The sequence below is a fragment of the Garra rufa genome, chromosome 5 (assembly GCF_049309525.1).
Source record: "Garra rufa chromosome 5, GarRuf1.0, whole genome shotgun sequence".
Classification (NCBI taxonomy): domain Eukaryota; kingdom Metazoa; phylum Chordata; class Actinopteri; order Cypriniformes; family Cyprinidae; genus Garra; species Garra rufa.
In genome coordinates this window covers 4,900,549-4,972,637 of record NC_133365.1, presented here as the reverse complement: position 1 = coordinate 4,972,637, position 72,089 = coordinate 4,900,549, and the positions used below count along the sequence as shown (strand labels likewise).

The window sequence follows — 72,089 nt, the reverse complement described above, 5'->3', positions numbered from 1 at the left end:
CCACGGGCAGCTCTACGTCGGCTGCGAGCCTGGTTTTTTCTCTATCGTGTGGCTCAGCAGGGGACGGAGCTGCGGGGGGACGCCCTCGGCGACGGGCAGGAAGGGAGACGCGGAGGGCCCCACCAGGCGGCCGCGCCCCGCGGGGAAAGGTGTACCGCGACGGCGCGCCCAACCCGGGGGACCGCCACGTACCCCTTGGCTGCCCCACCATCGAGAGTGGCGAGGGGAGAGGAGCTGGAGTGCGCTTCAAATGAATAGGGAGCGCGCCATCGATTTTATCAGCTCCTCATGCATGTCCGGTCAGAACGGGACCGGGGGGGAGCGCGGCGCTACCGCCGGTGCCCCCCCCCCAGGAACCAGTCGTCCAGCCTAGAAGGATTGGCCGGAGGCCCCTGGGGGAACCCCCAAACCGGTCCCTCCCGGCTGCCCGGAGAAGCATAGCCGACAGTTAGACACCAACATCCGGAGGGGCAGCGACCACGGGTGGGCGCCACGCCACGGGAAGAGATGTGACACCGTCTGACTCTCCCTCTGATGTTGTGATATTTTAAATATTTTTATAATAGTTTTTACTCCACATTTGTGCAGTTATCAGTGGGTTAATATACCAAAACTGTTTTTTTTATTTATTTTTTTTTATGTAAAATTCACTTTATAAAAGATCCACATTTCTGACTTTAATTCATGGGGATAACATGGGAAATTCACATGATAATTTCACATGGTTTGGTGGAAGATTTTTGCCCATCTTTTGGAAAATCCAGTTTTAAAAGTAAAAAAAAAAATCACTTTTACCGGTAGATGGCTGCAGAGCTCCACTATGTGCTATTTGCCCACCGGAAAGATATCTTTTCTCAAGTTTTTTCAGTTGAGTTCATAGCTACATATTATGAAATCACAATTCTAACAGCAAAAATTACTTTGTCAAAGTTCAGCATTTTTAGTACGTAAACAAATCAGTTCTATTACATATTGAGTAGCAGTACACAACATGAACATAAGAATGCAGCAACAGCAAATGTTTTTTTTTTTTTTGACAAATTATAATAGAGCAGTTTTTAATGGTCTCACAAATGTATTTATGTGTGTCCTGTGTATTTCATATGTAGATAAGATCTCAACTGAAAAAAAAAACAAAAAAAAAACCTTACAGTTGGTCAAATAGCAAATAACAATAGTGGAGCTCTGCAGCCATCTAGTGGTAAAATTAAAAAGATTTTCCAAAAGATGTGCAAAAATCTTACTCTAAACCATGTGAAATTATCCATGTTATCCCAATGAATGAAAGCTAGACAAGTGGGTCTTGTGAATTTAACATAAGTTAAAAAAAAATGTGTATAAAAAAAAAATTATATAAATTTAAAAAAAATATCATTGTCACACTCAGAAGGAGGCAGAGACATGGATAAAAGTAACACAATCGTGGTGAGTTTATTGAACAATATATGGTAGAATGACGACATATAGCGGAGATGAATTCTTAACTGAACAGTCCTTGTAATCAACAGGTGGAATCTAGGGAAGCAGACAGATAAGCAGTCCATAGAATACATTTAGCAGTCCATTAGAATACATTACACAGATGGTTGATCCAGGATTTCAGGAGGAGGAGGTTCAGCTTCAGCTCCGGCAGTGTCTGTGTCAGAGGGAAAATAGGGTTTTAGGAGGGAAACGTGGAAAGTGGGATGAATTCTGTACCTGGGTGGGAGCTGAAGCTGGTATGTCACATCGTTGATCTGCCACAGGATCTTAAACGGACCGATGTAGCGGGGAACCTCATCCGAATATCCTTGATGGAGAGCCATACCTTGTCTCCGGGTTGGTACAGTGGAGCAGCTCTCCTACAGGCATCGGCGAAGTCCTTGTGTCTCCGGATGGCTCTTTGAAGATGACGATGAGCTGAGTCCCACACTCTCTCGAAACCAGTAGTCAACAGCTGGAACATTTGTGGTTTCCTCTGTCCAGGGGAACAGCGGAGGCTGAAAACCGAATACGCACTGGAAAGGTGTTAATCCTGTAGTATTCTGGCAGAGAGAGTTCTGTGCATACTCGGCCCAGGGGAGGAACCTGCTCCAGCTGTGTTGGTCCTCGGAACAGTATGACCTAAGGTAGCGTCCAAGCTCCTGGATCTTCCTCTCAGTCTGGCCATTGGTCTGCGGATGATATCCTGAGGAGAGACTGACAGAGATACCAAGTGATTTAAAGAAAGCCTTCCAAACATGAGATACAAACTGTGGACCCCGGTCCGAGACGATCTCCTCGTGGAGACCAAAGTGGCGGAAGACGTGCTGGAATAGGATTTCGGCGGTGTCTATAGCCGTAGGTAGTCCTCGCAGCGGTATTAATTTGCAGGACTTGGAGAACCTTTCAACTATTACCAGCACGCAGGTGTTACCTTCCGAGTTGGGGAGATCGGTCACAAAATCTACCCCCAGGTGGGACCAGGGTCTCTGCGGGATGAGGAGTGGAATGAGCTTTCGTGTGTGTAAATGACGGGGAGTGTTAGATGTGGCACAGACTGAGCAGCTTTGGATGTACCTGATGACATCTTGGGTCATACTGGACCACCAGTAACGAGATTGAAGGAGTGAGAGGGTCCTTCTGCTACCTGGATGTCCAGAGCCCGGAGACTGATGAACTGTGTCCAGAAGGTGTTGACGTTGGGAGCTGTGTACGTAGATTTTACCCTCTGGACAGTCCGGCGGAGCTGGCTCCTGGAGAGTGGCTTGTTGGATCCAGGTGTCAATGTCCCACTGGATGGGGCTAATGAACAGGTGAGATGGAATGATGGGTTCTGGATCGGAGGATTCGATGGAGAATTGCCTTGAAAGAGCGTCAGCTGGTATGTTCTTGGAGCCGGGACGGTATAGCATGTATATGTTAACCGTATAACATGCCGTCCGTACATATGAGCGCATATGATCTGCTGTGTAGGGGGCGGGACATTACGGACTCTAGAGAGCATTTGATTGGACAGAACGTTTGATGAGAAACTGAAATGCACGGTGATATCATCCAAATCCTTGATTCATATTGGCGGAAGTGACGAGACTGTAAGTTTTGAATGCTCATATCTTGTAAACGGGAATTTTGTCTTTGTTTTGCAGCACACTAGCTTATAGATAACCTTAAGGCTAATATATTCATACTAAAAGCCAAAAAACTTTAATTTTGATTTCAGGAGGACTTTAAAATGTCTATCCATGCATTATTTAGCAGCTCAAGGTATTGGTTGGCATTAAAATCAGAAAGTGTTAAGTCCAAAGACAACTGTGAGCTCAGTTCATTAAAAAGCGTGAAACTGAGCGGAATAAGATAGAGGTAGATTTGGCAGTGACAATTAGAAAAAAACTTGCTTGGGTTCAGACAAAGCTCATAAGTGAGCATTAGGTCCAAAGTATGCCCTTGTAGGGTGGGTTAATTTATTAGGGCATTAGGTTAGAGGATTCTGCAAAAACTTAAAAACTCCTTTGAGAGGGAGTTTGATGGGCAACAAACATGAACAATAAAATCACCAACAAATGGTCATAATTTGTAGTGATATACCCCATTAAATCTTTAATTTATTTTGAAGCACTATTCTCATCTGTGATGTTTTAATAGAAATAATGGATGTATTGTCATGTTATCATTTGTTTTCTGTGTTAACAGGCTATCTCTGGTTAATTATGAGTAATACAGGAAGCAGCGAGAGAACAGCATCTCAAAGACACAACAGAGTGTCTCTGAAAAGTGAAAGATTAACACCTCGTCATCCTAAATTCAGTGATGAAACAGTGACCCCTACCCCCAGGTGAGACAAACTCACAAAAGTTGTTTTAGTGCAGCTTAGTTTATAGTTAGAGTTTGTTGAGAGAGTTGTTCATCTCAAATGTGCATATAGATGTGAAAAGAAATAGGCATTTTTAGGCTGTTAAATGGTGTCGAAAATGCAGGGGAGACCAAAAATGTGAGGGGGGCGAGTGGAAGACTGCATTTGTGACCCCTACAGACCATTATGAATATTTGGTCATGAGCTACGGTTTAGTAAACCCCCCCTCCGTATTCCAAATTTTCATGCATGAAGTGCTCCGGGAATTCCTCCATCGGTCAGTCATAGTGTACATAGACGACATCTTGATCTATTACCGGAGCGAGGCCGAACATCGCCACCACGTTGCGGAGGTCCTTCAACGACTGAGAGAACATCTTTACTTGAAGGCCGAGAAATGTTCGTTCCGGACCCCGACCTCCCTTTCGTCGTTGAAGTAGATGCCTCTACCACGGGAGTTGGAGCAGTATTATCCCAACATCACGGTACCCCTGCACGCCTCCTTCCATGTGCTTACTTCTCGAGGAAGCTCAGCCCGGCTGAGAAAAATTATGACATCGGAAACCGAGAACTGTTGGCTATAAAAACTTGCAATACCTCAGTGATGCCAAGAGACTATGTCCTCGTCAGGCCAGGTGGGCTTTCTTTTTCACCAGATTTCAATTTACCATTTCATATCGCCCCGGATCTAAGAATGCACGTGCTGATGCCCTATCTCGTCTCTTCGAACCTGAGGAAACCACGGACACTCCTACGAACATCATTCCCTCCAAGATCATTGTCAGTCCCATCGAATGGACATCCCCCTCCAGCAGTCGCCACTCCTGAACCCAGGACTCAGCCCCCAGAGATCTGCTTTTGTAGGGGGGGCCCAACCTCATATTTTGTCATAGGGTCCAAAATAGCGAGCGGCGCCTCTGCGCCGACTAAGAGGCGCTTTTGGTGGGCACGCTTTGGGTCTGTGCATATGCAAAGAAACCAACAGGCTTTGAAGTACTGGCAAGACTTTTAAACACATGCAAATACTGAATGTCACTTTCGTAATAATGCATCGAGTCAGTAAAATTTCCGTCAATAGATGTGAAAAGAAATAGGCATTTTTAGGCTGTTAAATTGTGTCAAAAATGCAGGAGAGACCAAAAATGTCTCTTAAATAACCTGAATTATTTCTGTGTTCTCTCAGTATCTCTTGGAGGTCTTCATCATCAGAACCCAGCTGTGTGTCTCTGAAGAGTGACAGATCATTGCCTCATCCTCCTAAATTCAGCGATACACCAGTGACCCATGATCTCAGGCGAGGCACAATATAGTATTAGACTAGAAACTAGAGACTGACCGTATTGATTTTTTAAAACCGATTTTGCATGTTTATGTGACCAATAACCGATATAAAGATCCCATTTTTATTTATTGTTTCACTTCTGATTTTGACCCATTGTTACCAACAGTATTGAACTAAAGAAGCATTTTTTGTAACACTGTCAGTACTGTAATTTCACTCTCTTCGAATGCTATGAATGAACTCATGAATAAAAAGGGTCCATCAATACTTATAATAGGCAGAACTGAAGGAGGAAAGCCTGAATTATATCTGTGTTTTTTTTTTCAGTATCTACAGCAGATGGAGTCAGAGATCCTTATCTTCAGAACCCAGCTGTGTGTCTCTGAAGAGTGACAGATCATTGCCTCATCCTCCTAAATTCAGCGATACACCAGTGACCCATGATCTCAGGTGAGGCACAATACAGTATTAGACAAGAGACTAGAGACTGACCATGTTGATTTTTTAAAACCGATTTTGCATTTTTATGTGACCAATAACCGATATAAAGATCCAATTTTTATTTATTGTTTCACTTCTGATTTTGACCCATTGTTACCAACAGTATTGAACTAAAGAAGCATTTTTTGTAACACTGTCAGTACTGTAATTTCACTCTCTTCGAATGCTATGAATGAACTCATGAATAAAAAGGGTCCATCAATACTTATAATAGGCAGAACTTGAGGGGGAAAGCCTGAATTATATCTGTGTTTTTTTTTTCAGTATCTACAGCAGATGGAGTCAGAGATCCTTATCTTCAGAACCCAGCTGTGTGTCTCTGAAGAGTGACAGATCATTGCCTCATCCTCCTAAATTCAGTGATACACCAGTGAACTCTGACCCCAGGTGAGTGTAAACATTTGGGTGATTTTACTGATATAGTGAAACCAGCAGATTAGAGTCAAAAATATGAGTGAAAAACACAGAATAAATTTTGGACTTCACATTAAAGATGTAATGTATGTGCATTATAGATTAAATGTAATGTAAAATTAACTCAGCCACATCTGTAACATGGCGTCCAGCCCCAGCGGAGCTGGAGGCGCTAGAGAGTACCAGAGGGGACATTGCGATGACTCCTGAGTCGCAAAGAGGTCTACTTGAGCCTGGCCAAACACTCTCCATATCTGCTTCACCACCTCGGGGTGAAGCATCCACTCCCCGGGCCTCGGCCCCTGCCTCGACAGGATGTCAGCCCCCACGTTCAGATGCCCAGGGATATGAACTGCGCTCAGTGAGAGGAGTTTCCCTTGGGACCACAGGAGGATATGGTACGCCAGCTTGAACAAGGGGTTTGAACGCACACCCCCCTGGTGGTTGATGTAATACACCACCGCTGTGTTGACGGTGCGGACTAGCACGTGGCGGTTCCTCAGGTCTGGGAGGAAATGCCTCAAAGCCTTGAAAACTGCTAACATCTCTAGGCGATTGATGTGCCACGAGAGATGATGACCGGTCCACAGGCCGGAGGCCGAGCGGCCACTCATGACTGCTCCCCACCCGGTGAGGGATGCATCTGTCGCTAGCGTGACGCGGCGACACAGAGCTCCCAACACCGGGCCCTGAGATAGAAACCAAGGTTTCTTCCACATGCTCAAGGCACGAAGGCATTGCTGAGTGACCTTGATCTTGCGGAGCGGATCTCCACTCGGTGAAAAACCCTTGGTCTTGAGCCACCACTGTAGCGGCCTCATATGTAATAGGCCAAAAGGTATTACGTTGGCTGCTGCTGCCATGAGACCTAACAGTACTTGGAGTGACAGGCCTAGCCTGACCGCATTGACTGCAGTGAGGATCGACTCGATCCCAGCAGGAGACATTCGTGCCTGCATTGTGGTCGAATCCCATGCGACGCCTAGATAAGTTGTTCTCTGTAATGGAGACAGCACACTTTTCTTGGCGTTGAGTCTCAATCCCAACTTTTCCATGTGAGCGAGAACAACATCTCGATGCTGAGCCGCTAACTGTTCTGAGCTGGCTAAAATCAGCCAGTCGTCTATATAGTTGAGTATACGGATGCCCTGGAGTCGCAGAGGAGCCACTTTTTCCTTTCCACTTTTTACTGTATCATATCATGTAATGTAGTCATATCGCAATTTCATCTTATGTCAAAATTTTATTTTAGGTCAGTCGATGGATGTTTTGGCAAAACAATGTCACAATAAACACAACAAGATATGTTATGTTATTATGTGAAGTGTAAAAATATTTTCAGTTCATTATGAAACTGGTGGGACAGATTAGTCAAGATAATGAATGCCTTTTTTGCAAGTTTTACCTTGCTGCTCAATGGACTATTGTAAGGTGCTACTTTCCTTTCCTTTGTATTTTCTTATCTGTGAAGCTGCTTTGAAACAATGTTCATTACAAAAATTGTAATATAAATAAACTAAAACTAAAGTTGATCAACAGAAAATCTAAGATTTGATATCTGTGTCTGTTTACTATATCATTTATATTTTAATTTATTTCTACATAAATTTTTTTATATCATTTTGTAATGACTTTTTAAAAAATTGTCGTTTCAGCAGAGTGCATAGAGTCTCCAGCTTACAGTATAGACCCTTGGCCCCTTGTCTGACCAGCACCTTCACTCCCACTACCGCGTCCCTGAATAGACACACTCGACAAGTAGATGATAAACTACAGAGAGTCAAAGACCAGCACAAAATGAGCATGAAGAACAAGTATGAGAAATTGTTTGAGGGAATGAAATTCCAAGAGAATGAAACCCTCCTGAACAGGATTTACACACAGCTTTACATCATAGAGGGAGAAAGTGAAGGAGTAAATGAAGAACATGAGGTTTTACAGATGGAGAAAACAGCCAGAACAAAACACTCACAAGACACTCCGATCTACTGCAATGACATCTTTAATGCCTCACCTGAACCAGAATGTAAGGAGAAAGACCAAATCAAGACTGTTCTTACTAAAGGCATCGCTGGGATTGGAAAAACTGTCTCTGTGCAGAAGTTCATTCTGGACTGGGCTGAGGGAAAAGCCAATCAGAATGTAGATTTCATGTTTGTGCTTCCATTTCGAGAGCTGAACTTGATCCGTGATCATCAGTACAGCCTTTACAGACTTCTGCTGGACTTTCATCCTGAACTTCAAGATCTGGACTCAAAGATTTATGAGGAGTGTAAAGTTTTGTTCATTTTTGATGGTCTGGATGAAAGCAGAATCACACTGATATTTACAGATTTTTTACAGAAAGTTTGTGATGCGACTGAGACTTCATCAGTGGGTGTGTTGATGTCAAACCTCATTAAAGGAGAGCTACTTCCCTCTGCTCTCATCTGGATCACCTCCAGACCAGCAGCAGCTAATCAGATCCCCTCCAAATACATCAACCGTCTGACAGAAATTCAGGGATTCAGTGAGCCTCAGAAAGAGGAATATTTCAGGAAGAAAATCAGTGACCAGCATCAAGCCAGCAGAATCATCTCACACATCAGAAGAGCAAGAAGCCTCCACATCATGTGCCACATCCCCGTCTTCTGCTGGATCTCATCCACTGTGCTTCAGAAGCTCCTGAAAGAAGATCTGAGAGCAGAAATCCCTCAAACTCTGACTGAAATGTACATCCACTTCCTCCTGATTCAGATCAACATGAGGAATCAGAAGTATGAGGAGAGTGATCCAAAGAAACTCCTGCGGTCCAACAGAGAAGTGATTGTGAAACTTGCTGAAGTGGCTTTCAAGCAGCTGATGAAGGGCAATGTGATGTTCTATGAGGAGGACCTGATTGAGAGCGGCATAGATGTCGCTGATGCCTCAGTGTATTCTGGGATTTGCACTGAGATCTTTAAGGAGGAATCTGTAATTCATCAGAGGAAAGTCTACAGCTTCATTCATCTGAGTGTTCAGGAGTTTCTCGCTGCTTTCTATGTGTTTTACTCACATGTGAACAATAACAAGAAACCACTGCATGAATTCAGATTTTACAGATTTGATGTAGTCTCTCTGGATTATCTGATAGCATCGGCAGTAAATAAAACCCTCAAGAGTAAGAATGGACAGCTGGATCTGTTTCTGCGGTTCCTACTGGGCGTCTCACTGGAGTCCAATCAAAGACTCTTACAAGATCTACTGATGCACACACAGAACAGCTCAGAAATCATTAGAGGAATCACAGAGTCCATTAAAAAGAAGATAACAAATCCACTTTATCATCTCTCAGCTGGGCAGTCCATCAATCTGTTCCTATGTCTGCTAGAAGTGAAAGATCAGACTCTGTCCAGTGAGATTCAGGAGTTTGTGAAATCAGACAAACATTTAGAGAAGAAACTCACTGCTTCTCACTGCTCTGCAATTGCCTACATGATTCAGATGTTGGAGGAGCAGCTGGATGAGCTGAACCCCATTAAATACAACACATCAGATGAGGGGAGAGGAAGACTGATGCCAGCTCTGATCAACTGCAGAAAAGCCCTGTGAGTGTTAATTAATAAACAAGTGAAGATTCATGTTTAATTATGAACCTAGCATATTTTTAAATGAGAGATTCTATCGATCTAGAGTCTTAAAGAGGTCATGACATGCCTTTTTAACCCTGTGGGGTCTGAGGGGCTTTTGGGGGGGTCTGATAAGTTTTGACATGACCTGACGTGTGGTTTTTTTTCTGTTGCTTATAAACATATTAATGGCAAAAGTCTCATTACAATGTATTCAGCATGAATTTGGATACCATAATATGTGAGTAACATATTATGTATTTTTGAGAAAGTAATGTTAATTAAAGTCACTAAAATAATGCCACAAATACTAAATAGGGATGCACCGATATGAATCGGCCGATCATGCTTGCGCGTTTTGTCAGTAAAGCCGGTTCTGTAATCAGCGGTAAATGCCATCAGGGGCGTGATTTCACGTTGAGCCGTATATACTACACACAGCCGTTGTTTACCGACGAGCTGCGCAAATCAATGTTCATTATCAGTGTGAATGTGCGCAGCTCCTCAGTGAACAACGGCTGTGTGTAGTATATACGGCTCAACGTGAAATCACGCCCCTGATGGCATTTACCGCTGATTACAGAACCGGCTTTACTGACAAAACGCACAAGTTATCGACCGATACATATCGGTGCATCCCTAATACTAAACATGTTTTCACAAGATGTTTGAGTACGGGATCTTGTAGCCTAGAGTTTAGGCTTGAAAATTTAAACGTATCAAAACGAATCAGACAATTTAAGGGTTCAGTCAGAACATTGTTGAAACCAGAGGAGCTGAATTTCACAAAGAGGCCCAAGACAACAAGGAGGATCATATATCCGATCCTAGCACCACAAGTCTGAAGCAAGTCTAACTAACTAGCAGCTTTGAACAACTTGCAATATTACAACAAAATAATATTATTGATAATCCCAACTCAGGATGAAGACCAAGCTCCTTCTAGAATGTTAAACCTTTTGCTTCTCACAGAACACATTCACAAAATAAAAGAGATTGTCTTTTACATATATATGCAGCACAATTATGCGTAAAAGAACTTATAATTGAATATCAGTCCATTGCAATACTCCCTATCATATATGTAACCCACACATTTGTCTATTATATTCTAATTACTTATTGTGAATGTCCTTTTAAAAACATTTGAATAGCTTAAAGGTTTATATTCGTGTTTTGTATGTCTGAGCTTGAAATTGCTTTCGTAAAACATTTCTATCATTCAATTCTTTGTAAAATGTATTATATTCTTCTTATAGAAATTATGTCTAAAGTATACTCTGCAAGAGCGGGAAAATTTTGAGTTTAAAAACTAAGGACACTATAAAATTCAGCTTTTTAGCCACGCAAAGCCGCTTTAGCTGCCGCTTTTTGTATATATTTTTTTTGGCTTCTAGACATGCTTTTTGACATCACATTTTGCCACTGCATTTTACGTTTTTCAAGCGCTGTTTCAGCGTGCTTTGGCCTGCCATAAGAAGAATAAAATATATATATATATATTTTACTGTTACGGTGTGTGGCTGTAGAGAAGTGCACAATGCAGAAGTAATTCAGTAAACAAGCCTTTAATTCAAACCTAAAATTTAGGAGAATAACTAGGAGAAAGGACAACCACAAACGCATAAACTCAAACTAATACAGGACAAAGGAACACAGGTGGACACAGGGCTTAAATGATAAGAGACAAACAAGATAATTAACCAGACACAGGTGAACAGAAAAACACAAAAAGGCAACACAGGAAAACTAGGTCAAAGAAAACAATGAAGACACAACTCAAAATACAATGACAAGGAAGTCATGGATGTGCTGCCAGCAGAGGCTCCTGGTTGAGCTCTATGACGTGAAAGGGCTCACTGTTGAGCTCTGTGATGGAATCTGTGTTGAACTCAGTTTTTGTAAGGGAAGAACCTCCCAGCCACAACACATAGTCTATGTACTGAAGGAGGGTACAAATTTTGTAGCGGCTGCGGGTGCCTGGCTGAAAAGACTGTCCTCGAGTCCAATCCAGAAGAGTCTTTAATATGCGATCACTCCAGGGCACAAAATGAACAAGTTCAATAAATGCATCAACATACTGCTCCAGAGTGCGACCGTCGTAGCTGGTGGGAAGAAAAGAGTTGATCCTCTGCCCCTATTTGTTTGAAGTCCATAACATTAATGAAGTCCAGAAAATAATAAAGACAAAACTCAAAATACAATGAACATGTGACATTTACAGTTTTTAGTTTCTTTTTTTCTACTGAGAGTTCAGTGTTCTGAGTTAAGTTTTGCCGCAAGCCATGTCCCAGACATCTGTGCCCGCCGAAAACTGGCTGGAATGTTAAATATAGGTTACTGGTGTCTGTTCTATATTGTGCATGCCTTTATTGTTATTTATTTATTTTATTTTTTTTATTTTTTACATATAAAAAAAAATATATATATGTATATATTAGGGCCGGGACTCAATTAAAAAAATTAATTTAATTAATTAGAGGCTTTGTAATTAATTAATCAAAATTAATCGCATTTTAATCGCATATTAATATTTGACCTGAGAGCAGTGAGAAGTAAGTTTTTTTTTCATATGGATTTTTAGTATACCATTGAATTTTTTTCATTTTTTTATTATAGTTATTTTTTATTTTATGTTTCTTATTTCATATCTTCTAGTCTTTCTTGCTGTAAGCTCACTGCTCAGAATTGTGAGAGTTTGTCATCCATTTTTCAATCCTCAAACTCTGTCCTGAGAGAGGTGGACCTGAGTATCAATGACCTGGGGGACTCAGGAGTGAAGATGTTATCTACTGGACTGAAGAGTCTAAACTGTCAGGTGCAGATCCTGAGGTATTTGAGAATATATTTAAGAGATAATGTACAGTTAGCCAGTCACAATGTTGATGTATTTTGGTAGATGATCTGACTGTTGATGTGTGTTCTGCTCCCTTTCAGGCTTTGTAGTTGTAATTTCACTTATCAATGTTGTGAGAGTTTGTCATCAGCCCTTCAAGCCTCAAACACTGTCCTGAGAGAGCTGGATCTGAGTAACAATGACATACAGGATTCAGGAGTGAAGCTGCTCTCTGGTGGACTGAAGAGTCCAAACTGTCAGCTGCAGATACTGAGGTTTGACTTTTACATTCAGCTTCAGTGATTTTAAGCAAATGACTGAAATGAAGAAATTAAATTTAAAGCAAATGTTCATTTAATTACAACTGATTACAACAATCAGGGCTCTGAACTGGTTCAAGTAACGAAAAAAAAATAACAGGAACATAAACAAAATGGAAACAAAATCAAGTTGAATCATTATGTAATTGTCATTAAAGGTGCACTAAGCACCTTTAATGACAATTTCGTCCCTATTTTGATATCTCCGTCCCACACGTACATACATGACCCTGACAACGACGATTGCAGAAACAAACAAAGATAACACATAAGCATGTTTAAAGCGGTGATGACATGAGAAATCAAATTTGCCCTTATCTTTTGCCATATATAAGAGGTCTTTGTACCAGCCATCCTGCAAGTTTCATAGTATAAGACGTCCTCCTCATTATAAACAAAGCATTTATTGACTGAGTTTGGTGTCAATTGGATTAAAATCCTCGAGGGAAACTGAAAACTCCACAGCATGCGCTTCTCACAAAACCTTAAATAGCCGACTTTCTGTGGGGTAGAGCACTGACTGTCAGCACTAAAGTTTTTCACCCTGATGAGATCTGTAAATGTATGAACTTTAGTGACTGTAGGTCAAACGGTGTGTGCTACAGAGCCCCTCAAAAATGGCCTTATTAAAGGCTATGACAAACTGCCCAGCCCTAATGGCCGCAGGTCTCAACTTGTGTGCAAAGTTTCAAAGAGTTTTTAAGCATGTTAAGGGCCCCAAGAGACCCACAAACCTTGGAATTAATTATAATAATCCTTAGAAGAACAATAGGGCCCTGCACCTGAATCCTAAGGAAAACAATCAGAATTCAATACCACACTTGACTTCACTGAACCTAATGAATTACTCTGAGCAAACAGGGCTTTGAACTTCCCCTTCTGAAACAGCACTTCATTCTGAACTAAATTCTCACATTGTCTTTCTGTTACTCACTGTTAGCAAAACATTCTAAGATAACTTTTTTTTTTAGCTGGGGTGTTGATGTGTGTCTGTAGATCATCTGACTGTGTGTGTCTGTAGGTTGTCTGGCTGTATGGTGACAGAGGAAGGATGTGGTTATTTGTCTTCAGCTCTGAGTTTAAATCCCTCACACCTGAGAGAGCTGGATCTGAGCTACAATCACCCAGGAGAATCAGGAGTCCAGCTGCTCAACCACAAACTGGAGAATCCAAACTATAAACTGCAGATTCTCAAGTATGTCAAACACTAATACTGCTAACTGTACATGTGTGTGAATGATGCAGATCTACATTAATGTGTGTTCATAGTGTGGATCATGGAGGAGAGATCATGACGACAGCAGGATTACTAAAGTGTAGGTGCACAAACACACACACACACACACACACACACACACACACACACACACACTTGTCTAGTTACTGTTGTTTTGTTGTTATTAATGTTTCTCTCTTGCATTCAGATGCTTGTGATCTCACACTGGATCCAAACACAGCAAACACCAGTCTTGTCTTGTCTCAGAGTAACAGGAAAGTGACGTATGTGGAAAAGAAAAAGTCGTATTCTGATCATCCAGAGAGATTTGAAAAGTATCCTCAGGTTCTGTCTGTTGAAAGTCTGACTGGACGCTGTTTTTGGGAGGCTGAATGGGGTGGATGTAAGATTGAAATATCAGTGTCATATAAAGGTATCAACAGGAAAGGAGAGGAAGACTGTGCGTTTGGATCCAATGACAAATCCTGGAGTCTGTTTTGTGGTGATGATAGATGCACTGTCCGTCACAATAATAACAGCACTGATATACTTGACATCCAGTCATTCAGTCGTAGAGTAGGAGTGTATGTGGACGTGTCAGCCGGCACTCTGTCCTTCTACAGTGTCTCTGACACACACACATTTACATGGTTATACACATTTAACACCACATTCACTGAACCCCTCTATGCTGGATTTAGGGTTTTTGAATGTGAACTCTTTCTGTGTGAGATTACACAACAGACACCCCCACCTACACACACACACTTGTAAATCTTCTTATGAATGTCCACATGTACACACAGTCATCAAATCTCAAATTATTACATTTATATTAATTCATTCCCAATTTGTTTTTCATTGTCATCTAGAATCAAGATCAGGGCCCATATTCACAAAGCATCTTAAGGCTAAAAGGAGCTCATAACTTGCCGATTTAGGAGAAAATCTTAAAATAGTGGGCGTGTCAGTCCTAAATTTAGGACTTAAATTTTAGGCTCTATTTCACAAAACACTAAACTAAAAGTACTAGCTAAAACTAAAACTTTAGCACTAAAACTAGAAACTAAATCTGTGAAATGTTAAGAGAAGTGAAGAGGACTACTATAGTCACTAAGACCAAATCCCAACTATCCTAAAATAGCTGTTGCTGGCAATCTGCCTCGGAACTTAAACTTTTCAGAAACACTCTGTATTTAATTGCACACATACCAATTTTATTGGTTTTCGAGGTTGTTCCAACTCCAAATTTTACATTGATTATATCCTTGTTGGGCAAGAAGTAACCCTTCCCCTATCAGCCAATCCCTGTGTGCATAATTAATTAGCATGCTGACATCATTCATAGCAACGAGGTCAACCCCGCCCTTACTCTTAGCTTAAGATTCCTCTCTATTTCTTAGTAAAAGTTGGTCTCAGCAGCTTTGGGAATAGGTTTTAAGAGAAAACTCTTAGCTAAAAACTTTTACTGCTATTTAGGAGAACTTTTTGTTGTAAGATAAAATGTTTTGTGAATATGGGCCCAGACATATAATTTTTCATAAATCTTTTGAAGATGTTGCTGAATATTCATTTCACTATAATAAAAGTAGATTTTTGGCTGAAGTAAAAAAAATTTTGGCCTCAGTTTTTATTATTCATTTAAAATGAGACAAATCCTGCTATTTTTTCATCTCCAATCTATTATTTATCTGTTTCAATAGTTTGGTAATGCTTCGCTAACCAGCAGAAGACACTAACCGGTTTTAAAGTCCAGTTGCGCAGATGGGGAAAGTTGTAACCTGCTATTACTAAACTATGCTATTCTATGACATTAGCGGTGTCATTCACACCATTTACCTTAATGGATTTTAATCTATTTGCGCACGTTGTTTTGAACTATACTGTAGGCTATAGCTGTGAGTTGCGATCAGGGCCGTCCCAAGCATAGTTGTCAAACTCCAAAAAATAGATTATTTTTTAATTATTAAGAAAACGCTACTATTTTATTTGAAAGTGTTAATGGTTGTATTTTATTGGCGAAATAGTTTAGTTTGTCTAATAGTTAAGCTGTCATATGGTGATTTTACAACGTGCCCCTCAGATGTTACAGTGTATCCCACCTAGGGGGCATGTTGTCACATTTCACTTCCAGGCTTTTGAGGTAAATACGAAAAAAAAGTATACACTGTAATTATGAAACTAAGCGACACATTTGTACTAGACAAGTGTAAATTAATGTGGATATAAGAATATGACTGGCCCACGTTAAAAAAAAAAATGGCCAGGCCCCAGAATTGCCAGAATCCCCCCATGTTACTGCTACTTGGTGTTATAGCTGGGAAGGATTTGCATGTAGGAATAGAAATTATTATATTCAGGAGCAGTTTCCATATTTCATTAACAGGCCATGTTATTGTATATTCACCATGGAAACTGTTACCCAAAAATATGTTACAATGTACCTCACCAACGGGGCATGTTGTTACGTTTCACTTCCTTTCTTTTTGATGTTAATAACGAAAAACGTACTGTAAATATGAAACAAAGCGATATATTTGTACTAGACAAGTGTGAAAACAACGTGGATAAAAATTGTACTCTGAACCCCATGTGGATTTATATAAACCGCGAAATTCAAAAAGTGTCAGGTTGTGCCCCGCTCTCCCCTACGTTTTCAGCAGTTTCTTCAATAGTGTCAGAGAAATTCGGCGGAGATTTTATGCCTCTCCGCGATGGTACCACGAGGCGCCGCTCAATCACCGATCGCAGGCTTCTGGAGGAGATGTAGACTAGTAAGAATGAGTGAGTGGAGGCACTAGGGTGCAGAGCATGTGCTGTTTAACAAGGTCAGATATGCAGCAGGGGTGTAATTTTTGAAGGGGCACCAGAGACAGTTCTGGCAATGTGAGTCATAGTGATGTAATGTATCTGCCAATTTCAATACTTGAGTTTAAGTACACATTGTGGACATAAGGACTTTATACTAGATACTTCTCTAACTGAATACAATTAGTGAACAATAAACAATAATACGCCTGCTTTACCCTTTATGGCGACCGAGAAACGAGGCATCGAAAAAGGCTCGGTTGCCGACGTGCCTACCAAAAAAAAAAAAAAAAAAAAAATAACAAAAATGAAATATTGTTTATTTGTTTTACTTAATTACTTACTTTTGCCTATTTGAACTCGGTTTTCCACAATATTAAATAGTCTTTTCATTAGTCTTTCACTATAGATATTATTATAACTAATTAAGCTGCTATTTATATAAGTATAAGCAGGCTATTTTGTGACTTTCAAATTTACTCTCGATTAAACTTTTTAGGGCCAGTCAATATGCGTCATTTTAATCATGGCAGCAATACACATCATCTAATAGAACTTATTAGGCTTGTCACTACATCTGGATGTTACAGCACAACAATCTCACAGATATCCTCAGTATGATCCCAAGATGAATTACTAACTTAAATGTAAAAACTGTTTTACACGTAGCCTATACTCACAAAAAGCGATATATATTATAGATATCAACAAAACATTAACATTGTGAATTTCTGTAGAGCTGTTTTGAAACAATGTGGGCTATTGTAAAAAGTATTACAGTATATGAAAAATCCATAAGAGCTGGTGAACTTACACAGCTTGTCTAATTGAGGGCATGGTGTCGATGTGTTCAGAGCTTTGGAGAGGTTTAGTCTATGAAAATGTGTGTCTAAATGAGCATTCCGCTTTTGAAAGATAAAAAACAATGTCTAAATTTCTTTACATAACCTAAAATGTAACATTACAGAGCTGTACCTGTTTTGAAACATGAGATATTTTGTTAAATATTAAGACTGTTAGGTTGTTGAAATATAAATTAGTTAAACCAAAATAATCACTTTTGCATGCACCAATGCATCAAGTAAACTTTTTTAAATGAGCGCATAATATAGGCCTAACTAAAGATAACTTTGCTGCCTGTTTCCTTTTTTTTTTTTTGGCATTAAATAGCCTAGCTCACTGCAGCTTAGAGTCAGCGTGTTGTTGCTCCCCTCAAGACATTATATTTGCTAACAAATAGCACCTCCTTAGCCTAACTCCAAAAATACTCTCTTAGGAATTAGACAGGAATTTGACAGCCTCATTAGATATTTACGTGCATGGGAAAACATAACCATACAAAACATTAATATAATTCTTTATTGCCACGTTATTAATCCACAACCATAGAGACACGTTGAAATGTTATTTATTCTAGTTAATCTGCAAGTCACTAAGATTTAATTGTGCTCCATTCTCCGAACAGGGGCACGTTTCTTTATTATTCCTCTCAGACGCCAGATTAAGAAGACCAATAAATCATCAAAGTATTTAAAACAAGTTTCAATAAAATAATACATTTAATAGACCAAGCTACAGAGAGCTCTACCAAGTATGCAGTTCTTGCACGTTTAACGCTCAGCTAATAAACACCTGCTGGCAAAAACATTATCTCTGGAAATTTGAATATAGAGATTTGCCACATTTAAATTGACATACATTATGATAAAGTAATAAGCAATCATAAAATAGGCTACTACAATGTGGGGAAATTAGAATGTTTGTATCCTAAATCACGCCCTTCCAATCTTAGAAGGAAATATATCGGCCAAAAATGCTCTGTTTGTAGGCTAGTATATGTGTTTAATTTACGCCAAGTTAATGAATGGAGTTTAAGACACTGACAATTGGTGAATATGCGCGTATTCACGCAAAATCTTTATCAAGTTTGTTTTCCTTCGATGGGGTTTGGGCTTTTTTTTTTAATAAATCAATTTAATTCTAAAAATGAAAATCAGTTTATTTATAGCAATTATTATTATTTATCATTATAAAAAGCTATACGGAAAATATGTGCCAAAATTGAAAATGAAATTTTTTTTTTTTTTTTTTTACTGTGACAATGCATTTTCCCTGACAAATTGAAAAATATAATGCAGTTTTCATTTTCACTGCAATCTCGAGTGAATTAAAGTCTTAAAATGAAAAGGTAAACGTGGAAAATTAAATGCAAATCGTTTTTACAAAGCTTTTTATTAATGCTCACGCAATAATAGTGACACAAGTTTATTTTTCGTTTTATTGCTTTTTTTCCCCACAGTTTTCATTTTGAAAGTCAACTTCACATTCACGGGTGCGGCAGCTTTCCCAAGAAATATTTATGTCGATTACAATTTTTTTTTTTCATATGAAATACAATTTTGCGGTAATAGAGTGGCTGGTGATTTATAAAGCAGGAGTGTGCATGGATTCCGCAACAGGTCACATAATAGGGGGAACAGCTGACTCCGAGGCGTGCTGGCAGATGGTTGGTATAAGCCGGGTGGTGGTGGTGGTGGTGTGTGTGTGTTTGGTGGGGGGGCTCACATTCATTGTTTAGTTATTTGAGCCCCACGCACAGACAATAACCCCATCCAGTAGCAAGAAAGGATGGAAAAGCTTCTTCTTACAGAGAGGAAATGCTCTAAAAAAAGTTGAGAAAAATCTCATTGTTTCGGCCGTCTGCCGCTTTCTACCCGCAGATGTCAGTCGTTCAAACTCATTTACTATTCGTTTTTCTTTGTAATAGATGCGTTTACTTACATTTTTTTATTTAGATGACTATTCTAAATATTTTAGGCTATATATAACAAATAAAACAAATAATAAATCCTATATAAGCACTCTTAAAAATAAAGGTGCTTCACGATGCCATAGAAGAACCATTTTGGTGTAAATGGTTCCATAAAGAGCCTTCACAAAAGGTTCAGATTATAAAAAGGTATGGAGATGTTTCTTTAAAGAACCTTTGACTGAATGGCATTTTGTGAAACCAAAAATGGTTCCTCTATGGCATCGCTTTATTTTTAAGAGTGTAGTTATTTATTAAAGTAGGCCAAGTCTAACTTTGTTGCCAATTATTGTAAATCCACTCCAACAATTGGGCTAGATTTCTTTCAGTTTTCATTTAATTTCCAATGATGATGTTTGTAGTAGCCTAATTTGGCAACTGATGTGCTTTACCTAGCATAGTCCAACTAACAGACATCAACTGAAAATTAAAAAACTTTCTAAGTGCTGTTCTTTGAATATAGGCTCTTCCAACAAACAGAATTCAAAAAAAGGACTTTCAATATTCCAAATACGGATTCGCCCCTCCTCTTTTTCGATCCGGCGGTGCAACCCATTCATGCCGCGGGTCCCAGTAGACTCTCTCAGCATCATCACGTTCTCATGGTTTTAAACGGGTCCGATATCCATCCTCAGCAGTGTACAGGGTAGCAGAGCACACAACCTCTTCAGTGCATCTTAAGGATGTTTTAATTGCCATCTTGAGAGAGACGTTGTTTGGGAAGTGAATATTGCTTCAGTAGAACAGGTGAGCGCCGAGCGGACTGCAGTTTGAATGGGTCTCGAACAAGGACAAATCTACATCAAGACAGCAAGTTTCCAAAAAACTTCTAAAAAAGACAACCACGGAGTACCTCACGGGCTATTTCGGAGAATTTCGGTATTCTAAAAATTGGGATCGTTTCTACGTGCATAATAAGCGGATTTTCCAGAATATTTGGACTTTGTTATAGGCTAGTGCTTTTGCACAAGAGTTGTCTTGTCGTTCCAAATTTGGTGTAAATGTTTGTGAGTCAAGATCACCCAATAAGAAACAGCTCTGGGTTGAAAGTGGGAACTTTTGAAGAAGAAATGGATCCTGTTCGTTCTTGGGTGCGGAATGTCGGCGTTATCGATGCAAACATAGCGGCACAGAGGTAGGATGTTCTACATTGATGCGTACTAAATTATTTTTGGTAACTCTTATTTTAAAGACCAATTAGTTGCTTATTAGCATGCAGTTTAGTATACTGGCTGTTTAGTAGTATTTCAAAGCACATATGACCATAACCATATTTTAGATCATTTAATCCACCCCATATCTAAACTTAACAACTACCTTACTATTAATAAGCAGCTATTTTGGGAGTTTATTGTGGGAAAACTCTTGGTTAATAGTGAATATGTGTTACCTAATCTAAAGTGTTACCTTATTTTTATTTGTTAATGTCTACAAACACAAACTAAATCTGAAAGTTTTTATTTATATACTATCCAGTCTTCTAAATACAGCCGAAACAGCAAAGCGTTTTTCACCATCCAAAAGAGCAATGAATTTAAGATACTGACTTAAACGAATGTATTGTCAAAAATATTTGTCTACTCAATTTATTTATTATTATTTCATATAATTTATATTTTTATTAGAATTAGTATTAAGCTACTTTCTATTAGTAAATTACCTATCGTTTTCTATTCCATTGTAAAAATAGCTAGCAACAGGTCAGGCTCTTCGGTTGCGGTGAGGGTAAAGTGACACCGGTGATTAGTTTCTGAGCTCATCCTTTAGTGCTCTTGTGCTCTTGTGCTCTCAATAGCTTGAGGTGACAGAGTCACGAGCCGAATGAAAGAGGCAAACAGGACAATACAATCAAACCCGTATTGTGTCATCATGATATTACTTTAAACGCTTGAGCACGTCACTTGAACGGCGGTTGTTTGTGGCGTTCTTCTCATTTTCATTTCTTAGTAGCGTAATATTCTTTAAGAAAATGTTTAGTCATCGGATTTTTTATATCCTATGCATAAGTTAATAATCTTAATCTTAGGAATTCACTATCAAAAAATTAAAAGTAGACAATTTTGATGTATTTTAATATCAACGAAAACAAACAAATCTACTGTTTGCCACTAAACGTGTAAGTTTTGATCAATCAGTTTTCTTTTCACTTCATAATTCTATAGCCTAAATTAATCTATATTAACGGCCTAGATCTGCTTTTCCCCAATATAACATAAGTAGAGAGGCCACTGTTGCATTTGTGAAACGTTTCTGAACTCCAGTGTATATAGTTATTATAGTTTTATCACGCTTGTGACGAATTTTATTGTATAATGTCAGTTTTAATTATTTTATCAAATGGAGCATGAACAGCAACATTGAAAACCTGATTTGTTGGCTAAATTTGGGTGGTTCAAAAAGTGCTTTGTACTTTGGAACTTCTCATCTGATATCGGATACACAAACGTTTGACCTAGAGCGCTTTAGCTTTTAAAATGTTAAAAATATAAGAAATTGTAATTGGTGAGAGTAACTAATACAACCTGAAATAGACAACTGCTAATTTACATAGGCTTTTCTCTCTCTTTTTTATTGTAACAATGTGCTCACAAAAACTTTTTAGGCTTAAAATATTGTTTTCAGCTAGACTAAGTTATGATTCAAACACAAGTGTTCTTATTACTGTACTCAGTGGAAAGTAGCTTCAAATGTGGAAGTATTTGTCAGAAGCATGCATTATGAATTATACTGAACTTACACTCTTAAAAAATAAGGTGCTTTATAAAGTTCTTCACTGTGATGCCATAGAGAAACCATTTTTGGTTCCACAAAGAATCATTCAGTCAAAGGTTCTTCAAACAACCATCTATTTTTTACCTTTTTATAATCTGAAGAACCTTTCGCCACAAAGAACCTCTTGTAAAACAGAAAGGTTCTTCAAATGTTAAAGGTTCCCTTCCGGGAACTCGAGCCGCGTCTAGAAACGCTATGGGGAACGCCATTGGCGGGCCGCACTCTGAATCATGTCTTACAACCAATGAAATGACGGGAGTGACGTCACCGGCGCGATGACGTCATCGACCAGGAAGTATAAAGCACGTGCGTTTGACGCCCGCGGCAGCTTTTGTCATTCAGCGAGAGCGCTCTGTGTCTGTCTGTCTGCCATTTCTGCTGTTTTTTGTGCCAGTTTGCACACCTTTTATTTGAGTAGAATGGCTTCAAAACAACCTAAAAAGAGTTTGGTGGCTGTTAAGAGGCATAGAAGGTGTGTTCCTCCCTGCCAACGTTTCATAGTTGGTGGGGATACACACAGTCTATGCGTGGTGTGTTTGGGAGCGGAGCATGCACAGTCAGCCCTCGAAAAGGCTGACTGTCCGCAGTGTGAACGTTTACCGCTGCGGTTGCTTCGTTCCCGGAAAGCCCTCTTCGAGGAGGGGGCTTTCATTAGCGTGCCTCGCGGGTCCGGCCCCGCTTCCGCCGAGGCGGAGCGGCGTCGCCACTCGTGGGGCTCGCAGCTCGACCTGCTGGAGGGTTTGGAGACGGGTGACCCCCTATCTCCTCCCTCACTCAGCGGCGCGAGCGATCTCCTTCTGGATGAGGAAGCCCGCACCGCGGCCTCTTCCCCCCCAGAGGAGATCCCAGAGCTCCACATATCTTCCTCCGAGGAGGTTGATGTGGATATTGAGAGCCTGGAGGAAACACCACAGCCACCCCGTACGCCTCACTACGAGGAGCTCGTGGAGGTGCTGACTAATGCGGTAGCCAAACTAAACATCTCATGGCCCGCTGAACAAACTCATGAGCCGCAGGCAAGCAGACTAGATGATCGCTTCCTGCGGACAAAGTCAGCACCCCCCACACGGAGCCTTCCCTTCTTCCCTGATCTTCATAAAGAAGTTTCTAGATCATGGGGGAAGCCGTACTCTTTCCGTCTCTACCACCCCACTGAGAGCTATGCTAACGTGGGGGGTGCGGGGGAGTACGGTTATAGGGCGATGCCACGGGTCGAACAGACGCTTGCGGGCTATCTGGCACCCGGTTCGGCATCGTCCCTGAAGGCTCCGTCCTTGCCCACCCAGCCACTCAAAAACACCTCTATCATGGTGGGCAAGGCTTATACGGCAGCAGGTCAGGCTGGTTCATGTCTTCACACCATGGCCATCCTTCAGGCCTACCAGGCTGATCTGCTGAAGGAGTTTAACGACGGCGAGGAGGTTAATATATCAGAGATGCGGCGCACAGCAGACCTCGCCCTCCGCGCCACCAAGGAGACCGCCCGTGCTGTGGGCAGGTCTATGGCAGCCCTGGTGGCCGCGGAGAGACATCTCTGGTTGTCCCTGTCCGCACTAAAAGCCAAGGACAGGGCAACGCTCCTGGACGCCCCAATAGAGCCCGGCTCCGGCCTCTTCGGTGCCTCGGTGGACACAGTTGTCGCCAGGCACCAGGAGGCCAGGAAGCAGGCAGCGGCGTTCAGGACATACCTCCCTCGCCGTGTTTACTCCTCTGAGGCTGCTGGACGGGAGCAGCCTCAGCCGTCAACGAGCTCCTCGTACAGAGAGGCACAGAAACAGAGCGTTGCCGCTCGCGCTCCTCCGGTCGGCAGACCTAGAGGACGGGGCCAGCAACGCTCTAAGCCGAGGGCCTCTAACAAAAGGCCTGACCTGAGGGTCGTCCTCCAGTCGAAGAGGTCCTCGGCTAAACGGCCCTGACGGTTATGGCCCAGGGCCAATGAGGGCAGCCCCTCTCGAGGGGGTCTATTCGGCGCCACTCAGTGTGGCCACCGAACCCCCTCGCGGCCCTCAGGAGATCTGTCAGCTAACCCTGCCAGCGTTACAGGGCGCGGCAATCTCCCGCGAACATCATCTAGCTGTTCCGCCCGGAAACGTAGCGGCCCTAGAGAGTACGCAACCCCCACGGGGGTCCTTAGAGAAACTAGTTCAGGAGCTCCCTGCCAGTTCGCTGCTTCAGGTCCCCGAGCTAGTTCCTCAAACAAATCCAGAAGCCAGTCTCGAGAGGCTGGTTCCCTTAGTAGATTTTCTGGCAGCGTGGAAACTACTGCCGAATGTCTCCACATGGGTCCTGCAGACTGTAGAAAAGGGTTACTGCATTCAGTTCGGCGCCAAGCCGCCACCCTTCAGCGGGGTATTTCCAACCGTAGTGAACCCCGAGCAGGGTCTGGTAATGGAACAAGAAGTAGAAACTCTTCTAAGGAAGGAGGCCATCGAGGTGGTCCCTCCTCAAGACAGAGAATCCGGGTTCTACAGCCGGTACTTCATAGTTCCCAAGAAGGATGGAGGGCTCCGGCCCATCTTAGATCTCAGGCAATTGAACCGCTCAGTAAAGAGACTGAAGTTCAAGATGCTCACTATCAAGCAGGTAGTGTCACAAATCAGGTCCGAGGACTGGTTTGTCACGATAGATCTAAAAGACGCGTATTTTCACGTCTCCATCCTTCCTCAACACAGGAAGTTCCTCAGGTTCGCTTTCAGGGGCGAAGCTTACCAATACAGGGTACTTCCTTTCGGCCTAGCTCTCTCTCCCCGTACTTTCACAAAGTGTGTGGATGCTGCTCTGGCTCCTCTGCGACTCCAGGGCATCCGCATACTCAACTACATAGACGACTGGCTCATCCTAGCCAGCTCAGAGCAGTTAGCGGTTCAACATCGAGGTGTTGTTCTCGCTCACATGAAAGAATTAGGGTTGAGACTCAACGCCAAGAAAAGTGTACTTTCTCCATTACAGAGGACCACTTACTTAGGCGTGGTGTGGGATTCGACCACGATGCAGGCACGTATGTCTCCTGCTCGGATCGAGTCGATCCTTACTGCAGCAAATGCGGTCAAGCTAGGCCAGTCACTCACTGTCAAACAGTTCCAAGTACTGTTAGGTCTTATGGCAGCCGCATCCAACGTGATACCTTTTGGACTGCTGCACATGAGGCCACTACAGTGGTGGCTCAAAACCAGGGGGTTCTCCCCGAGGGGAAATCCATTCCGCAAGATCAAGGTCACGCGGCGCTGCCTACGTGCCTTGGCTATGTGGAAGAAACCCTGGTTCCTCTCTCAGGGTCCAGTTCTGGGAACTCCGTGTCGCCGTGTTACACTAGCGACGGACGCATCCCTCACTGGATGGGGAGCGGTCATGAGTGGCCACTCAGCCCAAGGCCTGTGGAGCCCTCATCTTCTCTCATGGCACATAAATCGCCTAGAGATGTTAGCTGTGTTCCAGGCCCTGAAGTGTTTCCTTCCAGACCTAAGAAACCGCCACGTGTTGGTCCGTACAGACAGCACTGCGGTAGTGTACTATATAAACCATCAAGGAGGGACCCGCTCACGCCCCTTGTTCAAGCTGGCGTACCGGATCCTCCTGTGGTCTCAAGGAAAGTTTCTCTCCCTGAGAGCAGTCCACATTCCTGGACATCTGAATGTGGGAGCAGACGTCCTGTCGAGGCAGGGGCCGAGGCCCGGGGAATGGATGCTTCACCCAGCAGTGGTGAAGCAGATCTGGAGAAAATTTGGCCAGGCTCAGGTGGACCTCTTCGCGACTCGAGAGACATCGCAATGTCCCCTCTGGTACTCTCTAGTTCCTCCAGCTCCTCTCGGACTGGACGCTATGGTACAGACGTGGCCGAGGCTTCGTCTGTACGCCTTTCCCCCGATCGCTCTGCTCCCAGGAGTTCTGGAAAGAGTGCGCCGGTTCCAAGTACGGCTGCTGCTAATAGCCCCGTATTGGCCGGCCCAAGTATGGTTTCCGAACCTAGTCTCCCTCCTCGACGGCTCTCCATGGGAGATTCCCGTCAGGAAGGACCTCCTGTCTCAGGCTGGGGGCGCAATTTGCCACCCCCACCCAGAGAGGTGGAAGTTATGGGTGTGGCCCCTGAGGGGGCACAACTCATAGAAGCTGGTCTCTCAACCGAGGTTGTTGAGACCCTTCTCCAATCCAGAGCTCCCTCTACGAGGAAACTTTATGGCCTTAAGTGGAACCTGTTTGTTAAATGGTGTTACGAACACCGCTTCGACCCAGTCAACTGCCCAGTTGGTACAGTTCTGGAGTTCCTACAAACTCGCCTTTCCGCAGGGCTAGCTCACTCCACCCTGAAGGTATACGTGGCGGCTATATCGGCCTTCCACGCCCCTCTCGGTGGCCTCTCAGTGGGCAAAAACCCCCTGGTCATTCGTTTCCTCCGCGCTGCACTCAGGTTGAGGCCTCGAGTGCAGCCAAGGGTTCCCACGTGGGACCTGGCTGTCGTGCTAGAAGCTCTATGCAAGCCTCCTTTCGAGCCCATAGAGGAGATATCAGACCGCGTGCTTACCATTAAGACAGCGCTCCTGATAGCCCTTACCTCTCTGAAGAGAGTAGGGGACCTTCAGGCCCTCTCAGTGGCCCCTTCTCACTTAGACTTTGCCCCTGGTATGGCCAAAGCCTTTCTTTACCCAAGAGTTGGGTACGTACCGAAGGTCCCGTCCCTAGCACCTCAGCCTATAACGCTGCAAGCGTTCTATCCTCCTCCGTTCCTGGAGCCAGATCACAGGAAGTTTAATTGCATGTGCCCAGTCAGAGCATTAGATGCTTACGTCCACAGAGCTGCCCTGTGGCGTAAAACAGAACAGCTGTTTGTCTGTTATGGCCCTCCAAAGAAGGGCCACCCAGCTGCTAAAACCACTATCAGTAGATGGATCATTGATGCCATATCTACTGCCTACGAGTCTTCTGGTCTCCCATCACCGATCGGAGTCAAGGCTCACTCTACTCGAGGCCTCTCTGCCTCGAAAGCTCTGACGGCAGGTGTCCCCATCCAGGACATCTGCAATGCTGCGGGTTGGTCTTCGCCCCTGACATTTGTCAGGTTTTATCAAATCGACCTCAGAGCCACTCCAGGCTCCTCCGTACTGGACTCTAGCCAGTAAGCCATTAATATCAGCCATCTCCCTAGCCAGGAGGAGACTTCTCAAGGCGCATTCTTTTAGTTAAAAGAAGAGAAGTCGTTACTCGCCACACCCTCCTCGTGTGCCTGAGGGCCGAGGAGTGGTTTCAGGATCCTTAGTCCCCCCTGTGCTGGTCATTTCCAGACAAGGGACTACTATTCCCCGAGAGCCTGAGGGCCGGGGACCATGTCACCTTCTGTCAGTAGAATCTAGACAAAGGTTCTTTCTCTCAAGCCCTGGTAGTTCCACCAGGCAGAACTTACTCAGTCCCGCTTGCTCTGGCATATCCCCAGACAAAGGACTAAGACTCCTCGAGTGCCCGAGGGCCGAGGAGTATCTCTCTAGCGCTTACGGTCTTTCAAATTAGGATGTAAGCCGAGTAGAAGGTCTGCTCATATCCTCGTGTGCTCGAGAGCCGAGGATCATACAACCCTCTTGTCCGCGGAATGCTAGACAATGGTCCATTTCCCTCGCGTACTGGCAAATTTCCCAGACCGGGTGTAATTCGGTCCCTCTGGTTTCTGGCTTTCTCCAGACCACGGACTAAGACTCCTCGTCTGCCTTCAAATAAGGCCGAGGAGTGCCTCCTGCACTGGTTGGCTACCAGGCAGAGGCCCATACTGTCCTCCCCGTGAGCCCGAGGGCCGGGGATTGCAGTGTCCTGTTGTCCGCATAAAGCTAGACAAAGGCTTATCTTCTCGCGTCCTGGCGGAGTACCAGGCCGAGCCTTGAGTCCCTCTTGCTCTGGCAGAACCCCAGACAAAGGACTACCCTCTCCTCGTGAGCCCGAGGGCCAAGGAGTACCTCTCGTTCTGGCTGGCGATCAGACAGAGGCGGACCACCTGGCTGAGGTCCACTTCTCCCTTTGCAAGCAAAGGTCGAGAACCCTATCCTCGTGAGCCTGAGGGCCGAGGATCCTTTCACCATCTTGTCCGTAGAATACTAGACAATGGTTTATCTTCCTCGCGTTCTGGCATCTACCAGACCGGGTGTAATTCGGTCCCTCTGGTTTCTGGCATTTTCCCAGACCAAGGACTAAGACTCCTCGTCTGCCTTCAAGCAAGGCCAAGGAGTGCCTCCTGCACTGGCTGGCTACCAGGCAGAGGCCCATACTGTCCTCCCCGTGTGCCCGAGGGCCGGGGACTGCAGTGTCCTGTTGTCCGCATAAGGCTAGACAAAGGCTTATCTTCTCGCGTCCTGGCAGAGCACCAGGCCGAGCCTTGGGTCCCTCTTGTTCTGGCAGAACCCCAGACAAAGGACTACCCTTTCCTCGTGAGCCCGAGGGCCGAGGAATACTCCTGAGGTCGATCTTACTATCCTCGTGGGTCCGAGGACCGAGGATCTCTCCCACTTGTCCGTACAGACAGTGGTCATTTCAGTCCCTCTTGTGCTGGCTGTTCCCAGACAACGGACTAAGACTCTGCGTGTGCCTGAGGGCCGCCGAGTACCTCTCGCTCTGGCTGGCGACCAGACAGAGGAAGACTACCTTTCCTCGTGTGCCCGAGGGCCGAGGACTATAGGGCCTCTTTGTCCGCGGAAGGCTAGACAAGGGCTCTTTTTCTTCCATCCTGCTCAAAGACACAGCGCAGGCTTTGGAAATTATGGGGGCGTTGGTAGTCTCGTTCCCCATAGCGTTTCTAGACGCGGCTCGAGTTCCCGGAAGGGAACGTCTCGGGTTACGTATGTAACCTAGTTCCCTGAGGGAACGAGACGCCGCGTCTCGAACCATAATTCCCGCACCCTGCGGCGCTCGCTTCATTCCTAAAGAGCTGCCGCGGGCGTCAAACGCACGTGCTTTATACTTCCTGGTCGATGACGTCATCGCGCCGGTGACGTCACTCCCGTCATTTCATTGGTTGTAAGACATGATTCAGAGTGCGGCCCGCCAATGGCGTTCCCCATAGCGTTTCTAGACGCGGCGTCTCGTTCCCTCAGGGAACTAGGTTACATACGTAACCCGAGACGTTCTTTATGGAACCATTTAGACAAAAAAAAAAAAAAGGTTCTTCTATGGCATTGTGAAGCACCTTTATTTTTAAGAGTGTATGATGAATTTGATGGTATTATATCATTAAATGGTCAGCTAAATGAATTGTGAAATGAGTTTGGGAAAAAAAACAAACCGTCTGTTTTTGTTCTCCAAAACCCTTCATCCACAGTGGAGTGGCCTTATCCCGTGCTCACTTTGAAAAGCAGCCTCCCTCCAATCTCAGAAAGTCCAACTTCTTCCATTTTGTTCTGGCACTCTATGACCGCAATGGGCAGCCTGTGGAAGTGGAAAGGACAGCGTTTGTTGACTTTGTGGAGCAGGACAAGGTATTATCAATAGCATGTTTCCTTTGATGCGTTATAGCTTGAGCTTGGTGAGAGAAATCAAAACCTTGTAAGAAATATTTGGCATGCAGGGAATTAGAGAGCCATTCTTGTACTCTGACACATCTTTTACAACATCAACTTCCCTCATCTGTGCTGTCCTGGACTAATGCAGGTTTTCAAACTACATAACAGTTACCCTCCTTCTGATGCATCCCTCATCAATCTCATGTTTAAACTGAATTGAAAACATGCAAATTAAATCTTTGACAGTTATACCACTCATTTCTGAATAAAAAACTGCATATTGCAGTAACTTACCTAGAGTACCTTATATAGTTGTGATTTGTATACTCCTGTGTGCTTGCTTAAATGTTAACTTTGCGTAATGAAAATGATTTTTTCCTTCCCATGTCTGTCCTTGCTGTTCTTCTAAGGAGCAGACGGGGGAAAAGACCAATAATGGAACTCACTACAAACTCCAGCTCCTCTATAGTAATGGTACGCTCCTCATTTCTCATCACATATACCTTTATGGCCATGTTGATTGGGACATATAGCATGCAACATTTAGTTTTTGCAAATCAAAAAGCAATAATTATGTAATCCTATTATGCATTAGATGAACTCACTGGCAATATGGTTCCAACTTTAAGTCATTTTTATATCAATAATCTGCTAAGAGTACATCATCAGCAAGGTTTGTTTGTTGTTTTTGTTCACAGGTGTTCGCACAGAACAAGACCTTTATGCACGTCTCATTGATTCTGTCACTAAACAGGTAAATCACCACCACGTTTTCTGAGCTGAAAGCCTTTTAGCCTTTTGCAATGTGTTGATGACCTCTCTTGAATTCTGTTTTGCATGGTTCAGCCCATATCATATGAAGGGCAGAACAAGAATCCAGAAATGTGCCGTGTTCTGCTAACCCATGAGGTCATGTGCAGGTGAGGAAAAAACACAAATCTGAATATCTGCAAGGTGATACATAGCATACAGCAAATTCAGATTGCTCTACAATGAGCCATACTACAGCCACTTTAATATCACAGCTCTACCTACACTCTGGAAAATAGAAAACCATTGGAAAATCCATTGAAGAACCATGAAGAACATCTATGAAACCAATGTGCAGGTTCTTTTTGGAACTGTTCACTGGAAAGTTTTTGTTTAAGTTCTTCTATAGCATAAGTAATGTTAACAATGATTACCTACACTCTTAAAAATAAAGGTGCTTTAAAAGGTTCTTCACAGCGATGCCATAGAAAAAACATTTTTGGTTCCACAAAGAACCATTCAGTCAAAGGTTCTCTAAAGAATCATCTCTTTTTTACCTTTTTATAATCTGAAGAACCTTCTTTTGCCACAAAGAACATGAAACAGAAAGGTTCTTCAGATGTTAAAGGTTTCTATATGGAATGATTTAGACAAAAAAAAAAAAAAAAGTAAGCACCTTTATTTTTAAGAGTGTATCCTAGGACGATGTCACAACCTCTCATAATTAAGAGAAGGTACACATATATTGCAAATGTATAGATGCACATAACTCTACACAATATTGACAGATTTATAACTGATGACACAATTAATGACTGATTTCAGTCTCTGGAGAAGACATTTGTTTATAACATGCCCAAATCTGACCCTGGACCACAAAACCAGTCTTAAGTACCACAGGTATGTTTGTAGCAATAGCATGGGTCAAAATGATCGATTTTTCTTTTATGCCTAAAATCTTTAGAATCTTAAATTAAGATCATGATCCATGAAAATATTTTGTAAATGTCCAGTTATAAATATTTCAAAACATATTTTTTTGATTAGTAATATGCATTGCTAAGACTTTCATTTGGACAACTTTAAAGGCAATTTTCCCAATATTTTGAATTTTTGGCACTTTTAGATTCCAGATTTTCAAATAGTTGTATCTCAGCCAAATATTGTTGTTATCCTAAGATTAGCTTTTTTTATTCAGCTTTCAGATGATGTATAAATCTCAATTTGAAAACAAAAAAATCCCTTATGACAGGTTTTGTGGTCCAGGGTCATAAATTAATTGACTAAAATGTAGTCATAATGCACACTATATGAATCCCTAGAAGTTTACATAAAAGAAATGCATCTTTAGGAAACAAATAAAGTTACACTGCAAAAAATGCTTTTCTTACTTAGATGTTTTTTTTTTTATTTCCAGCCAAAATATCTACAAATCCTTAAATCAAGAATGATTTTCTAGACAAGCAAAATTATTTTCTTGTTTTCAGATTTTTATATTTGAAATAATTTTTTTTTTTTTGCTTACCCTATTGGCAGATTATTTTGCTTGTTCTAGCAAAATAATAAAGATTAATAAAGGATTTACTAGACAAGTAATTGTCTTGTTTTCAGAAAAAAAGAAGTTAAAATGAATTGAGTTTCTGCATAGAACAAGCAAAATAATCTGCCAATGGGGTAAGAAAAAAAAACGTATTTCAAACAGAAAACAAGATTATTTTTTTTACCCCATTGGTAGATTATTTTGCTTGTTTCAAGCAAAAACACAATTATTTTTTCTGAAAACAAGACCATTTTTCCTCCTCTAGAAAATCCTTCTTGATTTAAGAATTTTTAGATATTTTTGGCTGGAAACAAGACAAAAAATCTAAGGTAGAAAAGCATCTTTTGCAGTGTATTTCTAGAGTCTAAAAGTGCAGTCACATTAGAGAAATTTCAATTAGATCCAGTGTCAATTGTCAATAATGTAGACAGCTTTCTGTTCGTCAACACTGCACAAGTTTGCACGACCAACTTTAACACGAGCGAAATCTGTGTGAGGAATATATAAAGTTCCCAACTGCAAATGATAATGGCAATGACCTGCAATGATATAAATCACATTTTCAGGACAGAATAAGCACAAGTGAGTGTCCATAAGAAGAGAAGGAGAAAGAGGAACAGCAAGTGTCACAGGAGACAGAGGAGACAGGGGGTGTGCGGTGACCTCAGGCTTGAGGACAGCATTAGGGAGGGCAGAGGGGGAGTCAGAATTGGCTCTGCCCCCATTGTGTAGCCAGCAGATGCCCGAGTGGGCGCTCACAGCTGGTTAATAACAGAGCTGATGGGGAAGGGGGTGCAGAGGGCAGGCGACACAGCTGGGGAGTGACTCTGTCTGACGGAGGGGGCTGTGGGCCGGGGGAAAGGAGAAAGCATATAGGCAGATGGCCAGGGGTGGGGGGCACTTTTGTTATGCTGGTGGCGTGGTGCATGAGGTGGGGGATTGAGCTTGGGAGGGGGGGCATGCCCTGGAACAGACAGGAGGTCCACCGATGGTGTGTGTGTGTGTGTGTGTGTGTGTGTGTGTGTGTGTGTGTGTGTGTGTGTGTGTGTGTGTGCATGCTACAGAAGCAGCGATTGAGCTTGATCATTCACAATCTACGTGACAGATTGCTGGCCTGCCTTTTCTGAGTCTTAATTGTGGTCGTACACAGCAAGTTTTAATCATTCATTATCTTCTTCTCTTTTCGCAGTCGCTGCTGTGAGAAAAAAAGCTGCGGCAATCGTAACGAGACACCATCTGACCCTGTCATCATTGACAGGTAAGTCTGGATATGAAACTTGTGTTTTTTTCCCATCAAACACACAGTCAACAGTATATTTTACTTACGGGAAGAAAACCTGAGATGCACACTGACAAAAAAGGCTTGTCTTGTTTCTAGTCAAAATATCAGAAAATTCTTAAATTAGCATGTATTTACTGACACATGATTTAATCTTGTTTTAAACAAAATGCACTTAATTTAGTTTTTCCCTCTTGGAAAATGTAGTTTTGCCTATTAAGTAAATGCATGCTAATTTAAGAATTTTCAGATATTTTGACTAGAAACAAGACGGAAAATACTAAGTAAGATAAGCCTTTTTTTGCAGTGTAATGATTTTGAGAGAACTTTTGAGTTTTGAGATTTGATGGCACATGGTTGAGCACACTAAGACTTTTACTAAGATACAATACTAAGATTTTTTGTTTTGTTTCCAGCCAAAATATCTAAAAATTCTTAAATCAAGAAGGATTTTCTAGACGAGTAAAAATATTGTCTTGTTTTCAGAAAAAACAAGTCAAAATTAAGTGTGTTTGTTCTTGAAACAAGCAAAATAATCTGCCAATGGGGTAAAAAAAGTAATCTTGTTTTCTGTTTGAAATAAAAAAAAAAATAGCTTATTCTTTTGCTTGTTTCAAGCAAAAACGCTCTTAAATTTGACTTCTTTTTTCTGAAAACAAGACAATAATTTTTAACTGTCTAGTAAATCCTTTTAGATTTTGGCTGGAAACAAGACAAAAAAAATCTAAGTAAGAAAAGCATTTCTTAAAGAACCTTTGACTGAATGGTTCTTTGTGGAACAAAAAATGGTTCTTCTATGGCATCGCTGTGAAAAACCTTTTAAAGCACCTTTATTTTTAAGAGTGTATACACAAAGAATTGGAGTAATATTTGTCTCTTAGATAGTTATTAGTCAGCCTGGACCACAAAACCAGTCATAAGGGTACATTTTTGCAAATTGAGATTTATACAATCACCTGAAATCTGAATAAATAAGCTTTCCATTGGATTTTTGTTATGATAAGACAATATTTCGCTGAAACAAGACTATAAATCTAGAAACAGAGGGTGCAAAAAAATCTAAAAATTGAGAAAATCATCCAAAAGTTGTCCAAATGAAATTCTTAGCGATGCATATTACTAATCAAATTCCTACAGTAGGAATTTTAAGATCTTTACTTAAAATCCAAATGATTTTTGGCATAAAAGAAAAATTTGATAATTTTGACCCATACAATATATTTTTGGCGTGCTACGTAAGACTGGTTTTGTGTTCTAGGATCACATTTTGGTTTTAAAAATGAACACATTTCTCCTTTATTCTTCATCTTCGTGTTGAAAAAGAATCAGTTTCTTCCTTATTTCCTCCTTTTCCTATTCACTACATAAAACAGCTCTTAAAAGCCCCATGCAAGTGCTCTTGTTCGTACTGAATCATCCTTTCTCCCACAACCTGATCACCCCGAGATATCTCTCAAAGATATGGATGATATAGTTTCCCTTAAGTTCAGATCTCACTCGATGTCCTGTCCAAGTGAACATTGTTTATAAAGCGTCTCTGAGGATCTGCTCTGTCTTTCTCAAGTCAAGAGTGGAAAAAAATGGACTCTCGTCTCATAGATTTTCCCAGAATTCCTTAGCACCACAGCTGTTTTTATCGTTTTCTCTCTCTCCTCGTGTCCAGTCCTCTCCTTCCTTGTCTTTAACTCTCCAAACATGGCCAGAGTTTCAATAAAATGAAGGTTTCAGAAATCCATGTTTGGTACTGACAGATTTTTTTAAGCTATTGCCACATTAGTGCATTATGATACTGTACACTTTTAAAAGGTGCTTCACGATGCCAAAGAAGAACCCTTTTTTGTCTAAATTGTTTCATAAAGAACCTTTAACATCTGAAGAACCTTTCTGTTTCACTAAAGGTTCTTTGTGGCAAAAGAAGGTTCTTCAGATTCTAAAAAGGTAAGAAAGAGATGGTTCTTTAAAGAACATTTGACTGAATGGTTCTTTGTGGAACCAAAAATGGTTCTTCTATGTCATCGCTTAAAGAACCTTTTAAAGCACCTTTATTTTTAAGAGTGTACTTCTCAGGTTTGCCAACAGTAAACAAACAGTTCCCTTAAAACAAGCAAAATAATCTGCCAATGGGGTAAGAAAAATAATCTTATTTCAAACAGACAACTAGATTATTTTGTTTTCCCCATTTGCAGATTATTTAGCTTGTTTCAAGCCAAAACTCACTTAATTTTGACTAATTTTTTTCTGAAAACAAGACAATTTTTACTTGTCTAGAAAATCCTTCTTGATTTAAGAATTTTTCAATTTTTGGCAGGAAACAAGACAAATAAATCTATGTAAGAAAAGCTTTTTTTTTTTTGCAATAAAAATACCATTTGTTGAGCGATTTTTAATATCTTTCAAACTATTAATTAAAAGATATTCCAGAAAATAGTGTTTTTGGTACTAAACTCAACCTTATTTACATTTTTAGGCTCGTTTTAATAACCTTCGCACCCTTGTGCACTGCAAAAAATGCTTTTCTTACTTAAATTTTTTGTCTTGATTCCAGTCAAAATATCTAAAAATTATTAAATCAAGAAGGATTTAAACTAAACAAGTAAAAATGGTCTTTTTTCAGAAAAGAAAGTCAAAATTAAATGAGTTTTTGCTTGAAACAAAGAAAAATAATCTGACAATGGGGTAAGAAAAATAATCTTGTTTTCTGTTTGAAATGAGATTTTTTTTCTCACTTAATTTTAACAAGAAAATAATTTTTAATCGTCTAGAAAATCCTTCTTGATTTAAGAATTTTTCGATTTTTGGCAGGAAACAAGACAAAAAAATCTATGTAAGAAAAGCATTTTTTTGCAATAAAAATACCATTTGTTGAGCGATTTTAATATCTTCCAAGCTATTAAATTAAAAGATATTCCAGAAAATAGTGTTTTTGGTACTAAACTCAACCTTATTTACAGTTTTAGACTCATTTTAATAACCTTCACACCCTCGTGCACTGCAAAAAATGCTTTTCTTACTTAAATTTTTTGTCTTGTTTCCAGCCAAAATATCTTTAAAAAAAAAAGGATTTTCTGTTGTCTTGTTTTCAGATAAAAAATAGTCAAAATGAAGTGCGTTTTTGCTTGAAACAAGCAAAATAATCTGCCAATGGGGTAAAAAAAAAATCTTGTTTTCTGTTTGAAATGAGATTTTTTTTTTCTCACTTAATTTTAAAACAAGAAAATAATTTTTACTTGTCTAGAAAATCTTCTTGATTTAAGCATTTTTCGATATTTTGGCTGGAAACAAGACAAAAAATCTAAGTAATAACAGCATTTTTTTTTTTGCAGTGTGTTCTTCATTTTCTTTGCCACCTACAAGCTTCTGCCCTAATATTGATATAATTAGTCAGCCTCATCAGGATCCCTCCCCAGTTCTTGTGGGAATTGTGATCCCAGAGCACCTCCACCCCCCTCCTTTTTTAATCTGTGTCCGTTTTGTTTGGACCTGCTGCTCTGTCTGTCTGTCTCTCCACCCCCTTTCCTCCTCCACAACTAATCCAGTTATTAGCAGAAGGGGAGAGAATGGCTCTCAGCTGATCCTGAAGGAGGCTTTTGTCACATTATGCTCCCCACGTCTTCCCTCTCGGCTCTTCTCGCTGCCAGAGTTTACGGCCTGGCTTTTTATCATTACCTGACCATATGCTATATTACAGACTAATTTTGGCACTTGTGCTTTGACAACCTTTAGCATGTTAGTTGGTTGATATAATTGCATGTCTTATCATGTGCTCGTGCCAGAATGAAATTGATTGACAGACCAACTAAGTCAATCCAGCAATCCATGACTGATCAATAACAGCAGAGTGCTTTGATCCTGTAGATGAAAGCTGCTATTTTTTGGATTGCAATGGATATTATGCTGGGTTACTTCAGTACTGACAAACTAATCAGGGACTAAACAATAATGATGGTTTGATGAATATTTACATTAATTGCATATCATTTTTTTGATCATAAAAACAATTCGTTTTTAAAAAAAAAAATTAGTTTATAGTATTTACAATATAGAAGTCTGTGCAAAGTTACCATTTAGTTTAGTAAATGAAAGTATGTGTATGTTTTGCAAGAATAGGACATTTTTGGGTTGAGATACAACTATTTAAAAATCTGCAATCTGAGGATGCAAAAAATCAAAATACTGAGAGAATCACTTTTAAAGTTGTCTGAAAGCAGTTCTTAGCAATGCATATTACTAATCAAAAATTAAGTTTTGATATATTTATGGTAGAAAACTGACAACATGGTATTTGAGGCGAGACACTGCAGATGAATAGGGTAAAACAAACAAACAAACAAAAAAAACAATAGTTATCACCTTACATACTCAGTTGATGTATTACATTGACAATTGCAAACATTTTTCTAAACAAGTTTTTTAAAATATTAGGTTTGAATATGCAAATGAGCATTATTTAATGAAATATGCACTAATTTTCATACATTTCTAGTACAAACATCTTAAGACTGGATGAAGTCAGTTTTGAAATTCTTGTTTAATTTTTTTTTACATATTATAATCAAATGTTTTTACAGAAGGGAATCTCATTTTTGTCACTCCATAATTCAGAAAAAACTTAGAACAGACAGGAAACACTATTTTTTATTTATTTTTTTACTATTTTGGGGGGAATAAAATGTTGCATAAAATCTAAGCTTATTCTATATGAACAAATCCCTCTGTAAAAAACATTCAGGATATAGACAGGAATAAAAATGTAAAGTGTGGTGTGTGTAAAGTGCTACTGAAGTGGAGATTTGTGGCTCAGTGTAGGAGAAAACAACTCTTGGCCTTTAAAAATATGGATTGTAATTGAAATCACAAATAGATAAAGTGCTATAAAAGAAAGACTTAACAGTGTCTTTTGTTTTCTTTCCACTAGTCTGAAAAACACTTTATTAAACACCAAAAAGCCTAAAATCTCAAACTTGACAAGTGCATGAAAAAGCGTTTTTGCCTGCAGTGTCTCTCCTTAAGACTGGTTTTGTAGTCCAGGATCACAAATGTTTCTGAAGGCTCTGGCATATCCAAGCTTTTCTTTTAACCATTGTGGTAAATGTACAGCTGTAAGGCTAACAGCTTGAGGCTTAGCATGTCAGCAGCACACAGGTTCAATAAATGGATGCGTACGACCGGTGGGGGTTGAAAAAGAACTGCTGAAAAGAAAGAGAAAGAGAGGCTTGAAAGGGGATCAATCCCATGGTGGGTTTTGTGGAAGCAAAGTTAAATAATCAATATGATATAATCTTGTCAATAGAACAAGGCTGATGGATTGGTGCGCTTATTTATTTGTTTGTTTGCTTTTGTCTTAACTGTTTCCAAAAGCAGTCTTGATGATTGCTGATTGCTGAAAAAATTACGTTGATGATTTAGTAATGTGCAATACCTCCACAGAATTTGGATTAAGTTATAAATACCAGTGCTGATGTTTATACTGTATGTTACTGTTGCATGAATTAAATCCTGATTTCAGGATTTATGAAAAAATATATGCATGAAAATGTAAGAGACACAGTAGCAGTGTAAGGATATTTGACTCAAAAACAGTCATCAACACACTTGGGGCTGTTGTTTTAAAGTCTAGTCTGACATTGCATTTCATTTGCATCCCTAGTTCTTTCTGCAATGTGTGCTCTGATTTGGAAAAAAAGAAAAGAAAAAAAATCAGAGTAATAGGAATGGTACCATCTGTCCCTCTCACTTTGCTAATCAAACCCATGGGAGTGCAGAACTACTGGATCAATAGAAAGACAATTAACTGATCCTGAAGGGAAATTTAGTTTGGCATCAGCACCAACACCCAACAAAAACAGAACACATATGACCCATATTAAGAACAGAATGTGCAAAATCATTTGTGACCCTGGACCACAAAACCAGTCTTAAGTAGCATGGGTATTTTTGTAGCAATAGTCAAAAATTGATTGCTTGGGTCAAAATGATCAATTTTTGTTTTATGGCAAAAATCAGTAGGATATTAGGTAAAAATCACGTTGCATGAAGATATTTTTCTAAGATAAGTTTCCCACCATAAGTATATCAAAACTTAATTTTTGATTAGTAATATGCATTGCTAAGAACTTCATTTGGACAACTTTAAAGGCGATTTTCCCAATATTTGTTTTATTTTGTCTTAACTGTTTCCAAAAGCTGCCTTGGTGATTGCTAAATTGTTAATAATTTAGTAATGTGCAACATCTCCACAGAATCTGGATGATGTAGTTATACATACCAGTCCTCTGTTTTAATGTTTTAATTAAAATGTCTGGTTTAATCGATTTTTATGCCAAAAAATTACAAGGAAATTAAGTAAAAATCATGCTCCATGAAGATATTTTTCTAAGGTAAGTTTCCCACCATAAATATATCAAAACTTAATTTTTGATTAGTAATATGCATTGCTAAGAACTTCATTTGGACAACTTTAAAGGCGATTTTTTTTTTGCACCCTCAGATTCTAGATTTTCAAATAGTTTCAGATGATGTTTTAATCTCAGTTTTGAAAAACTGACACTTATGACTGGTTTTGTGGTCCAGGGTCACATTTATGATAAACTGCCATGTTGATTTCTGCCATGCACATTTTTTCACGCTATTTCAACATTAGGTAGATCACTAACAGAACTTTCTGGACCAATGTAGATATTACAATACACACATTTTTCACATTTTGTTATGTTGCAACCTGAAGCAAAAATACTGTAAATTAAATTATTTTTGTAATTGTTATTTTTACACTCCATAGGGCACAGCAAAAAGCAGAAAATTTAAACTTAAACTTAAATTTATCTACAAATATAAATAAATAATTAAGCCAAAAATACATTGTATAGGTCAAGATGATAGATTTTTCTTTTATGCCTAAAATCATTTGGATATTAAGAAAAAAACATGTTCCATGCAGATTTTTTTCTAAGATAAGTACCAAAAATACATCAAAACTTAATTTTTGATTAGTAATGTGCATTGCTAAAAACTTCATTTGGACAACTTTAAAGACGATTTTCTCAACATTTAGATTTTTTTGCACCCTCAGATTGTAGTTGTATCTCGGCCAAATACTGTCCTATCCTTACAAAGCATGCATCAATGGAAAGCTCATTTATTAAGTTTTCAGATAATGTATCAAGTTTCAACTGGTTTTCTGCCATACTCATTTTTTTCAACATTTTTTTTCAAGCAAACAACAGAAAATTTTAACTCAAACTTAGATTTATAAACAAAAGTAAATAAATAATTAAAACATCACATTACATATTTGAAATCCAGTCTCGGTTGCATGCATTTGTCCAGATGATGTGTGAGATTTAACGACTCTAACCTTTGATGGCCGTCCATCTGCTTTAAATTCAATTGGATTTGGAAGGGCGATTTCTGTCACCACTGTGAGGAACAGTGCTGCCTATGGTGCTAAAATATAATGTCCATGGCTAATCCATAGCAAATGTGTACACATGCAGACAGGAGTGTGGGGAGAGCGGGAGGGAGGATCTGTGTTGGAGGAAGAAAACAGTAGAGAGACTGACAGGGCTCACAGCAGGCCTGCTGGGAAGCTGTCAATGGCCCTATCAACCCTGACCTGAGTCCTGACAGAGTCATCACACACACACACACACACACAAGTCTGATCTCTCACAAACTCACCTCTATGATCTTAAATAATGCAGGGCATCTGTCCGGCCAAATACATCCCAAATCCTGCAGTAAATGCACAAACAGGAGCGTGTTTAGGATGTTGAGGCTTACAGAATGTAGCTTGCAGGATGAGATCTTCTGGATCTGCTCCAGATTGCTGGCAAGCAGACACACACACAAACAAACAGAGGGGCCAGGCTAGCACCAGGGGGCATCATTAACTCATTAGTGAAATTTAAGACAGTCAAGCACCATTGCTTTCACACACACACACACACACACACACACACACACACACACACACACACACACACACACACACACACACACACACACACACACACACACACACACACACACACACACACACACATGTTGGGTTTACATGTTTTATGGGGACATTCCATAGGCGTAATGGTTTTTATACTGTACAAACCGTACTTTCTATCACCCTACACCTACCCTACACCTAAACCTAGCCCTCACAGGAGATTGTGCACACTTTTACTTCATCAAAAAAACTCATTGTGCATGATTTATAAGCCTGTTTCCTCATGGGGACCTGAGAAATGTCCCCACAAGGTCAAAATCTACTGGTATTCCTATCCTTGTGGGGACATTTGGTCCCCACAACGTGATGAATACCAGGTACACACACACACACACACACACACACACATAGGAAGACATATGCACTGCACAAAAATTCTTGTGTCTTGTTTCCAGCCAAAATATCTAAAGAATCTTAAATCTAGAAGGATTTTCTAGACAAGTTTTTCAGAAAAAAATAGTCAACATTATGTGAGTTTTTGCCTAGAACAAGCTAAATAATCTGCCAATGGGGTAAAAAAAAAAAAAATCATATTTCAAACAGAAAACCAGATTATTTTTCTTACCCCATTGGCAGATTATTTTACTTGTTTTAAGCAAATATGCACTTAACCGAGTTTTTTTCTTCTTCTGAAAACAAGACAATAATTTGTATTAGTCTAGAAAATCCTTTTTGATTTTAACAATTTTCAGATATTTTGGCTGGAAACAAGACAAAAAATCTAAGTAAGAAAAGCTTTTTTGCAGTGTATGCATTTGCATATGAGGCAAAAGGGCTAATTTCATCAGACTGGCATTTATGCTGCTAATTAAGAATTTTCTCTAGTATCTGGTGGGAAAAAAAGTTTGCATGCATGCTTTTTTCTTTTCATAACTCAAGCTGTTCTGTGTGAGACGTTCAGTAAAGTGAGTGCTGGCATCCTCCATTCAAACCCCCCCCCTCTCTCTCTCTCACACACACACACACACACACACACACACACACACACACACACACACACACACACACACACACACACACACACACACACACACACACACACACACACACACACACATAAACACACTCCCAATTTGGAAACAGATGTTGTTTGTCAGATCCTATCATTACTGGCTAATTAAGCAGACATCTTTTCCTTCTTTTCTCCTGTCTGCCACTCATGTATTCATGCAGATTGTCCTGCCTTTGTTTCCCAACAAAGATGAAGGCTTGTGCAGACATTTCATTTTTCATTTTCTGCATTGGTTAAATAAATCTGCGCTTACAAAGACATACTCAGGGAAAGCGCTGAGCATTATAACAAATATGTGTGAAAAAATGTCTGCAACCACACTGGCTTTTTATATTGCATAGTATGTATTTATTTATTAACTACTAACACTAATACAGTTCCATCAGTTCGAAAGTGCCATCTGTTTTACTATCAACTTTTGCAAAACTCTTGACACAGTGAGCACAACAGAAGTCTATGTGGGCTAAACTGAGGATCAATTATCATTGTTTTGGCACAAAATGCATTCAATAACTACATCTCTCAAATTTCGTGAATTCTTTTCTCACTCAGACACAACAACTGGCAAAAATCTTTGTACGTACAGGACATTTTGCACATGCTTACATACTGTTTTCAAAACTGTTAAACTTATGTTCAAAACAATAACATAATGCAAAACTGAATAAGACAGCAAAATTCAACAGCAATATTTTATTGAAACATATTTCAAATCTAAAAATGCAGTTTAACCAGTCACCGCTGATTCTCATTGTAGATGAACATCTACACAGGTGCTACTCTTTCAATTTCATTGAAAGTTGGTTAGGAGAATTGTGTGAAGAGTTTTGCAAAAGTGACCTAAGTATTGAGAAATGTGTCCTATAGCATCTGTAAAAAAAAAACTGTAATACAAGGTACACCAAAGACTAATTTTAAATATTTTTACTATTTAAAATAATTGTTTTCTATTTGAATTTATTTTAAAATGTAATTTATTCCTTTGATTTCAAAGCTGAATTTTTAGTATCATTACTCCAGTCACATGATCCTTCAGAAATCATTCTAATATTCTGATTTACTTCTCAAAAACATTGATAATTAATATTAATATTAATATTATGTTGAAAACAGCTTCAGGTTTCTTTGATAAATATAAAGTTCAGAAGAACAGCATTTATCTAAAATAGAAGTCTTTTGTAACATTATAAATGTCTTTATCATCACTTTTTATTAATTTAAAGCATCTATAATAATAATAATTATATATATATATATATATATATATATATATATATATATATATTTTTTTTTTTTTTTTTTTTTTTTTTTTTTTTTGTGTGAGCAGCAAATCAGAATATTAGAATGATTTCTGAAGGATCATGTGACACTTAAGACTTAATGATGCTGAAAATTCAGCTTAGAAATCACAGAAACCAATTACATTTGAAAATATATTTAAGTAGAAAACAGTTATTTTAAATAGTAAAAATATTTCACAATTTTACTGCTTTTGCTGTACTTTAGATCAAATAAATGCAGGCTTGGTGAGCAGAAGAGACTTTAAACATTGAAATCGTACAAATCGTACTATTCAGAAACTTTTGACTGGTAGTGTATGTATTGTGTGTTTTATAGTGTTTTTTGGGGGACTTTGCCTCGATCAGATTCAATGATCAACATAGTTGTATATGAGTATATGTTTGTGTATTCACTGCTGTTACTTTGGCCCATTTATAGTTATAAAATATGAAAAATGAGCCAAAAAAACACCAGTCAGAAAAGTGTTCAGAGCTTTTAAAATGAGAAACTTTTTTACGGTCACAATTGTAACCGGTGGGATTAAAACTAATTCGAATCTGTGCAATTTCTTAAACAAGTAACTAATCAAATAAGCAAATCTGTAATAGGACCCACTGTAAAGTAAAGTTCAGATTCCCTTTTTTTCAGTTGCAACACAAAACTGAGAAAACCATTGTTGTGTTTTTAATAAACATTAAAAATGTAATGCTCAAAATTTCAAATACTATAAGATAAAAGCTCTCTCAAGTAAAAAAAAAAAAAAAAAAATCTTGTTTCCAGAAGTCCACAAGCGAGATGCTGCTTGGTAGCTTTTATTTTTCTTAGTTGTGGAAGCACGTGTGAAAGGTCCCGGTGTGGTATGTGGTGATGGAGGTATTGATTTTTAGAGGGGCTATGTGTGCCCTGTTAGTGGGGTCAGAGGTTGGGAACGTGCCCTGTTAACCCCTCGACCAGTCTGGCCCCAAAGTCTGCCAAGGGATTCTGGGAGCCCAAAGTATTTATGACCAGCCCTAGCTAACCTCTGCTACCCAAAACCCCTCCGAGGCTCCCCCATTATCCTCACCTTCAGCACAATTCAACACCAGATTTAACCCCCATTTTCTGTTGTCTGCTTGTTTTTGTGCATTGCTTATTTAAATCCAGCAGACGCAGAAAGCGAATATGTAAATATCAGCATCTCATGTTTGTTGGTACTTCTGGTGGTTCATCAATAATGAGCATGTGTTGTTGTTGTAGTGATATGGAGCTGAATCTCTGTGTTCTCACACACATGTGGCGTACAGTCGTTGATGTATTGCTGCTGAAGCTTTCCAGCATGTCATTGTTTCAATGCCGCACATCTGGTTTCCTAATTTTCCTCCCCCTCTCCTCCGTGTCATGACACTGTTTTGTTTTTCTAAGACGGAGCGGGAGGGAGGTGAGATGGACAAGAGGAAACACTGATGAGTGATGCTTCTGAATCCAGCATATCACCAGTCTCTTTCTAACGCATCCCTTACCAAAAACAAGTCTATTTTATTAAGTGTACTTAAGTAAAGTTCAAGTGTATTTTTAAGTATACTTTATGTGGGAAGTATAAACATATCATTGTACTAGTAGTATACTTTTAAGTACTATTTCAATACGAATTGGGAACAAATTGGCCCACTTTCTAAGTATACTTTAAGAATAGCAGTAGTAAACTTCAAAACTATACTTCAAAGTGTACTAAAATTGCATAAAAAAGCAGTATACCTATAAGTTCACTTTTAGTATACTTGCAGTACGAACTAAAAACATAGATGTAAACTAGTTGTGTACTCAAAGTTTACTACTGTTATACTTAAAAGTATACTTTTATATACTAGAAAGTGGCCCAATTTAGTCCCAAGGAGTATTCACTGCAAAAAATGCTTTTCTTATTTAGGTTTTTTGTCATGTTTCCAGCCAAAATATCAAAAAATTCTTAAATCAAGAAGGATTTTCTAGACGAGTAAAAAATAGTTTCTTGTTTTCGAAAAAAAAAAAAAAAAAAAAAAGTTAAAATTAAGTGAGTTTTTGCTTAGAACAAGCAAAATAATCTGCCAATGGGGTAAGCAAAAAAATCTTATTTCAAACAGAAAAAAAGATTATTTTTCTTACCGCGTTGGCAGATTATTTTGCTTGTTTCAAGCAAAAATGCGCTTAATTTTGACCTTTTTTTTTCTGAAAACAAGACAATAATTTTTACTCGTCTAGAAAATCCTTCTTGATTTAAGAATTTTTAGTATTTTGGCTGGAAACATTCAAGCATTTTTTTGCAGTGTTGAAATGGTACACTTAAAAGTATACTACTAGTACACTGATATTTGTATACTTACTACATGAAGTATACTTAAAAATATACTTGAACTTTACTTTATTAATACCTAAATAGGGACATAGTAGTATACTTAAAGTATGAGGTAAAGTTCACTTAAAGAAAGCTAAAATTACTAAACTAGTAGTTTACTGAGACTATACTTCAAAGTTTACTAAAAATGCATAGAAAAGTATTTAATGAGTAAACTGTCAGTATATCTATAAGTTCACTTTTAGTATTCTTGCAGTACACACTGAAAACATAGATGTAAACTAGTTGTGTACTCAAAGTTAACTACTGTTATACTTCAAGTATACTTTACATTTCTAGTATATAAAAGTATCTTTTAAGTATAAGTATAAGTAAAGTTTACATCTGTGTTTTCAGTGTGTACTGCAAGTGTACTAAATGTTAACTTATAGGTATACTGATAGTTTACTAATAAAATACTTTTTTATGCATTTCTAGTACACTTTGAAGTATAGTCTCAGTAAACTAGTTTAGTAGTTTTATACTGAAAGTATACTGTAAGTTGTCTTTAAGTGGACTTTACATTATACTTTAAGTATACTACTATGTCCCTATTTAGGTATTAATTTGTATATATTTTGTTGAATATCTGAACATACAAAACATCAAAAAAAAAAAAAAAACGACATCTGCTTGTAAACAAAAATTCTAGCTTCATGCATTCTTTTTTTATAAGCACTTAATTGTTCAGTCATTCATTTTTGGAAAAAAAGAAAATCACATTTATTTTTTTGTTTTGTTTTTAGCATTTGCAATTTTTGGATCCTATCAGTTCTAAATATATATCCCTGTTCAACTGTGAAGACCTTACTCCAATTAATCTAAATGTCACAACAGTGCAAAAACAGTGCCATTGTTATTATGAAAGTTTTCCTTCTGACACAACAGAGATGGAGGAGTGTTGTGCTGAAGTTGCAAGGTTTTTCCAGGAGTCCTAATTAATTATGCAAGATGGGTCTAATTATGATGCAGTGAATGGATACATGGCAGAAGGTGCGAGGCAGCGAGGCTTAGAGATTTGCATGCTAAGTGAGTGGGGGAGTGACTAATGCATGTTAATGCTGCGTGGCCCATGTGCTTTCATTTGCCTGCTTGCAGCTGTGCTCCATGATTTCATTAAGGGCTGAAAAGTTTATCATGTAGTTAAGGTGAAAAGAATGGCATAAAGTGGCACACTAAACCTTGACAAGTGTGTTGTATGATATTATAAGAGAGAGGGTTGGCAGACAGCAGTTCAGATGCAATGTTAATGGAGTGTGCTTTTTTAAAACTTACAACTATAGCTAATTATTGGGTCACTTTGGTTCAGTTTATAAAACTGCACAGGAAAAATGCTTTTCTTGCTTAGATTTTTTTGTCTTGTTTCAAGCCAAAATTTTAAAAAAATCTTAAATCTAAAAGGATTTTCTAGACAAGTAAAATTATTGTCTTGTTTTTGGAAAAAAGAAGTTAAAATGAAGTGCAGTTTTGCTTGAAACAATTAAAATAATATGCCAGTGTGGTAAGCAAAATAATCTAGTTGTCTGCTTGAAATAAGATTATTTTGCTTACCCCATTGGCAGATTGTTTGGCTTGTTTTAAGCAAAAACTCACCTAATTTTAACTTATTTTTTCTAAAAACAAGACAAACATTTTTACTTGTCTAAAAAGTCCTTCTTGATTTAAGAATTTTTAGATATTTTGGCTGGAAACAAGACATAAAATATTAAGAAAAGCATTTTTGGTAACTAATGATGCAAGATCTAATCTAATCAATCTAATTTAATGAAGTGGTTTGCAAAAATATCTGAATTTGATTGCAATTCAGTTTGATTCATTCAGACAGTTCACTGACACAGTATACATGATTCCTTTTCGCTTAGTTCTTTTAAACATTTTTTCCCACTAAAATAGTAACAGGATACTTTCAAAAAATAAGATGAAAAAAAAAGTATCAAAATATTGTGACAGATTTTTTTTTTTAAATGTATTTCTTGATGGGGGCTGATTCCCCAGTACTAATGAAATACTACAAACACCCCAGGCCATGAAGTATAATTACTATATGAAGTACAATTAGTAATTTCCACCCATGTTATTTGGATCATGATGTCTGTCCTTTGCATTTTCTGCTTGAGGGCTTATTTAGTCCGTCTCACAAACTGCTGAACTGATTTGCACACAATTTTGCACAATGTCTGTTTGATCTCAGATATTATTGATACAACAAACACAAATAATAACAATAATAAAGCAGGTTTTATTGTTATGGCTACATTTTGGGATGTACTAATCCTGTGGTTTCTGTCCAGAATATTATTTTGGACTTAAAGTTAACTATATAAAAACTCTTATTCTTCTGACTTTATTTTGGAGAGTTGATCTAACATGCTGTACAAAATGTGTCAAAGAAAACTAAACAATTTTTTTTTTTTTAATGAAACATTGAAATCTAATGGCAAACATACATAGGACCAACAGTATGTAAAGTTACTGGGTCTTTTAATTTGGTTTGGCCACTTGGCAGTCAATAATTTAGCACACAAAACACTTTCAGGTTTATTCTAACTGCAAATTAACCCATGTTTATGTAGTCTGCATGCAACCATTGTCAACTGCAAAACATATGGGTTTCCTTCTTCCTTGTAAAAGTGGATACACATTTATTTATTTGTTTTTTTATTTTTGATAAACTAAAAGAATCAGGCCATTGTTGCGATACAGTTCACTTCTAGCATGTGAAATCTCTTTCTCTCCATCAACCGTAATGCACTTTTTCTTCATTGAATAAAAAATGATGTTGTTTACCATTTGTTTTTATGTGTGTTTCCCACAGATTTTTCTTGAAGTTTTTCCTAAAGTGCAATCAAAACTGTCTGAAGACGGCAGGGAATCCCAGAGACATGAGACGATTTCAGGTATGGATCATTTATATCTAGGCTAGCTTTTGTTGTAGAAATGTACTGTAGGTAGAACACAAATCACAGTAGATGCCTTTATTCTGCTCTCCACACTATCAAAAAAACATTCTTAATCAGGACCTTGGTTTTATTTCTAGTAAAAAAATTCTTAAAACAAGAAGTTTGTCATCTTAGGTTAATGTGTTTTAAGCTCAAATCTCACTAAATTTACAAAACAAGCAAAAAACTAAATTAAAAAAGTCTACAAATCAAACAGGATAAAACATAATTTCTATTCAAGACACATGAGAAATCTCTGAAAAAAACATTGTATGAAAAAAAAAAGCTTTCAATTAAAAAAGTAAGTGTTTGTGTTGCCTTAAAATGTCATGTTTAGTCAACGTAAAATGTTAAGTTGTACTATGTGACAACTTGGATATTTGAGTTGAGTAAACTTAAAATTTTAAGACAGCACGAACACTTACTTTTTTAAGGTAAAACAACATTTTTTTGTTTTAAGGATTTTTTTATCTTGTTTTAAGGCAGCTTTTGTTGTAGAAATGTACTGTAGGTAGAACCCAAATCACAGTAAATGCTTTTTTTTGCCTTTATTCTGCTCTCCACACTATCAAAAAACATTCTTAATCAGGAGCTTGGTTTTATTTCCAGTAAAAAATATCCTTAAAACAAGACGTTTATCATCTTAGGTTAATGTGTTTTAAGCACAAATCTCACTAAATTTACAAAACAAGCAAAAAACTAAATTAAAATAGTCTACAAATCAAACAGGATAAAACATAACTTCTATTCGAGACACATGAGAAATCTCTGAAATAAAAACATGGTATGAAAAAAAAGCTTTCAATTAAAAAAGTGAGTGTTTGTGCTGCCTTAAAATGTCATGTTTAGTCAACGTAAAATGTTAAGTTGTACTATGTGACAACTTGGATATTTGAGTTGAGTAAACTTAAAATTTTAAGGCAGCACGAACACTTACTTTTTAAAGGTAAAACTATTTTTTTACAGCGTGCATTTATCTTGTTTTAAGGATTTTTCTTTTTCTAGAACTGTTTTTGTTTGCAGTGTAGTGGTAGCTTTTTATATATGTATATTTCTGTAACATATACAGTAGTTCTACTGGGGCCAATTGTGTCTCCGTGTATTATTAGATGTTACTTCTATAAATTGTTTAAACACAATATCTCATAGGAGAGACAGAGGGAGTGATGAGAAAAAAGCAGAAAGTATTAGAAGGAAGCATCATCAGGAAATCAGCCAAGGTGCTTCAGGAAGTTGTCAGGATTTGAGTGATGGGCTCCAGATGGGGAAGGTCAGGCTCTGTGACCCAGGAAGTGCTCACTGGGGACCCTCCTGCTTCACTTCCTCCCACTTGTCTTTCACTAACAGAGCCACTATTTGACATTTCATCCCTCACTCTTCATTTTCCCGCTGTCCTTTCTTGTTCGTTTTTGTGCATTCATTTAGCTTTTTCAGAGTGTGACATTTCCTTTTTTGCATTATATTTGCAAAATCCCTCTTATTTGTTCTTCTTATGTGTTGTCATGTTGTTTTCTCATCTTTACCTGCACATGTGAGCACTGACATTCTCAGTTGGCTCATTTTAAGTCTTAAGTAGAGCAGGTATGTTTGTAGCAATAGCCAAAAATACATAGTATGGGTCAAAATCATCGATTTTTCTTTTATGCCAAAAATCATTAGGATATTAAGTAAAAATCATGTTCCATGAAGATATTTTGCAAACTTCCTACCATAAATATTTAAAAACTTATTTTTCGATTAGTAATATGCATTGCTAAGAGCTTCAATTGAACAACTTTAAAGGCGATTTTCTCAAAAAAATTTTTTTTTGCACCTTCAGATTCTAGATTTTCAAATAGTTGTATCTCAAATCTCAATTTTTAAAAAAAATACTCTTATGACTGGTTTTGTGGTCTAACTTTGTCAATCTGTAATTCTTTGCAAGAAAAATCTTGAAAACCAAGCGTATATACAATAATTTTTAAACATGCAACAAAAATGTGAGTCATCAGTAATATGGCAGATAATGTAGATACTACATATTTTTAAAAGACCAGGATGCTGTTATCTATAGATAAAGTGAAGAAGAAACAGAGATAAAATCAAAAGAAATGTAAATTAGATTATTGGGAAATATGAGAACAGAGAAAACAGTAAGAAGAAGCATGAGAGAGAAAGGCAGAATAAAGAGGGATTCTGTAATTATTGCAGTTTTCTCTTACTGTCTTTGGTCCCTGTTTGTGTAAAAAAAAAAAAAAAAACTAATTTATCACCTTACCCAGTTGATTGATTACATTGATAATTGCAAACATTTTTTTGTATTACAAGTTTTCTAAAATGTTAGGTTTATATGTAAATGAGCATTATTTAATGAAATATGTGCTAATTTGCAGACATTTCTAGTACAAAAATCTAAACACTGGATGAAGTCAGTTTCAAAATTCTTTTTTTTACACATATTAGAGTCAAATGTTTTTACAAAGGAGATCTCATTTTGTCACTCCATAATTGAGAAAATACTTAGAACAGACAGAAAACTATTTTGCAATTATGTATGTTGCATATAATCAAGCAGATTGTATATGAACTAATCCCGCTGTAAAAACCTTCAGGATATAGACAGGAATAAAAATGTAAAGTGTGGTGTAAGTGCCACTTTTAAGTGTTTCTTTTATAGCACTTTATCTATTTGTGTCAATAGATAAAGTGCTATAAAAGAAACACTTAAAATTGTCTTTTGGATGCTTTCCACTAGTCTGAAAAACACTTTGTGAAAAACAAAAAAGCCCAAAATCTCAAACTTGACAGATGCATGAAAAAACAGCATTTTGGCATGGCATCTAAATGTTTATATGGACTACATGAATCTCTTTCATTCTCTTTTTTTGTTATTAATAAGTCTTTCTTTGCTTTCCAATAGGTGGTTCTGTCAACTACAGTCAACGTGGACGGTCCTGTACTAGCCATTTCTGATAATATGTTTGTGCACAACAACTCCAAACACGGACGACGCTCTCGTAGAACGGATTCCAACGAGACGGTGGAGACTAGCATGGAATATGGTGAGATTCAAGAGAAATTACATCGAAATTAAATTTAAAAAGTTATAGGCCCGGTTTCACAGACAGGGCTTAGACTAAGCCAGGATTAGGCCATAGTTCAATTAGGACATTTAAGTCATTTTTATAAACATGCTTGGAAAAAAACATTACAGGTGTGCATCTTGAGACAAAACAAAGGCACTGATATATTTTAAGATCAATCAGTGCAATTTTGTTTCAGTTGAAACAGCTCAGATTTACATTTTAGTCTTGGACTAGGATTAAGCCTTGTCTGTGAAACCGGGGGATAGAGTTTTAGATTAATCCACAGTACACTCTTAAACATAAAGGTGCTTCACGATGCCATAGAAGAACCTTTTTGTCTAAATGGTTCCCAAAAGAACCTTTAACATCTGAAGAACCTTTCTGTCTCACATGAGGTTCTTTGTGGCAAATAAAGTTCTTCAGATTATGAAAAGGTAAGCAAGAAATGGTTCTTTCAAGATCCTTTGATTGAATGGTTCTTAGTGGAACCAAGAATGGTTCTTCTATGGCATCGCTTGAAGAACCTTTTGAAGCACCTTTACGTTTAAGAGTGTAGGGTTGCAAAAAGGTGGAACATTTCCAGTAAATTTTGGAAACTTTCCAAGATTTTGGGGATTTTTGGAAATGTTCCACCCCTTTGCAACCCTCATCCACAGTTATAAACAAGGGGAAATTAGTTGGAAATGAGCACTTATGAAAGTGTAGAAAGGAGTAGATCTGAGGGACATTGAGTAATACAGTTTTTCTCAATTGCTTAAACACATTTCTTGAAATTATGCCTCTTATTTGCGAAACTCTAAACACAAATCCACAACTCCTAACTCAATTCCCCAAACTTCCTATATTGAGGTCAAAATGAAGCTCTCCACTCAAAACAACTCAATCTTGCTGAAAAACCAAACTTTTCTCTCAGACATGACACACAAATCCTCAAAAAAACTCACACTACAACACAGTTTTACACACTGATGAGATAAATTCAAAACAATACTACTAAAACAATAAAAAAAAACTTTTCACATGATGAACACAACAAATGTATGTATTTGCAAGTGTTTTATTTCTTACTTTACAGTAATGTACTGTAGAAAACAGAACAAAACAGCAAACAACAACAAAATAATTATTCTGCCCAACATCCTGTGTTTGGTCTGGAACAGGCCAAAGAACCTCTTCAGCATCACAGGCTAAATTAGCCCTGGCCAGGCAGCAGGGGTCAAATCCTCTTGCATGCCTAATCCAACCCTGGCACCCATCAACTAAAATATATGAGACTGCTTGTCTTCTTTCCCTTGCCCTTCCTGTCTCTTCCATGTTGTCGTTGTCGTCATCATCCTTCTCCTTCTTCTCCTCCTCTTCCTCTTTCACCTCCTACTCTTCCTCTTCAAAATTACACATTACTATAGGTGGGATATTGATTGAAAAAGACTGAATAGGATTCAAAGTTACACTTGTACTAGTGGTCTGACAAAAAAAAAAATGCATTACAACGTCATTGTGAAACAGAAAAGAAAAGGAAATATGGGCACAAAGGTGAAAATAAAAATGAGAAAGCCCACTGTCAGAATTTGTAACTCCTGCGTTGTCCTCTGTCTATATATGCTTTCCAATTGAAGGTTCATGAAATGTACCTTTGAGCTTTTTCAGAGAACTGCTTTATCATTGGTTGATCTATATTATTCTTCATTAGTGAAAGTCAAGATTCACTTGAATAATTCATGGCAAATTTACAAAAAGTCTAATAGAAATGTGTAGAATATATGATTGACAGTTTATGACAACTAGATCAAAAATTTTGCATTTACAGTAGGTAATGACTTATACGATGAGCTAATGACTTGATGTTTTGAGGGGTAAGACTTTTGCACAGAGAAATATATAATACATTTTGAGCAACATGACAATAGCAACTGATAATGTAGGAAACCGCAGACAAATGTATATAATCAGTTGTATGAATGTGCCAAAGCCATCACAACTTGATCAGAAGAAAGAGACGCTTTTTATGATGTGCACAAGAGACTAGATGATGTGGATGTTGAACAAGTAGTTTTGGCAATTTCATTTCTGATCTGAGAAATGCACCAAAGTGACTGAGAAACACTGTAAGCTGACTTTGGCTCTTTTATCTCCATTGAAGATTCTGATTAGTGTGTGCTAAATTTTGACTCCTAGTGTTTCCAGTTGGGTAATTGTGTGCTAATTGAGCTCAAACTTCGCAGACTTGAGTGAACAATATTGAATGCTTGTGCTTTCTAAATGACCACATGGTGTAAGCACTGAGAAATGTAGGGATTTGTGTGTAGAGTTTTGCAGTAACAGTTCACCAAATATAACTCATGTGTCAAAGCAGGGAATAGTGTTTAATGTTTAGGGAAATGGGTGTGCTTTTTGAGAAATGGCGTTATAGTTTTGAAATTTTAGTTCAAAAGACTGGTTATAGTGTTTTAGCAATTGAGAAAAACTGTAATTTCTCGCATCTTTAATGCCTTTTGCATTTTTGTCATTTCTCTGTATACAACAGCTACTCCATGCATCAAAGCCATCAGCCCCAGTGAAGGCTGGACCACAGGTGGAGCTATGGTGATTGTGATCGGGGAAAACTTCTTTGACGGTCTGCAGGTGGTGTTCGGGAGCATGCTAGTGTGGAGTGAGGTATGCATTCGTAGAGTATATCCAAGCAAACTTTAACTTGCAATAGGGAAAGCTTTTGTAAAATGCCTTAAGGATTGAGTACCAACAGTCTGGAACAATTAACTTCAAGAACTTGTTTTTCTGTCATTATTCGTGCAGCTGATCACGCCTCATGCAATCCGAGTCCAGACTCCTCCTCGACACATTCCAGGAGTTGTAGAAGTCACACTGTCTTACAAATCTAAGCAGTTCTGTAAAGGAGCTCCAGGCCGCTTTATTTATACAGGTAAACACACACCCCAAAGCTTGACAGTCATTATTACCTCTTCATGGGTCGACATTTTATTCCATAACGTTACACAGTTTTCCATATCTATGGTTTTGATGCTGTTTTATGTCTGACGATTGTGTTAGATTACATGTGGAAGCATCTGTTGTTTCGGTTTCTTCTTTGCTTGTGTTTTGGATATTCTGTTTACAAAATGTGTAATATCGCCCCTAGCGAATAACAAAGAAAACACAGATTCTCAGAGCACAAGTAGAGATCAAATAAGACTTTTTCTAATTCAAGTATGTCATTTTAAGTATATTTCTGAGAAGTACACTACCGTTCAAAAGTTTGGGGTCAGTAAGACTTGTAATAGTCTTTAAAGAGGTCTCATCAAGGCTGCATTTATTTGATTAAAAATACAGAAAAAAACAGTAATATTGCAAAATGTTTTTACAAAATAAAATAATGTTTTTTATTTTAACATACTTTAAAATAGAATTTTTTCCTGTGATGAAAAGCTGATTTTTTATTAGCTGGTACTCCAGTCTTAAGTGTCACATGATCCTTCAGAAATCATTCTAATATGCTGATTTATTTTTAGAATTATCAATGTTAGAAACAGTTGTGCTACCAAATATTATTTTGGAACCTGTGATACTTTTTTTTTTTTGGTTTCTTCGATTAATTAAAAGTTTAAAAAAAGCAGCCTTTCTTCAAAATGTAAATATTTTCTAACAATATACGTTTTTGCTATCACTTTTTATCAATTTAACATGTCCTTGGTGAATAAAAGTACTAAATTCTTAAAAAAAAAAAGTACTGACCCCAAACTTTTGAACGGTAGTGTATATAAAGCACATTTCATAAAAAGTAGACTGAAAGTATACTTTCCAATTTTATAGTTTAAAAGAAGTATACTAATAGCACACTTGAATAAACTTCTTTTTCGTATGGGTATGGATTCATACATAAATACCTCAGCTGATTCCGTTCTATAAACACTACTACATACTATGGGATTTATGTAGATGGTTGAATATGTGGGATGGATTCTTATTTAGTATGTTTATCTCTAGCGCTGAACGAGCCAACTATTGACTACGGCTTCCAGAGACTTCAGAAGCTGATCCCTCGACATCCCGGTGACCCTGACAAATTGGCAAAGGTTAGTAAATACTATACATGCTATATGCATGTAACTGTTAATACCTAAAAAGTACACACAAACTTTTTTTTTTAACTCCCTCTGAAATTGATTTTTCTATTTTAGGAAATGTTACTCAAAAGAGCAGCAGATGTTGTTGAATCTCTCTATGGAAATACCACCAGCAATCAGGTAACCACTGAAGTGCAGGAGATATAAAGATACTGTCTGTGGCATGGGAAGCAAATACACTGCAAAAAAATGCTTTACTTACTTACTTACTTAATTTTCTTGTTTTCAGAAAAGTCCAAATTAAGTGAGTTTTTGCAAAAAAAAAAAAAAAAAAAAAAAAGCTTATTTCAAACAGAAAACAAGATTATTTTTCTTACCCCATTGGCAGATTATTTTGCTTGTTTCAAGCAAAAATGCAAATTAATTTTGACTTGTTTTTTTCTGAAAACAACAATAATTTTTACTGTAGAAAATCCTTCTTGGAGATATTTTAGCTGAAACAAGACAACAAATCTAAGTAAGAAAAGTATTTTTTGCAGTGTATTGTATATGTTGAACATGCATTGGGGTCCAAATGTCTGAGACCAAAATTTTTCTTTCTTTTCAAGTTACATTGCAAAGGTGGACAGTAGTGAAGTATTTTTACTTTACTCAAGTAAATTTTTTTTTTTTTTTTTTTTTTTTTTTTACTTTTACTTCACTACATTTCGAAGCTTAATATCATACATTCAGTGCACTAAATTACATAAATAAAAGTTGTTGTTTTTTTATCTTTAATACTTAGGAGCATTACAAATGTAGTACTTCCTTGTGCTCAAGTAAATCTTTGAATGACTTTTACCTAAAAGTAAAAGTAAGAAAGTACTAGATTTCTAATATGCATTTTTAATATGCACTGCAAAAAATCCTTTTCTAACTTAGATTTTTTGTCTTGTTTCCAGCCAAAATATCAACAAATTCTTAACTCAAGAAGGATTTTCTAGATGATTAAAATTTGTCTTGTTTTTAAAAAAAAAAATTAAACAAGTCAAAATTAAGCGTGTTTTTGCTTAAAAACAAGCAAAATAATCTGCCAATGGGGCAAGAAAAATAATCTTGTTTTCTGTTTGAAATACCCCATTGGCAGATTATTTTGCTTGTTTTTAAGCAGAAACTCACTTAATTTTGACTTGTTTTTTCTGAAAACAAGACAATAATTTTTACTTGTCTAGAAAATCCATCTTGATTTAAGAATTTTTTAGATATTTTGGCTGGAAACAAGACAAAAAATCTAAGCTAGAAAAGCATTTTTTTTTTTTGCATGTACAAATGAATGTCTCCTGTTCATTAATGCAAGTGATTCCAACCAAGAGTTTTTCCTGTTGTGCACTGCCATAAATCAAAACTGTTGTTTGATCTTCTCTCGGGTGCAGGACATGTTGCTGAAACGGGCTGCAGATATAGCCGAGGCTTTGTACAGTGTGCCACGACCTCACAGTCAGCTGCAGGCCATGCCAAGCTCCCCGGTGCATGGTAGCGTCATGGGCCTCAGCTCTTATCCCACACAGCTGGGTGTAAGCATCGGAGAATCTGTGCAAACCAGCAGCCAAGGTAAGAACAATTACCCTACGATTCAGAAGTCTTTGGTGTTACATATATGTGATCCTGGAACACAAAACTAGGGATGCACAGAATGTTCGACAACCGAATGAGCGAAAAGGCCGAATAAATTACTAGCGAACAATGACGTGAGGCGATCAAATAGAGGTGCGCACTAATGATCAAACATGTGGTCAGTGTGGAAGCATTTAAAACTGTCAGAGAAAGACACAAAATCATTCCAAGCAGCGACAGCGAGAGACTGTTTAGAAGCGCATCGCATGTCTTCATGAGAAGAGAAAGGTTACTGTATGATGACTGAAATCATCCATTAGTCAATAAACTCCAGAACGTTCTGTTGTCTAATACACCAGACACCAATTGTATTTATTCTGACAGCAGCTCCTTAGCCAGGGTTCAAAGACCAAAGATGACAATCATTCACAAATCTGCTGCTAAAGCAAAAACTAGGACTGAACTCTTCTTGTGGGTTTACCACTAAATAAAAGTCAACATTCATAAATGTTAGTATTGTCATTTTACTGTTGTTCTGTCAAATAATAGAAAAAAGTAAGACAAAAACAATTCCAACAGCTCTGTTAATACATTTATTCTAACATTCTCCTTTGCTCAGCAAGGCTGCATTTATTTGTACATTAAAAACACATGCCTGATTCAAGAAGGGGCTCTTCAGTGTTAAATATTTAAAAAAAAAAAAAAAATTTTTTTTTTTTTTTTTTTGAAAAGCCAGACAAAACTTTAAAAGCAAATATTGGCTATTAAATTTATGCAATGGTGAAAAAAAATGGCAAAATACATGGGGGAAAAACACGAATAACCGTGTTTCTGTAATCAGCCCAGTGTTAATTTTGTTCGGCTTTGGCCAAGAATTTTCATTCTGGTGCATCCCTGCACAAAACCAGTGTAATTTTTTAGAAAATCTGGAATCTGACGATGCAAAATATTGTCATTTTACTGTTGTTCCGTCAAATACAATAAAAAAAGTAAGACAAAAATAATGATAATAATCATTCCAACAGCTCTATTAATTAATTTATTCTAACTGTAACGAAGTGGGTCTGGTGACTGAAGTGTGGATCCATGTGCAAGCTTTATTACAAAAACATGGTCAAAACAGGCAGGGTCAGAGACAGCAAACAGGAGCATACAGGGTAATCCGAGAGAATAATCCAATAAAACAGGCGGGATGGTCAGGGCAGGCGGCGAGAATCAAAAACACAGAAACAGTCCAAGATCAAAACACGGGGAAACTAGAAAAACACAAAAAAACTCAGGAACAAGGAAGGCTAAACAACAATCAGCAAACACAGAGGGGGAAGAGAGAGGCTTTATACCAAACACAAGGGGTCACATGACAGAAACAACCAATGGGAGACAGACACATGGAATAGGGGAACCAATGAGAACATAACACATACAAGAGTAAAAGCATGGTGGGTTGAGTGAACACAAAACATACAGAGTCCATACTGGAGCGCCCTATAGTGGGGCTGCTGGGCACAACGTAACACTAACATTCTCCTTTGCTCAGCAAGGCTGCATTTATTTGTACATTAAAAACTCATGCCTGATTCAAGAAGGGGGTCTTAAAAATGGCCAAAGAAATTTATTTTACTAACTTATTAATTTTAAGTTATATTGTGCTTTGTTGGTAGGCTATAATGTCTACTAGAATGGTGAAAATGTTCAGTGTTAAGTAAATATTTTTTAATTGTTTTGTAATTGATTGATTTATTTATTTTATTTATTTTTTTTTTTTTTTTGAAAAGCAAGACAAAACTGTAAAAGCAAATATTGGCTATTAAATTTATGCAATGGTGAAAAAAATTGGCATGGGGAAAAAACACGAAAAATTGTGTTTGGTAATCAGCTTTCGGCCTTCGGATCTTTACCTAATATCCTAATGATTTTTGGCATAAAAAGAAAAACTGATAATTTTGACCCTTATCAGTGTTGGGAAAAGTTACTTTTTAAAGTAAGGCATTACAATATTGAGTTACTCCCTAAAAAAAATAACTAATTACGTTACTTAGTTACTTTTTATGGAAAGTATTGCGTAACGTTACTTTTGCGTTACTTTTTAAATCTGGCCAGGACTTGCTTGTTTTTAATGTAAAAAGTTCTATTTTTGTCAAATGTAAAAGCCTTTTCACAGCAAAAGCCTCAGGTTTAGAGAAAAGTAAATTGTCATCTGTACAGTAGACCGCAGAAGAACAAATGTCAACTCTTCAGCAATAAAAAAAGGAAAACAAATGTTAGATTATCTTGAGTAATTTTTGCTTATTAGTATGGATGAATCGGATCATCGAAGGTCAGCAGCAAAGACATCGGTTAATAAAATGAGATTAAATACATAAAGGATATTTGTATTATTTAACATATTTATTTAATGCAGGTTTGTGTTGAATTTCAGTGTTTTTATTCATTTTGAAGAACACTGGATCTGTTTTTTAGTGAGTGAGATGAATTAATGCATGTTCACATTTATTCTAGAACTAAAGTAACATCTTACTCACAATTTCTCTCAACATGGGGACAGGAGAGCTTTTAATCAATAAATGAGGGGAAAGTAACTGTTGTTACTTATTTGAAAAAGTAACATTATTACGTAACTTGTGTGCGTTACTCTCAACACTGACTCATATTGCTACAAATATACCAGTGCTACTTAAGTCTGGTTTTACTCAGGATTCATTGACAACAGTGAATAATACTAAACTGCAGTTTGTCTGGTGTTGTTTGTGGATTGATTATCTGTGTTAATATTGTGATTCCTCTTGTTTTTATTGAAGGCTACAGTCGTAACCCAAGCAGTTTGTCTCCGCGGGGCTACCCTTCAGCATCGACCCCTCAGCAGTCCAGTTACGGATCTAACGGAGGCATGGGTGCGAGTTACGGAGCGGTGCCCATGAGCGGTTTGGGTGTTTCAGGCTCTCCTGGCTTCAACAGTCACTCCCCAAACAGCTCTCCTTATGCCAGTGAGTTTCAGTTCTGTTGTCTTTTACTCACACTAATTCGTATTATGTTCTAATGGAAACACCTTTTGTTTCAGTCATGCCATCTAGTCCCAATGTCCCCGGCTCCAGCTCCTCATCCTCCCTCTTGCCCTTTACATCTTTCCCGTCCTCAAACAAACAAAAAAGTGCCTTTGCTCCTGTTCTGAGACCCCAGGGTTCCCCGTCTCCTGTCTGTCAGACCTCAGGAGGATCCAGCTTTAGAGGTGCAGCTCTTACTCACATCTTCTTTACAACTTTTACAAAAAAAGAATGTCATGGTCCTGTAGACCCTTATCCCCCATCAACTAAACTTAACCACCACCTTAATAACTATTCAAACTCCAACTGTCAGAACTCCCAGAATCCCTTGAGACTCAATCAATCTTCCCTTCTGTTATATTTCTAATACATTCAAACTCATTCAAGCTAACTAGCTAATCATGCTAGTAACATGCTAACAGCATGCTAGTAACTTATTAATCATGCTAACAACATGCTACTAACATGCTACTCAAGCTAGTAACATGCTAATAATGTTAACAACATGCTAGTAACTTTGCTGATCATTCTAGCAACATGCTAGTGACATGCTAATCATGCTAACAACATGCTAGTAACTTGGTAATCATGCTAACAACATGCTAGTAACTTACTAATCATACTGTAAACATGCTAGCAACATGCTAGTGACATGCTAATCATGCTAACAACATGCTAGTAACTTGCTAATCATGCTAACAACATGCTAGTAACTTGTTAATTATGCAGTAAACATGTTAGTGACATGCTAATAATGTTAACAACATGCTAGTGACATGCTAATCATGCTAGCAGCATGCTAGTAACATGTTAATCTTGTTAACAACATGCTAGTAACTTTGCTGATCATTCTAACAACATGCTAGTGACATGCTAATCATGCTAGCAGAATGCTAGTAACATGCTAATATTGCTAACAACATGCTAGTAACTTTGCTGAACATTCTAACAACATGCTAGTGACATGCTAATCATGCTAACAACATGCTAGTAACTTGTTAATTATGCTGTAAACATGTTAGTGACATGCTAATAATGTTAACAACATGCTAGTAATTTTGCTGATCATTCTAACAACATGCTAGTGACATGCTAATCATGCTATAAACATGCTAGTAACTGGCTAATCATGTTAACAACATGCTAGTAACTTTGCTGAACATTCTAACAACATGCTAGTGACATGCTAATCATGCTGTAAACATGCTAGTAACTGGCTAATCATGCTAACAACATGCTAGTAACTTTGTTGAACATGCTAACAACATGCTAGTAACTTGTTAATTATGCAGTAAACATGTTAGTGACATGCTAATAATGTTAACAAAATGCTAGTAACTTTGCTGATCATTCTAACAACATGCTAGTGACATACTAATCATGCTAGCAACATGCTAGTAACATGCTAATCATGCTAGCAACATGCCAGTAACATGCTAATTATGCTAGCAACATGCTAGTAACTTGCTAATCATGCTAACAACATGCTAGTAACTTGCTAATCATGCTAACAACATGCTAGTTACTTGTTAATCATACCACATGTTAGTAACTTGTTAATCATGCTAACAACATGCTAGTAACTTGCTAATCATGCTAACAACATGCTAGTAACTTACTAATCATGCTGTAAACATGCTAGCAACATGCTAATGACATGCTAATCATGCTAGCAACATGCTAGTAACTTTGATAATCATGCTAACAACATGCTAGTAACTTGTTGATTATGCTGTAAACATGTTAGTAACATGCTAATAATGTTAACAACATGATAGTAACTTTCCTGATCATTCTAACAACATGCTAGTGACATGCTAATCATGCTAGCAACATGCTAGTAACATGCTAATTATGCTAGAAACATGCTAGTAACTTGCTAATCATGCTAACAACATGCTAGTAACTTGCTAATCACACCACAATATGTTAATAACTTGCTAATCATGCTAACAACATGCTAGTAACTTGTTAATCATGCTAGAAACATGCTAACAACATGCTAGCAACATGTTAGTCATGCTAGAAACATGCTAGTATCTATAAATCTATAAATCTGATAAAGAAACATTTTATTTTTAGGGTCAACTATTCCTATAAAGTCATATATAAGTATAGCATTTTGTGTGTTGACAGTCTCTCTTAACTCATAATTGATTTCTTGCTATGGTGATAGAGACATAACATAGTAACTGTTTATTTAATCATCCATTTGATAAAATACTTGAATTGAATTGAACACATTGAATGTAACCTCTTTTTTTCTTTGGTTTCCAGCAATGACAGGTCTTGTGGTTCCCCCGATGTAGAGGATGAGTTTTCTCCAGTCATATGCTCTAGAGTCAGTGGCCAGAACTGGATGTTGTCTCTGTCAAGCCACACTGAGTGAAAAAATAAGATTGTCTGATCTTCCGATGAAGAGCCGTCAAGAGAACAATGACATTTGCAAAACCTTTTGGGAACCTTCTTAACACGTATCCGCTCTATGCACACCGTCTGCCTCTGATTGTGAGGAGGTTGCCAAAGGGATGCCGTTACTTAAAGGTTCCTCCATCCACAAAATGCCAAAAGACGTATAATTTATCACAAAACATGAGACTTAAGACTGTTACACGTGTTTGGCCGTGTGGTCAGTAGACTTTCACCGCAGTAGATGCCAGTAAACGGGGATGTCAGTTGTGTCAAAGATTTTTTTTTACCACATGCCGATAAATCTACATCCCTAAACTGCAATTGTGTTTTTAAAAGCATATATCAGGCTTTTCATTTAGAGAAACGGGAAATGTCTATTTAGGTTTAGGTTTATGAACTGATTACCTCATATATTGACTTATTTAATGACAAAAACTATATAAGTTATATTTTTAGGTTAAGTGCTAATATAAGGAACCATAATTGTATTTGCTATTGTTATTGTTATCTAAATGTATTTGTTTTGCTGTAAACATTTTTATATGTTGTCATTTTGTTATTCATATTAAAATAGTGACTCTAGATTTTTACATGTGAAAGAGTTTTGTTGTTGCATTTACAAAATATATTTATTTTCCATCAAGAGGTTAAAAAAATATGGATTAAGTAGTTTTGCATAAGTCATGCACTTAAAGACAGACTATACACATGCAGAAAAAGATCAGACCTTGTTTTTTATGAACATAAATAGATATTAGTATCTCTTGAAAATATTTGTAACATGCACTAAAATCTTTAAAAATTCCCACCTATTTATTCCTTTCAAAAAAACATTAAAGAGTTTGTTTTTCAATTTATTTTATCTTATTCCAAACAAATCAAAGACAGCGTTTGTAATTAAAGGAATAGTTCAACCAAAAATAAAAACAGTTGCTCAATGGATCCTCTGCAGTGAATGGGTGCCGTCAGAATGAGAGTCCAAACAGCTGATAAAAACATGACAATAATCCACAAATAATCCACACCACTCCAGTCCATCAGTTAACATCTTGAGAAGACAAAAGCTGAAATAAATCCCATTAAGGTGTTTTTAACTTTAAACCACTACCTGAATCAGAGGAGAAATCTGCACAGATCAAGCACCGTTTACATGCAACAAAAATATGTGGGTGTATTTTGACGTGAGAGACAACAGTTGTAGGAAACGTTATTATAGATTATGGACTTGTATTTTAGACAAAAGTAACGGTTTAAAGTTAAAATGTCTTGAATTTTCATTCAGGTCAGAAGTTTACATCCCCCTTTCAGAATCAGTGAAATGTTATTTGTTTTACCAAAATAAGAAGATAAAATCACTGATGCTCCAGAAGGAAAAACAATGCTGAAAATGATTGTGTACATTGTTCTTGTTTTGCCTAAATATTATATTTTTTTTTAATTTAGTACTGCCCTTCAGAAGCTACAAAAGATACATTTCCCAGATGACAAAATAAGTTAAATTTATCCCAATCTTCAAAAATTTCCTCAGTTGTCCTCAGTGTGAAAAGATGGATCTCAAAATCATACAGTCATTGTTGGGTTCAAATACACAAAAATGCTAAAAAAAACAAAATATTCGTGGGACCTGAAGGATTTTTCTGAAAGAACAGCAGGCAGTTTAACTGTTCAGGACAAACAAGGGACTCATGAACAACTATCACTAAACAAAAAATCACAGCTGCGGATCATTCAGGGAACAACACAGTGTTAGGATGCAAGGGGATGAAAACTTTTGAACAGGGTCATTTTTATAAATTCAACTATTATTTTCGTCATGTGGACTATAAATATCTGTTATGTGAAATATCTTATTCAGGTCAGTACTAAATAAACAATAACATGCGTTTTGCAGATTCTGAAAGGGGGGTGTAAACTTTTGACTTCAACTGTATTACAAACACAGCATTTACTTGTGGATTATTGAGATGTTTTCATCAGCTGTTTAGGCTCTCGTTCTGATGTCAGCCATTCAATGCATTTGATGCTGAATTTTTCAAAATCTAAATTTCTCAATTGATGTTCTTATTGGATTGGCCTGATGGTGCAATACCTAGTGAGGTGATGATTTTTGTGGATAAAGGGTGTTAAACTGGGTTAAAGGTTTGGGCAATGGATAAAGTTTTTTACTGTAAGCTAAAGGCTGTTTACCACACATTTGACAAATCCTTTATTGAGGTACATTATAACTCTTCCAGATTTGCACCTCCTCCCTGAGTCCCCTGGGCATCAGAGGCAGATGGAATACACAGAAAGAGTCCCTTGTGTGTTTCTCAAAACAAAAGAGAATGTCTCCCTCACACAAACACACACAGGCATCCAGTAAATTTTGGCCACATGTCCACTTTCACATAAATCTGTAGTTTATGTATTTCTCAACTTGTATTTGTGTTCAGGTCCAACTGACCAGGAAAAGATTTTCTTTTTCCCTGAAAATACTAGTTAACGTAATTGGATTGGACTCAAACTTCCTGACTTTGTTCCCACAGGATATGAGTACTTCTCAGATTTGTTTTTTGAATTTTCGTAAATTTTTGTGGGTTTTATTTCACCTAGTCACACTTGTGGTGTTCCCGGGTCAAAAATGACCGGACTCCAAACAACTGCTTATAAATCTCTCATTATGCCATGTTATCACCAAATATTGGATTCAATCTTTTTGTCAACTTGTTTTCTTTCATTTAGGACTGGTTTTGTGTTTCTGTTTGCATCTGATTAATTGTAGGCCTCATTTATCTCAGAGTAGGCACCTCATTTTTTGAGTGAATTTTTTTTTATTAATAATGTTGACAATATTAAATAAAAAATTCTAAAAATGTGCACTGTTTATCACACTAGTGTGCTTTAATGTTTAATCAGAAAGTTTGCTTTTAAAAGCTTTTATTTTGTACAAAATTGCAAAAACTCACACTTGTGGTGTTCCCGGGTCAAAAATGACCGGACTCCAAACAATTACTTATAAATCTCTGATTATGCTATATTATCAGCAAATATTGGATTCAATCTTTTTGTCAACTTGTTTTCTTTCATTTAGGACTGGTTTTGTGTTTCTATTTGCATCTGATTAATCGTAGGCCTCATTTATCTGAAAGTAGGCACCTCGTTTTTTTAGTGAAAAAAGTTTTTTTCACAATGTGAGATAATAATAATAAAAAAAAAATGGCACTGTTTATCACACCAGTGTGCTTTAATATTTAATCAGGAAGTTTGCTTTTAAATGTTTTGATTTTGTACAAAATTGCACAAAAACACACTTGTCAAAAATGGCCAGCCATTGAAAGTGAATGGGGAAGATCACAAATAGGACTTTTATTTTGAAAGCAAACTTCCAGATTAGACATAAACTGATAAAAACACAATAGTGTGAGAAACAATGCAAAGTTTAATAATGACAATTTTCATAATTCTCCTATTATGAAAATTATTAATAAAAATGCCTTTTTCACAAAAAAAAATGAGGTACCTACTTTCGGATAAATGAGGCCTACGATTAATAAGATACAAATAGAAGCACAAAACCAGTCCTAAATGAAAGAAAACAAGTTGACAAAAAGATTGAATCCAATATTTGCTGATAATATAGCATAATGAGAGATTTATAAGTAATTGTTTGGAGTCCGGTCATTTTTGACCCGGGAACACCAAAGTGTGACTTTTTGCAATTTAGAAACACAAAACCAGTCCTAAATGAAAGAAAACAAGTTGTCAAAAAGATTAAATTCAGTATTTGCTGATAATATAGCATAATGAGAGAATTATAAGCAGTTGTTTGGAGTCAAAGGTGTGGCAGGAATAAAACCAGAGGCTTAGCAACATATAGAATATGCTCACATGCTTCCAAAATATGGTCTCAGAAAACAATCATTTGTTTTAAATCTACCACTGTTTTGATTTTTTAATTGCCAATGCCAATATATTTTATTGAATAACTGAGTTATAATCAGATATCATTAGAATGGTGGGAATTCTAAAAGTATTGTATAGGATTTACCTTTTATTTGTCACAGTACACAATGAAAACATTAGCAATTACTATATAGGAAGTGAATGTGGGAAAAACATAGGAAAGTTCATCAAATGCACAGCAATACAGTGTGCACAGAGACTGAAAAAGTCAGAATACAATATATGTAAAATATAAATATATACATAAATGACAAAACAAATAGTGCACACAGTCAAATATCTGAAATATAAGACTATTTAAGAAGCTTGTGTACTGGGACAGATGGAATCAACATAAACTGAAGACTTCATTATGCTGAAGCGGTTGCTGGTTGAATGAGAAATTAAAGTCACAGCATCTGACAGCAGATGGAAATCACACAATACCCAGCAAAGGAGGAAAAGTCCACACGCCAATTGTGTTTGGGGTCGGTTGGGTCATCAATCACTCGCAGCTCTAAAGCAGCATTCAGTCTCTGGCAGTGATGTAAAAGCATGCCTGCAGTCATGTAATATCATTAGCTGTATGCTTAACTCACCATTCACAGATGAGCACTGGATATGGAGACAAAAGAGAAAGCGATTGTTGGTCACACATTTGGGTTGGGTTCAATAGCCACATTTGAGATGAAATAATAATAAAAAAGAGGTATAAGATAGGTAAAACATAATTCTGCAGTTAAACATCTCTCTGTAAGTGCATTATTGTTTTACCATTAGTATATTAATCGTAGGCCTCATTTATCTGAGAGTAGGTAACTCGTTTTTTAAGTAAAAAAAAATGTTTTATGAATAATTTTCACAATATTAAACAAATTTTGAAAATTTTCACTGTTTCTCACACTAGTGTGCTTTAGATGTTTAATCAGAAAGTTTGCTTTTAAATGCTTTTATTTAGTACAAAATTGCAAAAAGTCACACTTGCTGTGGTACTGGGTCAAAAATGACCCGACTCCAAACAACTGCTTATAAATCTCTAATTTTTCTATATTATCACCAAATATTGGATTTAATGTTTTTGTCAACTTGTTTTCTTTCATTTAGGACTGGTTTTGTGTGTCTATTTGCATCTGTTTAATCATAGGCCTCGTTTATCTGAAAGTAGGCACCTCATTTTTTAAATGAAAAAACTTTTTTTTAGTAATAATTTTCACAATATGAGATAAAAAAAATTGTGAAATTTTGCACTGTTTCTCACGCTAGCGTGCTTTATTGTTTAATCAGGAAGTTTGCTTTTGAATGCTTTGATTTTGTACAAAATTGCAAAAACTCACACTTGTGGTGTTCACAGGTCAAAAATGACAGGACTCCAATCAATTACTTATAAATCTCTGATTATGCTATATTATCACCAAATAGTGGATTCATTCTTTTTGTCAACTTGTTTTCTTTCATTAAGGACTGGTTTTGTGTGTCTATTTGCATCTGATTAATCGTAGGCCTCATTTATCTGAGAGTAGGCACCTCATTTTTTGAGTGAAAAATGAGATAGGTAAAACATAATTCTGCAGTTAAACATCTCTCTGTAAGTGCATTATTGTTTTACCATTAGTATATCTTCTGGACATTCAAGACTCAATCTACAACAGAGTCATGTTTTTTCATACTTAAAAATATATTATAAAATAAATAAAATATATTTTATGTATTACTCAAACTGCATGGGTTCTCGTAGATTATTCCATCCAGTAAAACATTTCTGCAAAAGCAAACAAACAAAATCCTAATAAATGCATGTGTGATTAAATATGCAAGGGCATATATGATGATTATTCATTAATTAATAGAGGTTGCGGATGTTCTCTCTCATGCATTAATTACACCCTCATTAGCATATCAATTAGATGAATCAGAGATCATGTAATTAAAGCCCAAGTAGGAGCACCTGCTGCCTCTGTTTATGTTTGTGTGTGCATATGTTTGTGTGTGTGATAGCATGCTTTTGGCTGAGAATACACTTGTCAATCAATTGCCTCTTTATTCTGTTTGTCTCTGATGGAATCTTTCATATTTAGACATTTTACAATATGGTTAAAACTCACCTTCCTCAGCATGTCTGATTTTCGTTGTATGAACAATCTATTATAACATTCTATAAGGAAATGCAATAAATAAATTAAATTATTTTAAAATAAATAAATAATTATTTTTGTGATTTTTTTAAAGTGTGCACCATAGCTTCACAAAAGAACACATCTTTGTTTTTGTGAGTTTAGCACACAAAATCAAATAAAATCTAAAAATACTTTTTAGCTCATGATCAGCCATCCTCCTGCATTCTGGCTCATGGTTCTCATCACTTTTGGTATGGGTCCATCTGCTGGCCACAAGATGTTCAAGCAATGCAATTCAGATGATTGTGACTCTCACATTGCAGTTACATAATGACACATAATGTACATGTATTTTTGTTATGTAACTATTGTAGCCAGTATTATTGTAACATCTTTAATTCAGCCCCAAATTAAAATTAAAAGTAAAATTAAAAATTCTTGTGAAAAAATTCCGGGGGGCTAAGATGGCTCTTATATATACATTATTTGAACTTTCAATAATGTACAATACTAAATAATCAACTCTATTTAATATTATGATTTGACAAATTAGTGAAATTGTCAAAAAAAATATTTATTTAATTAATTGTATTTTATTTATTTATTGCTTTAATGTGATTTTAAAACACAAATCCAACCTGATCACAATGCAAACACTCAGTTCTGCTTATATGGTATCCAATTGTGATCACCAGAAAAACAGTATGTGAGCCCAGCACTAAGTCCAAATTCATAATATTCATAAAAGGCTTAAATTTCCCGGATGAAATTTTACCCCTGATAAAGTACTTTGAGCGAGATTCTGATTTCTGCATCAACACTTTACAATCCCATGAGGCCGCGCAAGAAGATTTATGAAATGCCAGTCATACACAGGTGCTGGTCATATAATTAGAATATCTTCGAAAAGTTGATTTATTTCACTAATTCCATTCAAGAAGTGAAACTTGTATACATTATACATTATACAAGTTTCATTTCTTGAATGGAATTAGTGAAATAAATCACCTTTTTCAAGATATTCTAATTATATGACCAGCACCTGCATACATCAGATGTACTGTTTTGGATTAGTTTGCAATCCCAGCTGAGTAATTAGTTGATCAGTTTTCAAATACTTGAAACCACATAACAACACAAAAAATACGAATGTAACCATAAATGCTAGGCAGGGCCGTCTGCCTATTTAAGTCAGCACTGAATGCCATTTCATCAGAATTTTTCAACGGAGAAGTGGCAGCACTAACAAAATGGCCCAAAATGAGCTGCAGCAGGGGCATAGGTTAGTTCGATGGAAAAGATCACCTAGACGGCCATCGGCGCAATACCACAGGAACCTGATGAGTACTCTGCACAATCTGACTTTGCTGCAGCATGGAACAAACTGCTGGTTTCGTCTGGCCAAAGGAAAACTGCCCCCCAACTCCATTTCTGTCACCTGTGGAGTTATGGTTCCTTGCTGCTGTCGCCTCTGACTTACTTAGTTGGAGACACTTAACTTCCAGCAATATCGTATACTATTTGAACTGAACTGAGCTGGATGATGACATTGCTGAATTCAATAATGAATTGCCTTTAACTGAAAATTGATTGCTTACAATCCTACGTTATTGACACATGATTGTCCTGTTTAATACTGTGAAGTTGCTTTGACACAACCTGTATTGTTAAAAGCGCTATATAAACTTGATTTGACTTAAAATGCTAAAGATCAACAATAGAGGCCAGCAGGAAAGTGTAGAGGAGTACATCTAGTCTTTTGCATTAACACCCACCAGACCAGACCAGTGCTTGAATATGGTTTATGAGGTGTATAATGACATGGGTATTACACCATAAACATGGTTTATGAGGACACTGCCTTCGTCCTCGTAAACCAAATGGCTTAAAAAACGTACTAAACTGTGTTTTTTGAAATTCAAATGAAGAATATGAAGTGTGAGTGATTATCAGTCCTTGAGCTAGAGTGAAGGAAAGGACAGTGACTCCGCTTTACATTAAATTAATAGAATCTATGCTAATGTTAGTCTTTTTTGCCTTTCTTTTTACCCTTGGGATACTTATTCAGTCTATACTACAGCCTGCCAGATCCACCCACAGCCCAGCTTGATGTCCAGTGTCCTCAAAACGCAACCAGTGCATTTCAATTGATCAACATCTGCATCTCTTCAGTGTTTTATAATTGAGCTCACAGTGGGACAACTGCTTCCAGACAGGCACGACACATCTGCTCTTTCACTTCAGTTCTATACCTTAAAGACACGTACTCCCTGAACTTTCAATCAATCAGTATACAGATAGCTTAATCACTGTTGTTGTATATAAGCGTATAGTCAGAGAATAACTTTTTTCCTCCATCATTCTTATTCAACAATGAATAATGTAAGTTTGCTGTTAACAAGTGAAAACATCAGGAAACATCTCAGTTTTCCATAAAACAGAAATAATACACTAACCTTTTTGATGAGTTACTTGTACAGTATTTCCAAACAAATTTACCCTTATAACTGGTTTTGTGGTCCAGGGTCACATATATACTGTGTCTAGAACTAAGTGCTTATGGGGAAATACACTGTAAAAATGTATTGTTTATTTATTTATGCATTTAGTTATCGCAACTTAACATTTTGAGTTAAGTTAACTTATTTGGATTGAACTTGTTGAGATAACTCAAAAATCTAAGTTTTTCTTGGTTGAACTTGTGCAAATTAAAACTTATTAACATTTTATCAATACATTTTAAAATTGTATTTGTATGCAATCAACTGTTTTGTAATTGATTATGTTATTATTTGTTTATTTATTATTCATATATGGCAGCGTGCAGGAAGTTTAGTGACAGCTGAGCAACTATAAGGATGAATTCTGACGGTGCTAAATATCTTTAAGTTTGCAATTCATGTT

General features: G+C 37.7%; 1 protein-coding gene and 1 pseudogene across 7 annotated transcripts; both read left to right on the top strand.

Annotated features, from left to right (window-relative positions):
- Positions 1 to 7,673: 7,673 nt before the first annotated feature.
- Positions 7,674 to 15,002, top strand: LOC141334409 (NACHT, LRR and PYD domains-containing protein 3-like; annotated as a pseudogene).
- A 5,316-nt stretch (positions 15,003 to 20,318) lies between these two features.
- On the top strand, positions 20,319 to 63,671 carry ebf2 (EBF transcription factor 2). Of its 7 annotated transcripts, none has more exons than XM_073839744.1 (17): positions 20,319 to 20,719; positions 29,648 to 29,804; positions 30,239 to 30,302; positions 30,527 to 30,582; positions 30,675 to 30,748; positions 33,308 to 33,376; positions 48,855 to 48,936; positions 51,878 to 51,997; position 52,600; positions 54,568 to 54,698; positions 54,837 to 54,963; positions 56,025 to 56,113; positions 56,219 to 56,284; positions 57,517 to 57,694; positions 60,496 to 60,681; positions 60,756 to 60,923; positions 63,016 to 63,671. In XM_073839744.1, exons 1-17 carry the CDS (start codon positions 20,586 to 20,588, stop codon positions 63,045 to 63,047), a joined length of 1,734 nt encoding a protein of 577 aa, XP_073695845.1. In that variant the 5' UTR covers positions 20,319 to 20,585; the 3' UTR covers positions 63,048 to 63,671. The 7 variants fall into 7 exon arrangements, with proteins under 7 accessions (XP_073695845.1, XP_073695844.1, XP_073695847.1 ...); XM_073839743.1 differs by lacking the exon at position 52,600 and adding an exon at positions 58,757 to 58,759 and having other exon boundaries at positions 51,878 to 52,019; XM_073839746.1 differs by lacking the exon at position 52,600 and adding an exon at positions 58,757 to 58,759 and having other exon boundaries at positions 51,878 to 52,019; positions 60,496 to 60,682; positions 60,835 to 60,923.
- The last annotated feature ends 8,418 nt before the right edge of the window (positions 63,672 to 72,089 follow it).

Bases quoted from the DNA above. Each gene is read 5' to 3' on its own strand.
- ebf2 (XM_073839743.1), top strand. From the start codon at position 20,586: ATGTTTGTGAGTCAAGATCACCCAATAAGAAACAGCTCTGGGTTGAAA. The intron at 20,720-29,647 runs GTAGGATGTTCT...CTTCATCCACAG, and splicing joins GCAAACATAGCGGCACAGAG to TGGAGTGGCCTTATCCCGTG. The intron at 30,749-33,307 runs GTGAGGAAAAAA...CTCTTTTCGCAG, and splicing joins ACCCATGAGGTCATGTGCAG to TCGCTGCTGTGAGAAAAAAA.